At 48.8% G+C, this 69,112-nt stretch overlaps 4 protein-coding genes across 4 annotated transcripts in view; 2 read left to right on the plus strand and 2 right to left on the minus strand.

Annotated features, from left to right (window-relative positions):
* The first annotated feature begins 8,318 nt into the window (after positions 1-8,318).
* On the plus strand, positions 8,319-21,968 carry Kat8 (lysine acetyltransferase 8). The gene is made up of 11 exons (XM_051145371.1): positions 8,319-8,547; positions 10,083-10,157; positions 10,232-10,407; positions 15,204-15,257; positions 15,367-15,531; positions 17,921-18,010; positions 20,442-20,582; positions 20,673-20,766; positions 20,870-21,020; positions 21,185-21,339; positions 21,714-21,968. The coding sequence occupies exons 1-11, from the start codon at positions 8,337-8,339 to the stop codon at positions 21,776-21,778; spliced, it is 1,377 nt and encodes a 458-aa protein (XP_051001328.1). The 5' UTR covers positions 8,319-8,336; the 3' UTR covers positions 21,779-21,968.
* Positions 21,969-22,503: 535 nt separating this feature from the next.
* On the minus strand, positions 22,504-26,589 carry Prss8 (serine protease 8). Its single transcript, XM_051145372.1, has 6 exons — positions 26,351-26,589; positions 26,101-26,118; positions 24,372-24,534; positions 23,195-23,466; positions 22,943-23,109; positions 22,504-22,834 (listed from the first exon to the last, which is right to left on the minus strand). Exons 1-6 carry the CDS (start codon positions 26,433-26,435, stop codon positions 22,511-22,513), a joined length of 1,029 nt encoding a protein of 342 aa, XP_051001329.1. The 5' UTR covers positions 26,436-26,589; the 3' UTR covers positions 22,504-22,510.
* A 3,629-nt stretch (positions 26,590-30,218) lies between these two features.
* Positions 30,219-46,239, minus strand: Prss36 (serine protease 36). The gene is made up of 15 exons (XM_051147188.1): positions 46,203-46,239; positions 45,852-45,887; positions 45,654-45,689; positions 45,058-45,235; positions 44,435-44,715; positions 42,104-42,270; positions 33,993-34,242; positions 33,754-33,883; positions 33,190-33,428; positions 32,948-33,111; positions 31,815-32,052; positions 31,559-31,700; positions 30,956-31,221; positions 30,761-30,882; positions 30,219-30,503 (listed from the first exon to the last, which is right to left on the minus strand). Exons 1-15 carry the CDS (start codon positions 46,237-46,239, stop codon positions 30,219-30,221), a joined length of 2,571 nt encoding a protein of 856 aa, XP_051003145.1.
* A 17,074-nt stretch (positions 46,240-63,313) lies between these two features.
* The window catches only part of Fus (FUS RNA binding protein), a 15,623-nt gene continuing 9,824 nt past the window's right edge, over positions 63,314-69,112 (plus strand). Inside the window, exons 1-5 of the mRNA XM_051145373.1 lie at positions 63,314-63,439; positions 65,977-66,001; positions 66,125-66,279; positions 68,646-68,790; positions 68,943-69,112. The exon at positions 68,943-69,112 is cut by the window's right edge and continues 18 nt beyond it. Of these exons, the coding sequence (XP_051001330.1) occupies positions 63,427-63,439; positions 65,977-66,001; positions 66,125-66,279; positions 68,646-68,790; positions 68,943-69,112 (508 nt within the window). The 5' untranslated portion in view covers positions 63,314-63,426. The remainder of the gene's footprint in view (positions 63,440-65,976; positions 66,002-66,124; positions 66,280-68,645; positions 68,791-68,942) is intronic.

The raw sequence follows: 69,112 nt of genomic DNA on the forward strand, positions 1-69,112 counted from the left end.
GCTGCCCAGGACCCAAGGGCTTGCTCGGTGAGACTGGATAGAAGAATAAGATCGTTTACTTTGTTTTTGAGTTGGAGCCTTGCGTAGCTCAGGCTGGCCTCACACCTGCTATCGGTTTAGGATAACCTTGATCTTCATCATGTCCACACATGCTGGAGTTACAGCCACCCAATGCAATAAGTAGTTTTTTGTTTTGTTTTGTTTTTTTCTTTATTTGGCTTTTTGAGACAGAGTTGGATGTTCTGGACACACTTTGCAGACTGGGCTGGCCTTGAACTCACAGAGATCTGCCTGTCTCTCCCTTCTGGTGCTGGGATTAAAAGTGTGCACCACATGCCTGGCCCACACTTAATCTTTTTTGTTTGGTTGTTTTGTTTTTTGAGACAAAGTTTCTCTGTGTAGCCTTAGCTGTCCTGGACTCACTTTGTAGACTAGGCTGGCCTCAAACTCACAGTGATCCACCTGCCTCTGCCCCCCCCGAGTGCTGAGATTAAAGGCATGCGCCACCACCGCCCGGCTTTTTTGTTTTTGTTTGTTTGTTTTTCGAGACAGAGTTTCTCTGTGTAGCCTTGGCTGTCCTGGACTAACTTTGTAGACCAGGCTGGCCTCGAACTCACAGCGATGCACCTGCCTCTGCCTCCCGAGTGCTGGGATTAAAGGCATGCGCCACCACTGCCCAGCTTTTTTCCTTTTTTAAAAAGATGTATTTATTATACAGTATTCTGCCTGTATGTACACCTGCCCACCAGAAGAGGGCACCAGATCTCATTCTAGATGGTTGTGAGCCACCATGTGGTTGCTGGGAATTGAACCCAGGTCCTCTGGAAGAGCAGTCACTGCTCTTAACCATTAAGCCATCTCTCCAGCCCCCAATACTTATGTTGTGCTGGGATAACCCAGAGCTTTTTGCATGCTACCCAATCACTCTTCCAAGAGGGCTCCATCGCAGCCTTTTCCTCTTTGAGATGGTTTCTCTGCACAGCCATACCTGGCCTAAAACTCGACTTCTAGACCAGGCTCCCCTTGCCCTGGCTGCAGTCCCTCCTACTTCTGCCTCCTACGTGCTGGGACAGACCCACCTCTTGATTTCACATCTGACTGCTGTCTTCTCTTCCCGAGACTGGTTGTAGGTCAATACCTTCTACCTATCATGGGTAGACCTGTAAGATTGAGGGGAAACAGGAAATTATATCTGGGGGCTAGATGGCAGGTGGTAGGAAACTACAAGGACACTGAAGGTACTGCTGGCTGCCAGAGAGGTAGGCAGCAGCCAGACGCCAGTGCTTATGGGGCCTTTCCCTGGAGGCAGTGAGGCTCCACGGACAGGTTTTAAGATGGGAAATGAGGATCAGGTTGGATTCTGATCCTAAGGAGGATTTGTGTCCAGACAATTTGTTAACGTGGTCCCACAGCTTGGGGTACTGTAATATCCTCATTTCTCTCTGTGTGTGTGTGTGTGTGTGTGTGTGTGTGTCCAGGCTCAGTACACTATCCCTCAGAGGAACACATAAGAGACTTTTTTTTTTTTTTTTTTTTTGGTTTTTCGAGACAGGGTTTCTCTGTGTAGACCTGGCTGTCCTGGACTCACTTTGTAGACCAGGCTGGCCTCGAACTCACAGTGATCCGCCTGCCTCTGCCTCCCGAGTGCTGGGATTAAAGGCGTGCGCCACCACGCCCGGCTCACATAAGAGACTTACACTCCGTTTTGGGATGTGGGGATGGGAAAGTATTTACATTCCCACACTGAAACCTCTTTAGCCTTTCTAGGCAGAATCAAATGTGATTTACAGGCACAAGAGCAGCTGGAGGCTCAACATATAGAAAAGTCTGCCTGTCCATGGGAGTCCCCTGTAATTGTTATTTAAAAAAGAAAAAGAAATTGGGGAAATGGAGAATATTAACAGACTTACTTAAGAGCAGTGAATAGAGTGATTCAAACAGTGGTTCCCTTACAGCCTGGAATTCCTTTGCCTTCCTCATTGCCTATGTCATACCCTATGACAGCTGGTTTAAAACTGATTTTTTACTATTTCCTTGCATTAGCAGGATATGGAGAAATTTGCTTTCACAATGCCTACCTATAATAATGCTCAGCAGTGAAAGGGTATCAATGCAAAGTTCTTCCACAAAGAATGTTAAATAGCCCAAGTCTGTGTCAATATTTTATGGAATAACCACTAGAAATAATTTTTTTTTAAAGATTTATTTCTTTATTATTATGTATACAGTACTCTGTTTGCATATACTCCTGCAAGCCAGAAGAGGGTGCCATATCACATTACAGATTGTTATGAGCTACCATGTGGTTGCTGGGAATTGAACTCAGGACCTTTGGAAGAGCAGGTGGTGCTCTTAACCACTGAGCCATCTCTCCAGCCCCCCACTAGAAATAATTTATAGGCAATTTCCTCAATCCATTATTTATCATTACATGCATGATATTTTTGTTGGCTGAGTCTGATGCAGATACTTTAGACAAAATGTCTGGTGAAACAAAAAGAAGTTTGTAGATTGTTTTTGAGACCCTGTCTCAAAAAGCAAGACAAAATGCAGAGAAAGAATTAACTTTAGTACAAAGTAGACTGCAAGATGCATATCTGGATCATATAGATCCCAAACTGGACTGTATTTTGCCTCTGATACTCCTACGGGGCTCATTATACAGAGGGAAGATAGTATTTTAAAATAGATCTTAGCCAGGCGGTGGTGGTGCACACCTTTAATCCCAGCACTCGGGAGGCAGAGGCAGGCAGATCGCTGTAAGTTTGAGACCAGCCTGGTCTACAAAGTGAGTCTAAAACAGCCAAGGCTACACAGAGAAACCCTGTATTGAAAAACAAACAAACAAAAAATGGATCTTCTTAGCCAGGGGTGGTGGCACACACCTTTAGTCCCAGCACAGGCGGATCTTCATGAGTTTTGAGGCCAGGCAGCCGGAGCTATCACACAGAGAGAAGTTGTCTTTATACAGTGTTTCACCTGTGCTGCTCCCCAAGACCACCTCCAGGAACTGCGGAAAGGAGAGAAGAGAGGTGGATCCGCGGTAGGAGAATTGAGCAGGAGGCTGATTAAGGGAAACCAACTGTTGGTTAAACAACTAGCTAGAGGGGCTGGAGAGATGGCTGAGCAGTTAAGAGCACTGACTGCTCTTCCAAAGGACCCGGGTTCAATTCCCAGCACCCACATGGCAGCTCACAACTGTCTGTAACTCCAAGATCTGACACCCTCACACAGACATACATGCAGGCAGAACACCAGTGCACATACCATAAAAATAAATAAATTATTTAAAAAAAAAACACAACTAGCTAGAGGAACTAGTTGTTGAGAAACAGAGGAAAAAGAAATACTCAAGCGATCTACAAAGCGAGTTCTGGACAGCCAAGGCTACACAGGGAAACCTTGTCTTGAAAAACCAAAAATAAAAAAGAAAGAAATACTCAGGCATATGTGGTACAAGCTGAAGGTCTTAAAGGCCAGGAGAACTTCATTTTCTGTCTCTGTCTTGCTTGCTGTCTGACTCCTTGCTCCCTGCTCGCTTGCTTGCTTGCTGTCTTTCTAGCTCCTTGCTTGCTGTTTCCCATCTTTCTACCTATCTCTCTGGCCATCCCCATCTATCTGTCTCTCTTGCTGTTGCCCATTTCACTCTAGCTTACTCTCTCCTGTCTGTTACTTGCTTTCCCTCCTTTCTCCTTGGGTCAATCCCAGTATTTTATTGAAATGAAGTTCAATTTTTTTCATTACAGATTACATCATGAAAAATTTTTTTTCCATCTTTACAATCACTAGGGCAATCAAAACTCAACAGAGTAACAAGGAAATGTTCTGTAACCTACAACAAAGCATACAACAAAAATCAACCAGTATTCAAGCAACGGTCAGCATAACCTGCTCCTTATCTTTTAAACAATACACAGAAAAGCTTAATCATAAATTTCCCCGGGCTACAGCCAGTGTGTTTACAAGATGTCACAGCAATTTAGCTTGAGCTAGCCAGTCTCTCTCTTTTTTTTTAAATTTATCTATTTATTTGTATACAGTACTCTGCCTGTATGTACACCTGCATGCCATAAGAGGGCGTCATATCACATTGTAGATGGTTGTGAACCACCATGTGGTTGCTGGGAATTGAACTCAGGACCTCTGGAAGAGCAGGCAGTGTTCTTAACCTCTGAGCCATCTCTCCAGCCTCGAGCTAGATATTCATTAAAGAAAAAGCTTGACCCAGTCCCAGACCATCAGGTGTGCTATCCAAGCCTAGGTTAACTGCTATTGTAAAATATCTGTAAAGCATGATGCTCCAAACCCACCTATTGCTCTCAAAGCAGATTCTCAGGAAACGTTTCTACGGGTAACAGTATCTAGCCAGGCCCCTATGTCCAGGTCTTAACTTTCTTTCATGAAGTTTCTGCTTGAGTGCTCACAGTCAGAGCAAAAAACTCTATCATTGTCTCAAGCCTTTGGCCAGATGCCTTCTTTCAACATTCTCTGTGGGAAAAAGTTTTCCCTGTATGAATTTCCTTAGGTAGGGCTGAGAAATAGAAAAAAGTTTTAGTAGAAACAGCAGACTTCTAAACAATATTACACCTGGACTTACATAATATTTGGGGGTAGTGGTGATCAGCTGGAGATCTTTGGAACTTTGTCAAGCAAAGCCTCAACAGCTGTTCTGGGTGTCTAGAGATGATGCTGGACAGGCGGGGTCTCTGGAACTTTGACAAGCAAAGCCTAGATGACTTATCCTCATGTCTGTGATACATCTGCGTCCAGAAGAGGGCACCAGGTCTCATTATAGATGGTTGTGAGCCACCATGTGGTTGCGGGGAATTGAACTCGGGACCTTTGGAAGCGTAAGTAGCCAGTGCTCTTAACCTCTGAGCCATCTCTCCAGCCCCTAGAGTGGATCATCTTAGCATGAAAACAAAGTAAAAAATTAAAGTCTTATATAGAAAGGGTTTCTGACTTAATTATAAAAGGAAGAATAATACTAAGTCAATTGTCAGGAATAGACCCAGCAGAAATCATAGTGCTTTATACTAATGCTGGGATTCTTTATTATGGATATTCAGTGAACACTGGCAAAGAGCTTGTGGCAACTACTTGGGAGAAATCAACAACAAATATGCTAAAAGCAAGTGACTTAAGTTTATAAAAAGGGCTAATTGGATTAAATTCCTGAAGCACCTGCAATCTATCCTGATGCAAATAAGTTGGGAATGGCTGGGTATAAGTCAGAAAAAATAAGCAAAATACTTCAAAGCCCATACACTTCAGTTCAGAAATCAGTTTTATACAATACTTATGGTATTAGATTTTCCTGGACCTCTTTTTTTTTTTTTTTTTTTTTTTGGTTTTTTTTGAGACAGGGTTTCTCTGTGTAGCCTCGGCCATCATGGACTCGCTTTGTAGACCAGGCTGGCCTCGAACTCACAGCGATCCACCTGCCTCTGCCTCCCTGGACCTCTTAATTACTGCCTCTCAGTATGCAGAAAGAGTTGTTCTGCATATAAAAACTGCTGAACTTATTCCTGATAATTCAGAATTAACCTTGTTATTTATGTTTTTTTGTTTTTGTTTTTTGAAACAGGGTTTCTGTGTAGCCTTGGCTATCCTGGACTCCCTTTGTAGACCAGGCTGGCCTCGAACTCACAATGATCCTCCTGCCTCTGCCTCCCTGAGTGCTGGGATTAAAGGTGTGCGCCACCACGCCTGGCTCCAAAAACTCTTATGAAGACTGACAACCAAATTATGAATAAAAGAACTTTCAGGGACTGTCTAACTGAGACGTGTTCGGAGGTCCCAGTCTGCCTCACACTGTGTTATGTGCTATTGTAAAAGCTACCAGTACCTGCTGGGTGTGGAAGAAAAGGAAACTTAATTCCAGTAAGCCAGCTGAGAAACTGGCTGACAGGCATTATCATTGCAAAAAAAAGCCATCTCGCTAGGAAGCTAGTTTAATGGCAGCTTGTGTACAGGTGATCAAAGACTGTTGGGCACCATCCCAGGGGTGCAGAGTGATTCCTAATCATTATTATTTTTCAGTTCTGCAAAGCTGGGAAACAAAGTTCTTACAACAAATGGTTATTCATGTACAGTCCCTCGAGTGTTACACACTGGGCAAGCTACTACACGTGTTAGATGCCCCAACACAGTAATGAAGGAAAGCACACCTTAGCTGATCATTGTGGGAGGTGTGGGGAAAGGTGAAGTTAAACAGCAAATTAGACATGTGTGTCTCTCCATTTCATCTATCTAAGAAGTTTAACTTAGGCCTGAAGAGATGGCTCAGCAGTTAAGAGCACAGGCTGTTCCTACAGAGGTCTTGAGTTCAATTCCCAGCAACTACATGGTGGCTCACAACCATCTATAAAATGTGATCTGATGTCCTCTTTTGTCCTGCAGGTGTACATGCAGGCAGGGCACTGTATACATAATAATAAATAAATCTAAAAACAATGTTTTAAAAAGTTTAACTTGGGAGGCCGGGCGTGGTGGCGCACGCCTTTAATCCCAGCACTCAGGAGGCAGAGGCAGGCGGATCGCTGTGAGTTCGAGGCCAGCCTGGTCTACAAAGTGAGTCCAGGATGGCCAAGGCTACACAGAGAAACCCTGTCTCAAAAAAAAAAAAAAAAAAAGTTTAACTTGGGTATTGTTATATGGTTTATAGAATTCTATGACTTAACCGTTACTAAATCTCAGGGTACAGTACGCTGTACTCAACGTCACTACTCAAGAAACTTCAGCCACTGTCAAGATAGCTCTTTATTGTATTGCTGCTCAGTTCCCTCACCCCACCCCCACCCACCCAGATGTAGTCTAGTGGTAGTGTTTGCCTTAGCATGAATGAAGCCTCAGGTACAATCCCTAACAGTGCACGAACCTACTGTGGTAATATCCTAGCCTCCCCAACCAGTGGTCATCCTTGGCCACACTGTGGGCTTGAATACAGCAGGGGTATGTGTAATTCTCTCTCTCTCTCTCTCTCTTTTTTTTTTTTAATGGTTTTTTGAGACAGGGTTTCTCTGTGTAGCCTTGACTGTCCTGGACTCACTTTGTAGACCAGGCTGGCCTCGAACTCACAGCGATCCGCCTGCCTCTGCCACCCGAGTGCTGGGATTAAAGGTGTGTGCCACCACGCCCGGCTGTAATTCTCTTTTTAAAAAGAAGTTTATTCTGAGCCAGGCATGGTGGCACACGCCTTTAATCCCAGCACTCAAACTCTGAGTTTGAGGCCAGTCTGGTCTACAAAGAGAGTTGAGGACAGCCAGATCTCTGTGTAACAGAGAAACCCTGTCTTGAAAAGCCAAATTTCTTGGTTATTTATTGGTTTAAAACAAAGTTTATTTGATTTTTTTTTGGCACACCTGTTTTATCCCTGTCTCAACTGTTTTTACTTCCACATTGAACAAGAGTGGGCAGTGGGCAGGATACATGAAGCCCTGGGTTTTTGTCCCCAGCATTCCATAAAACTCGATATGATGAAACACAGCTGTAATCCCCATAAAACTGGCACGAATTCAATGTATTTCAGGCTAGCCAGTGAGGAGAGCCTTTCTCAAAAATTGGGAAGGCCAGGTGCGGTGGCGCCTGCCTGTAATCCCAGCACTCTAGGAAGCAGAGGAAGTGGATCGAGGCCAGCCTGGTCTACAAAGCGAGTCCAGGACAGCCAGGGCTGTTACAAAGAGAAACCTTGTCTCAAAAATAAAAAATAAAAAAATAAAAAGGAAGAAGGGAAGGGCATGAGCATGATGGTGCCTTGATCCTGTGTCAGACAACAAAATCCCAACAAATATTGGATCGAGGCCTGGCATGGTGTTGCACATCTTTAAATCTCAGGACTCAGGCCGGGCGGTGGTGGCGCACGCCTTTAATCCCAGCACTCGGGAGGCAGAGGCAGGCGGATCGCTGAGAGTTCGAGGCCATCCTGGTCTACAAAGTGAGTCTAGGACAGCTAAGGCTACACAGAGAAACCCTGTCTTGAAAAACAAAACAACAACAAAAAAGAAAAACAAAACAAAACAAACTCCCAGGACTCGAAAGGCTGGGTGGATCTCTTGTGAGTTCGAGGCCGGTATGGTCTACATAGCGAGTTCTAAGTCAGTTCAGGACTGCATAATGAGCCTCTGTCTCAAAACAAAACAAAACTCAGATAGGGTCGATTTCTAGTCGGTAATTTCCTCAGCCATACGGAGAAAGCGGCACAAAACAAAAGTTCTTACCACGTCACAGTCTCCGCCTCTAACACAGATTCGGCCCGCCCCTTTTCCCGCCCCGCGGCTGACCCGGAACTAAAAGAATCCGTCGGGACGGCATCCACCATCACTTCCGGTACCGCAATGGCGGCACAGGGAGCCACAGCCGTAGTAGCTGCAACGACGTCGGGAATTGTGGGGGAGGGAGAGCCCGGGCCCGGGGAAAATGAAACAGTCGAAGGGCCTGCTCGGTCCCCGGGCCGCGTCACTCCGCCGACTCCGACGCGTGGCGAACCAGAAGTCACCGTGGAAATCGGAGAAACGTACCTGTGCCGGCGGCCGGATAGCACCTGGCGTGAGGGCGGGGTCCGGGGCGGGGTTTAGCGATGGGGCAGGGCTTAGGGTGGGTGTCCTGGGGACCAGGGTGGTGACTGTGGTAGAGCGCCGCATCTCTGGAGCTGAGAAGCCCGCGCTGAAATGGGAGGCTGTAGTCGGGGTCCATGCTAGTTGTATCCTGTAAAGCCACCAATAAGGTGATCACGACGTTAGTGTAGGAGCGCTCGTTCTTGCCAGATTTCAGGCTTCGGTTTTCTTACTCTCTCTGGTCCTTCATTGGTGTTTTGTGTTTTGTTTTTTTGTCTGTGTTTGACATTTCTCTTGTCTCCTGCATCGTCAGCAAAGAGTCCTAGGCCAGTTCATGAAAACACGTTTTCCTTTTACTTGTGTTCCTTTTCCTTTTCCCTATTCAAAATAAACCCCAAGCAGCCGGGCGTGGTGGTGGCTGCGCACGCCTTTAATCCCAGCACTCAGGAGGCAGAGGCAGGCGGATCGCTGTGAGTTAGAGGCCAGCCTGGACTACAGCGTGAGTCCAGGACAGCCAAGGCTACACAGAGGAACCCTGTCTCGAAAAACAAACAAACCAAGCTGCTGACTTCAAAATAAATTCCAAGGAGGTAAAGGTATTGCCACCAACTCTGATGATTTGAGTTCTATCCCCAGGATCTACATGGATGTACTCTGACCTTCATAGAAGAGTACTCTCCCCCCCAATAAAATAAATACATATACTTTTAAAAGTCGAATAAATGTCAGGCATGATAGTGCACACTTTTAATTCCAGCACTGGGAAGGCTGTCTTTGGGTTTGATGCCAGCCTGCCTGGTCTACATAGCAAGTTCCAGAACAGCCAGGACTCCATAAAGAGACCCTGTCTGAAAAGCAAAGCTAAAACTCCTTAAAGTGTCATTCATGTCAGACCTCTCTGGTTTCTAGGCATTCCTAGCAAAGGCTGTTGCCAGACCAGGCCTTGCTCTGCCCTCCAAAGACTGATGCCTTTATTTTATTTTTTGTTTGTTTTTTCTTTTTGTTTGTTTGTTTGTTTCTCTGTGTAGCCTTGGCTGCCCTGGACTGCACCTAGCTCAAGCATTAGTCTTTAGACAGGTCTGCTTGGTATCTGTCGCTGAGCTAAAAGTTTGAAAGCCACTCTTACCCTTTTTAGGTAGGCACTGTTCTTTCCACATGAAGAAACTAAGATTCAGAAAGGCAACGAAGTGATCAGTTTCATTCGTGTAGGAAATATAAAGGAAGAGTCTTAAGCTTAGCGTGTCTTAGCCTCAGCCAGCTCTCATGTCCCCCAGATAAGCAAGTGAGTAAAATGAGCACTGACTTTAGAGCTAGTCATAAACATATTTAAACACAAGATTTTCTCAGTTTTCAAATCTCTGACACTCAGTAAGCCTCCCTCTCACCCCCGCCCCATTCTGGAAAAAAAAAGTCCCGGCCTAGCTCACCTTAGAGGATGGATAAGTGCTACAGCACATGTGGACAGGTGACCTGGAAATTACCCTCAGTGCATCGGATTCCCCCAATGCTTTTTTCCCCCCTTTACAGATTCAGCAGAAGTGATCCAGTCTAGAGTGAATGACCAGGAGGGCCGGGAAGAGTTCTACGTACACTACGTGGGCTGTGAGTGCTTGGGGGCCTGGGCCCGGGTGGCAGGAAGAGGTAGCAGGGTGGTCCCTCATGGTCCATCTTAACAGTCAACAGGCGACTGGACGAATGGGTGGACAAGAACCGACTAGCTCTGACCAAGACAGTGAAGGATGCCGTGCAAAAGAACTCCGAGAAATACCTGAGTGAGCTGGCGGAGCAGCCTGAGCGCAAGATCACTCGAAACCAAAAACGAAAGCACGATGAGATCAACCATGTGCAGAAGGTCCTGGCCCTTCCCCTGCTCCAGGGCCCAGGAGGCCCCTTGTGTCCCAGTAACAGAACCATAGCAGCTCCTGCTTGAAATCTTGTAGTATGCTAGGGTTTTGGTTTTCTTTTTTGTTTCTTTTTGTTTGGTTCATTTTTTGTTTTTTGTTTTTTTGGTTTCAGCTTATAGAGAAAGGAGACTTCTCATAGTAAGGAAATAGTAGTTACTGGAACTTGAAGTCCAAAGGGAAGGAAAAGAAAACAAAATTACATTGGTTACTTCATTATCCAGCACCATGCTGAGTACTTAACCCAGGGGAGAGTACTTCTTTTTTTATTTTTTTTATTTTTTGAGACAGGGTTTCTCTGTGTAGCCTTGGCTGTCCTGGACTCACTTTGTAGACCAGGCTGGCCTTGAACTCACAGCGATCCACCTGCCTCTGCCTCCCAAGTGCTGGGATTAGAGGCGTGCGCCACCACGCCCAGCTGAGTACTTCTTTTTTGTACATGAGAAAATAGGCTTAAAGTTAAATGGCTGGCTTAAAGGTGTGCAGGAGTTATTGCTTGTGAGCCAAAGTATTAGGTTAAACATACTTCATTCCCTCCTTTCATTGGTGTTGCTAAGCAGCCTTTTGCTGAGCGTCTTAGTTTACAGAGGGAGCACAGATAAGTTTAGAAATCTTTTTTTTTTTAAAGATTCATTTATTTAACGTGTATGTGTGCGTGCGCACTTGTGTATCTATCTGTATGTGTACCTGTATATGGCAGAAAAGGGTGTCAGATCCAAGTACAGATGATTATGAGTTACCATGTGGATGCTGGGAATTAAACTCAGGGCCTCAGGAGGAGCGAACAATGCTCTTAACTGCTGAGCTGTCTCCCCAGCCCCCTAGAAATATTATTAGGTTACAAAATCCAAGTCCAGGACAGCCAAGGCTACACAGAGAAACCCTACTCTGTCTTGGGAGACAAACAAACAAGAAATCTCATTAGGAAGTACATATTCGTAAGGACCGGACCCTAACTATGGTTTTGGTTTATCCTGCAAAGGTATTCAAAATCAGAATTCATTTTTTTTTTAAATTTATTTATTTTATGTATGTGAGTGCTCTGCTTGCATGCACACCTGCAGGACAGACGAGGGCATCAGATCACATTATAGATGGTTGTGAGGCACCATGTGGTTGCTGGGTATTGAACTCAGGACCTCTGGAAGAGCAGTCAGTGCTCTTAACCACTGAGCCATCTCCCCAGCCCCCAAATCAGAATTCTTTAAAAAAATTTTTTTTCAAATTTTCTGCTTAGCATATGTATGTCTATGCATGATATATGGAGCTGCATGTGTGCCATGTTTGAGAATTGTGGAGCCCGTAGAGCAACTTGGCGGAGTCAGCCCTCTTCCTCTTTTACGTAGGTTCCAGGGACCAGCTCAGATCTCTAGCATTACATGGCAAGCACTGGTACCCACCAAGCCATGTCAGAAAGAACCATGGTCCTTTTAGGTTTTGTGAGACGGTTTGATATAACCAGGCTAGCCTCAAATGTCCTCCTCAGCCAAGGCTGGTCTTGAACTTCTCACACTCCTGTGCTCACTTCCAAAGTGCTGGGATTACAAGACTGAGTCAAGCTAAGCGTGGTGGCGCACACCTTTAATCTCAGCACTCAGGAGGCAGAGGCAGGTGGATCGCTATGAGTTCAAGGCCAGACTGGTCTATAGTGTCCTGGACTCGCTTTGTAGACCAGGCTGGCCTTGAACTCACAGCGACCCTCCCTGAGTGCTGGGATTAAAGGCCACCAATGCTGGCTCCTTTAAAATTTCTTTCTTTTTTTCTTTTTTGTTTTTTTGTTTTTTGAGACAGGGTTTCTTTGTGTAACCTTGGCTGTCCTGGACTCACTTTGTAGACCAGGCTGGCCTCAAACTCACATCCACCTGCCTCTGCCTCCCGAGTGCTGGGATTAAAGGCGTGCGCCACCACGCCCAGCCCCTTTAAAATTTCTTTTAACCAAAGAAATAGGATAGTCTTTAGAATGTTATTCAAAATTAATAGGATGTTAGAACAGAAATGTAGAAGTAGAAATCTCTAATAGAAATGTAGACAATATTTATGTTTTCCACATTTTTGAGGTAAGTATTGTTTTGAGGTAGTTTTGTTTGGCTTGTAATCTGTGCGTGTATATATATATATATACAAACATTTCAACTGGCTATAATGCCAATATGCCACAGTAGGAAATGATTTCAATACCCTAAGCTAGAGAGACTGTTGGGATCTGGGGTAGCACTGTCTAGTTAAACTGTCACAGGTGTAGTCTGGGCTGTAGATGCCGACACAGTAGTTCCGTAGCCACCTGTGTCTCTTCAGTACTAGTCTGTACATGTCCAGTTTGATTAGAGGGTTTTTTTTGTTTTGTTTTGTTTTTGTTTTTTTGCTTTTTGGTTTTTTGAGACAGGGTTTTTCTGTGTAGCCTTGGCTGTCCTGGACTCACTTTGTCAACCAGGCTGACCTCGAACTCACAGTGATCCACCTACCTCTGCCTCCCAAGTGCTGGGATTAAAGGCGTGCGCCACCACGCCTGGCTTGATTAGAGTTTTTTAATTGTCATAAATTTGAGTTTAAATAGCATTTGTGATTAATGTCTGTTCTCTTGGACAGCACAAGTGTAAAACGCTGTCCTCTGACTTGACTAGAGTTAGCAGGTGGACTGTGTATGGGCTGAGTATGCATGGATGAGTGATAGACTATCGGCAGGTTCTTTAGAGTCGGCCTAGTTATTGGGGATTTTTGTTTGTTGGTTGGGTTTTTTGTTGTTTTGTTTTTGTTTGTTTTGTTTTGAGACATGGCCTCAAGCGTGGTATATAGCCAAAGATGACCTTGAACTAGCTGCCTTGCCTCTACCTCTGAAGTGCTGTGGTACAGGTGTCTACCACCATTCCTTGTTCTAATTGATGTTTAATTCTAAATAAATTACAACATTTAAGAAAAATAGTGGTTTTGTAATTCTTTAATATATTAAAAAAATAATATCCTTTATGAAAATTAAGAAATGCAGTGTAAAGTGACGTTTGAAGAGAAAAATATTTGTTCCTTTTTCCTGTCTTTGTTGGAATTGGGTAGACCAAGGCTACTCTGTCATACTGGTTCTGTGACCTTGGGCAAGAGACTTCCCTTCTTTGTGCCTCAGTTTCTTTTGTGTAGTGGGAATGACTAGCACTTTTGCCTAAAAGGCTCATTATAAAGGCTACATGAAATAATATCTGTTTTATTAGCAGTTGTAATAAATGGCAGCTGGCAGGTATCCACAGGCACGTGACTTCATCCCTTCCTGTCTGTTTACTTCTCTGTGAAATTAAAATAAGAACTCTTTGTTAAGGCCAGGTATCACCGGTGGTACATGCCTGTAATCACAGCACTGAGGACCTAAGGGAGGAAGGGTTGGTAGGCTGACAAAAATTCCCTGTAAGTTGCCGGGTGGTGGTGGCGCACGCCTTTAATCCCAGCACTTGGGAGGCAGAGGCAGGTGAGGCCAGCCTGGTCTAAAAAGTTAGTCCACGATGCCAAGACTACACAGAGAAACCCTGTCTCGAAAAACAAAAACAAGCAAACAAACAAAAAATTTCTGTAAGGTTGGAGTTGAAGGGCAGTCTAGGATACAAGGCAAATACCAGACCAATGTGACATACATACTGAGGCCCTGTCTCAAAACCAGTGTAGTCAGCAACAACCCAAATCAAAAAAGAAGTGCATCCAGTCAGATTTCCTGGAAGATGCTTGGGAAGGATGTTAAACCTTGAAGGACTGGAAAGAGCGAAATCATTACATAGGACAGACCGCAGAGCTCTGTCGTGCACTCACCTGACCTGTGCTCTGTGCCAAGGTGAGGTGAACACGTGGAGCAGGAGGAGGTGGGGCATTCTCAAGGTGGAAGTGACTGTATGAAAGGTTGAAGGCTGCAAGACAGGTTTTGATAGCCGTGGACTTGAGGGGGCTGAGATGTAGCAGGAAGTTTAAGTTCAAACCCTCGTCAGTTGTCCAGACCTAACGTGCCGTGATTCTTTGGTGTGGGCTAGAGGAAAATTCCACAGGGCCTGATTCCAGAGATGTCACAGAGACGAGTTGACGTCCACTCTGTTGGCTATTGGCTAGGTTAGCGACCAAGGTGAGAAAGAAGCAGTAAGTTGGCCAGTGAGGTGTTCAAGAGAGGGCCGGGAGGGAGAGGGACCTAGAAGTCCTTTCTGGACACCTACTGCTGGCATCCTATGAGAAGATGGGGGACCTCGAGCATCCTCAAGCTGTTTAGTAGGGAGATCCAAGCCCCAGGTCTTATCTGACATGGAAAGCAGAATCCATTACTTCATTGAGTCTCACAGATGATCCAGTGTCCAGCTGAAGCTCTTTTCTGCGGAGAGGGTGGCTGGTGTTTGGAGACAGGCCTTCTCTGGGTAGCCTTGGCTCTCCTGGCTGGCCTCACGCTTGCAGAGACCCGGCTGCCTCTGCCTCCCGCGTGCTGGGATTAAAGGAGTAGGCCGCCACAGTGGAAGCTCTTAAAGTAACCACGAGCCAGGCCTGATCCCAGGGTTTTTCTAAACTCAGCATGCAGACTGGGGCATCTGGAGGTGTGGGTAGATAGGCAGATAGCAGGGAGCCAAGCCTCACAACCAAGTAAAACAGACAGGATGTTGACATGACTGTTGCGAGTGTGCTTATTTTATGTATTCCCGTGAGGTCTAGGAGACAGTAGATAGGCAGCGAGTCAGTCCCCGGACAGGGAACAGTCTAACCACGCCTGTTCATCTCTGTGCACTTCTCGCCCCAGACCTATGCAGAGATGGACCCCACCACAGCGGCCTTGGAAAAGGAGCACGAGGCGGTGAGAAGCAGCAGGTGTGGGGACCGGGTGGGGTGTTCCCTGCCCTCCCTCGGCCCTGCCGAGCTCTGAGCTGTGTCCTGGCCCCTGCTCCCCCCCCCCCCCCCCACAGATCACCAAAGTGAAGTACGTGGACAAGATCCACATTGGAAACTACGAAATCGATGCCTGGTATTTCTCGCCTTTCCCGGAAGACTACGGGAAGCAGCCCAAGCTGTGGCTCTGCGAGTACTGCCTCAAGTACATGAAATACGAGAAGAGCTACCGCTTCCACCTGGTGAGGCCACAGAGAGAAGTCCAGAGAAGTTGGGGGAGAAAACCGCCCAAGGGACTAGCCGCCTGGATCCCTCTGAGTTCCATGGTCTTTCCTATAATCCTAGTGCCTAGTGGATGGGCAGCAAAGTCAGAAGTTCAGGGTCATCCTCAGCTACATAGTGAGTCCCAGGCGGCTCAGGGGTTAAAAACATTGTACTCTGTTACAGAGGGCCCAGGTTCAGTTCCTAGTACCCATAGCAGGGAGCTGTAACTCAAGCTCCAAGAGCTCTAAAGCTCTCCTCTGGCCTCTGCTTAGAACTTGCACTCAAGTATACATACCCATGAACATACGTGCACACACATCATTAAAAAAATGTATGTGGAGCCGGGCGTGGTGGCACACGCCTTTAATCCCAGCACTCGGGAGGCAGAGGCAAGCGGATCGCTGTGAGTTCAAGGCCAGCCTGGTCTACAAAGTGAGTCTAGGATGGCCAAGGCTACACAGAGAAACCCTGTCTCGAAAAACAAAACAAAACAAAAAAAATGTATGTGGGGCTGGACAGATGGCTCACTGATTAAGAGCACTGGCTGCTCTTCCAGAGGTCCTGAGTTCAATTCCCAGCAACCACAGGGTGGCTCATAACAAGATCTGGTACCCTCTTCTGGCATGTAGGCACACATAAGAACAGAGCACTGTATACATAATAATAAATAAGTCTTTAAAACAAATCTAAAAAAAATATGTTATATAAATATATAATATGCTTACAGAGATTCCCCTGCCTCTACCTCTGAAATGCTGGGATTAAAGGCTTGTACAACCATGCCAGGCTAAAAGATAAAATTCTGGGGCTAGCTGGGCATGGTGGCGCATGACTTTAATCCCAGCACTCGGGAGGCAGAAGCAGGTGGATCACTGTGAGTTCGAGGCAAGCCTGGTCTACAAGGCAAGTCTAGGACAGCCAAGATAAGACAGAGAAACCCTGTCTCCAAAAAACAAAAAATCTGGGACTAGAGAAATGGCTCAGAGGTTAAGAGTACTGACTGCTCTTCTAGATGTCCTGAATTCAATTCCTAGCAACCACATGGTGGCTCATAACCATCTATAAATGTGATCTAATGCCCTCTTCTGTCATGCAGCCAGAACACTGCACCACATCTTTTAAAAAATAAAATAAAACTGGGCGTGGGGGCACATGCCTTTAATCCCAGCACTTGGGAGGCAGAGGCAGGCGGATCACTGTGAGTTCGAGGCCAGCCTGGTCTACAAAGCGAGTCCAGGACAGCCAAGATAACACAGAGAAACCCTGTCTCAAAAAACCAAAAATAAAATAAAAATCTTTTTAAAAGGAGGGAAACAGGCTGGGTGTGGGGGCGCACACCTTTAATCCCAGCACTCGGGAGGCAGAGGCAGGCGGATCGCTGTGCGTTCAAGACCAGCCTGGTCTGCCAAGCAAGTCTAGGACAGCCAGGACTATAAACGAAACCCTATCTTTTGCCGTCCTGTCACTCCCTCCCAAAGATTTATATATTTATTTTATGTATATGAGTGTTCTATCTGCATACATGCCTACATGCCAGAAGAGGGCATAGACCCCTTACAGATGGTTGTGAGCCATTATGGGGTTGCTGGGAATTGTACTTAGGACCTCTGGAAGAGCAGACAGTGAGTGCTCTTAACCCCTAAGCCATTTCTCCAGTCAACCCTGTCTTGAAAAACCAAACAAACAAACAAACCAAAAAAACCCAATTTTTTTTAATTTTAAAAAGGAAGGAAACAGAGGCAAGTGGATCTCTGAGTCCAAAAGCAGCCTGGTCTACAGAGTACATTCCAGGACAGCTGGGGCTACACAGAGAAACCCTGTCTAGAAAAAACAAGCCAAACCAAAACTAAAAATAAAAAAACGAGAGAAGGAAGAAAAAAGGAAATAGGGACCGTTTTCCCTGTGCGGCGGGCAGGGCAGCTGACCAGCTTACTGCCTCTCTTCAAAGCTCAGTGTCCTCTTCTAGAGTGGGAACCAAATCAGTCAAGTTCCTTGTCCTCTACTAAGCCCTGGTGTCAGGCTCCTCAAGGCACAAAAGGCAACAAACAAGTCCTGAGCAGTGACGTCAGCCTGTAGGAAGAATGCTGTGTGTACTACTACAGCTGTCAGGAAGAGGGCGCTGAAAACTAGCACAGCAGGATGGCTCCCAAAGTGGGACCTGAGGGGAATGAGTGAATACATGAGGGTTAGGAAAAGGTGTCATGGCCAGGCCTACTGACGAGAAAACACGGATTACTAAATATAGGGTGTTGAACATAGGGCCTGCAGACAGCAAAAAAGAGGCAGAGACTCAGGCACACTGGTGAGTAAAAGCCATTTGGCAGAGAACCCAAAGATCTGAAGTTTGCTCCCTCTCCCGGCTCCCAGGGCCAGTGTCAGTGGAGGCAGCCCCCCGGGAAGGAGATCTACCGGAAGAGCAACGTCTCTGTGTATGAAGTAGACGGTAAAGACCATAAGGTGAGCTGGTAGCCCAGGCTTGTGGGAAATCCCAGTCCTTTCCTGGGCCGTTAGCACCTGTGCCAGGCAGAGACCAGCCCTCAGTGCTTGGCCTGTGCCTGTGTTGGGTGCATAGTGAACACAGCCTAATGGTATACCGCCTCAGGCCTGGTCTCCCCTCTGTGTCTGGGGACTCCTCTTCTGACAAGGGTGGTTCTGTTTGGGTAGCTCTGGAGCCTAGAGTGGAGACAGACTATCTGGCCAGAGACTGCTCTTAAACAACTTCCTCCTCCTGTGTGACCCCAAAGATATTTGCCAGGAAATAGAAGCACTTTTGTAGAGACTTTCTGCTCACAACTACCGACTGATTTCCTCCTTCTCAGAGGAGTGACACCACTGGGAGCAGGGATGGGCTTTTCGGGCCTGCTATGCCTCTGCCTGTCAGGTCTGGGAGGGCTTTGTAAGTTTTTGTTTGTTTGTTTGTTTTTGGGTTTTTCGAGACAGGGTTGCTCTGTGTAGCCTTGGCTGTCCTAGACTCACTTTGTAGACCAGGCTGGCCTCGAACTCACAGCGCTCCGCCTGCCTCTGCCTCCCGAGTGCTGGGATTAAAGGCTTGCGCCGCCACGCCCGGCTGCTTTGTAAGTATTTGAGTCTCCCCTGAAGGGCCATGCAGTAGCAGGTGAGAGGACAGGCTCCTCAGGGCACCATGTCACTTCCTGGCTGGTCTCAGATGAGTTACCTAACCTTGTTTTGTTCCTGTTCCACGCCATAAGACAGGAGTCATAATTATTTACCTCATCTGCCTGTGGAGCAAGTGAGACCACAAATGTCAGGTATGCAGCACGTGCTACATCTAGTAGGCTGTTAGTAGACATGTCCTTTGTTGTTATTGTGACTTGCGGGGACTCAGGTGTCCTTGTGCTAGGGAAATGCTGGTGAGCCTGGTTCTTGTCAGCTGCTCTGGCTGGTAGGAAGACAGAAGGGGCCCCCCACTGGGAACAGGGATGCTTACCAGCTCCTCCTCCTGTGTGAACAGCTCTGGGCTCACACAGATTTAGATCGCATAGGAGAGCAGATATGAAGAGGTATCCAAAACCAGACACCTAGTACTGGTGTGGTGACTCACTCCTATAACCCTAGCACGCAGGAGGCTGAGGAAAGAGGATTGCTACAAATCTGAGGCCAGCCAAATTTAAAAAAGAAAAAGAAAAAAAAGAGCTGGGCATGGTGGCACATGGCTTTAATCCCAGCACTTGGGAGGCAGAGGCAGGTGGATCTCTGTGAGTTCAAGGACAGACTGGTCTACAAAGAGAGTTCCAGGACAGCCAGTGTTGTTACAGAGAGAAACCCTGTCTCAAAAAACAAAAACAAAAAAAGTTTTTTGGGATAGGGTTTCTTTGTGTAACAGCCCTGGCTGTTTTGGACTCACTTTGTAGACCAGGCTGGCCTTAAACTCAGAGACTCACCTGCCTCTGCCTCCTCCCCAGCACTGGGATTAAAGGCATGTGTCACCACACCCAGCTAAATAAATTTTTTTAGGTCAATCTGGACTATAGGTTGTCTAAACCCTGTCTCCAAAATGAAAAAAGCTGGGTGTGGTAGCACACGCCTCTAATCCCAGCACTTGGGCAGCAGATCTCTGAGAGTTCAGGGTCAGTATAGTCTACAGATTGAGTTGTAGGCTTTAGTAAAACGCTTTGGTGGCTCACCCCTTTAATTCCAGTACTCATGGTGGTAGAGGCAGGTGGGTCTTTGTGAGTTCGAGGCCAGCCTGGTCTAGGAAGCAAGTCTAGCACAGCCAGGGCAACACAGAGAAGCCCTGTCCTAAAAATCAAAAAAATAAAAAAAAATTTTAAAGTAGAAAAAAAAAAAAAAGAAAAAGAAAACGAACTCCAGAAGCTCTTTAAGTCTGTACTAGGCAGCCAACTGCAAAGTGCTGTTGTCTCTCTTCATGCTGGCCCTGGCAGGCCTCTGTGTCTGCATCAGCTAGATTGAGGCCTAGCAAGTGTGGCTCATGTAGGCAGACAGTTGCAGGCCTCTCCAGTTGACAGTTACCAGCTTTCTGCCCTGGCATCCACCAGCTGTGTATTGACTGCTTGCAGCCACCTGTAAATGGGACAGAGCCTGGGCCCAGCTGAGTCTCTGCCCTGGCATCCACCAGCTGTGAAACCTGAGCCTTTTTTCTTTCTGGGCCTCAGTTTCCTACTCTGAAACACAAGTTAATGTCCGCAAAGACTAAAGCCGATTATGCACGTAAAACCCTACCCTTTATTTGTAAAAGTGTCAGATAGGAGGGCGTGATGGCGCGCACCTTTAATCCTAGAGGCCACTCTGGTCTCAAGCCAGCAGCAGGAATACACAGTGAGACCCTGTCGATGATGATGATGGTGGTGGTGGTACTGAGTGAGACACTGGACTGTTTGCTTAGCCTGTTTCTGCCTCTTATCCCCAGATATATTGTCAGAACCTGTGCCTGCTCGCCAAGCTTTTCCTGGACCACAAGACCTTGTATTTTGATGTGGAGCCCTTTGTCTTTTACATTTTGACAGAAGTAGATAGGCAAGGAGCCCACATTGTTGGCTACTTTTCTAAGGTACTAGATTGGGGAGCTGGGGAAGAGGGTGTTATAGCCTAGAATGGGGGATAGCACTCCCACAGGCCCTGAATACCCCACACTCCACAGGAGAAGGAATCCCCAGATGGAAACAATGTGGCCTGCATCCTGACACTGCCCCCCTACCAGCGGCGTGGCTATGGGAAGTTTCTCATTGCCTTCAGTGAGTAGCTGCTGCCACCTAGGAAGTGGGTACTGCCATTGGGGATGCCGAGGTGGGGGCATGGAGGGGCTGGGTCCTTAGGTCCCCTTCCTGTCACTGCCAGGCTATGAGCTGTCCAAACTGGAGAGCACTGTAGGCTCTCCAGAGAAGCCGCTGAGCGACCTGGGCAAACTCAGCTACAGGAGCTACTGGTCTTGGGTCTTGCTGGAGATCTTGCGGGACTTCCGGGGTACACTGTCCATCAAAGATCTTAGGTAAGAGCCTTGGTTTCCATGCAGATTCAGGATGCACTGTTCCATCAAGGACCTTGTGAGGGATCGTCTTGGAACCCTACAGGAATGGGCTCTCCTAAGGTTGGTCATGAATCTTGTCTCTTATCCCTTTGTCGTCATCTGTGTGCTCTACTCCTTCTCAATAGCCAGATGACCAGCATCACCCAGAATGACATCATCAGCACCTTGCAGTCCCTCAACATGGTCAAATACTGGAAGGGCCAGCACGTGATCTGTGTCACACCTAAGCTGGTAGAGGAACACCTCAAAAGTGCCCAGTATAAGAAACCACCCATCACAGGTGTGTGGAGTGCAGGTGTGTGTGTGTGTGTGTATATATGTGTATGTGTGTGCGTGCGCGCAGGCACCCAGGAACATGTGTGTTTTGGCAGGGTGGGATAAGAGCCAAGACCTCTTTTGTGTGTGTGTGTGTGTGTGTGTGTGTGTGTGTGTGTGTGTGTGTGTTGTAAGATCCCAAACCGGCTGGACCAGCTTCCAGGCCTGCAGCCTAGAGCAGTTACTCATTCCTGGGATTCCCGCCCCCTCCTCAGGACTGAGGCTGCCCTTTTGTTCTCACTCTGAGAAGGTGAAACCTGGCCTAAGCCCAGAGCAGCCAGGTGTAAACTGATCCAACCGAGGGCCAGGCTTGTCGCTCATGCCTCTTTTTTCCCACAGTGGACTCTGTCTGCCTCAAGTGGGCACCCCCCAAGCACAAACAAGTCAAGCTCTCCAAGAAGTAAATGGCCTGTGCCCTGCTGTGGACTTGTGTTTCCTGGCCTCTGATCTGTAAATGTGTATACAAACCTGTTTTTGTGTCATTTATTAATAAACTCTGCTGGTGCACTGGACTTTGGAGGTGCGAAGGAGATGCCGAAGGGTGAACAGTCTTCATTTCATCTCACATACAGCCAGTTGTGTTAAAAAAAAAAACATTTACTCCTTGCTCCTTTTACCCCTCACCCTGATCCAAGCCCCAGCCAGCTCCGGTGGGGGCTCAGTCCTCCGGAGTCCAGGAGTCCGGCTCAAAGCAGGCTTGGCAGCCAGTGGAGTAAGGCTGAGGTCTTTCCTATCTGAGAGACAGGCAAAGCCCAGCAGGCAGGAAGAGGACAAAGTGGCGGGCTCATCAGGCAGGGTAGGTAGGGCCCTGAAGGCAGCCTTCTGCAGCGATCAGCTAAGCAGCTGCCCTGAGTGCTAGGTACAGGTTGCCGTCGGGGCTCATTTGGCCACCTGAGGCTTATGGGAGCTCCATAGGAGCCTAACCAACAAGCCACACTAATAGAGGAAGGTGGCTAGAACTTCTATCCCATTTCACAGGCTTTAGCTTCTTGGCCCTAGATCATAATCCCAAAGAGCAAATGCAGAAGAACAGGCTCAGGGGTCAAGTCGGTGCTGTCCTGGGCAGGCACACGGCCTTGGCTGTGCTCTCGGTCCTGGGAGCACGGTCAACTTCGAGGGTGACAGGGTGACGTAGCTTAATGTTCAAGCCAAAGGGAGCCAAGGGCCAGGGTCAGGCCCAGCGGCAGGAGGAGTATAGGCCTTAGTGATCCCCGGCCTGCGGCTGAGCTGAGGATGGGATGATGGTTGCAGAGGTGGCCATCCGGCTGGGACTCCCGAGTTTGGGGAACCACACGAGGCTGGAGTTCTGCCACATTGTGGTGGATCCAGGAAGCATAGGTAGAAGTCAGCGTATACACTCCAGGCCTGTTGGGAGCTCCACAGGCATCACCCCAGCTCACAATGCCTGCCAAATACCACACACCCTCTATGGGACAAGAGAGTGGGCCCCCAGAGTCACCCTAAGAAAAAACAAGAGCTCTGTCAGGACAGACGTCCAGCTGCAGTTGTCCATGCCAGCTTCACTCACTCAGCCCTCCTCCTCCCAGGGTCACTTGTCTCCTTGTTACCTGGCAAGCGTCCCTGCCCCCCTTCACGTAGCCAGCACACAGCATGTCCTGCTGGATAGTGTGCGGTTCTTCAGGCACGGCGTTGATGTTATACAGGCAGCCACAGGTTTCACGGCTGATCAGCGGCACCACAAGCTGCTGCAGAGGCCTGGGGGTCTGGAGGCTCACTGCGGGGACGAAACATGCTTACCCGGCGCCCCAACCTCAGTCACCCTCTCTTCACTGACTTTGGCACCCAGTGTCCCGCCTCACCTGAAGGAGCCACATGACCCCATCCCGTGACAGTACAGTGGAGTCCGTTGGGAAAGGAGGCATTGGCTGCAGGGAGGCAGATGGGTTTGATGTAGCGGGAGAAGTCGACAGGTTTGCTGAGGCGGACGAGTGCAATGTCACCCTCGGAGCCCTCTTCACGGTAGCTTGAGTGGGAGATGATCTGAGACACTGTGCGGACCGCGGTGTCATTGTTGTAGGAGTCCAGCTGGTGGGCCCCCAGCTTTACCTCATACTGTTCCTTGCTGTGTTCTCTGCAGGCAGAGAGGCCAAGAGCAGGGCCTGAGGGACCTCTTCTGTTCCCTGACCTGTTCCTTATGTCATCCTAGCTCAGATTCTGATCCCAAACAGCATTTGAGGGCCTAGTTTTACCCCATGACCCTAGCCCCACCCCCTTTTTTGTTTTTTGTTTTTTGAGACAGGGTTTCTCTGTGTAGCCTTGGCTGTCCTAGACTCACTTTGTAGACCAGGCTGGCCTTGAACTCACAGTGATCCACCTGCCTCTGCCTCCCAACCAAGTGCCGGGCATGCGCCACCACTCCCGGCTGACCCTACCCCCTTATTTTACCTTTTTTTTTTTTTTTTTTGAGACAGCTGGCCTGGAACTCTTTATAGTAGGTAGGCCTTGAATTAACAGAGATCCACCTACCTGCCTCTGCTTCTTGAGTGCTGGGGATGAATTAAAGCATGACCACTATGTGTGGCCTAAGAATACTGACACTCAGGGGCTGGAGAGATGGCTCAGTGGTTTAGAGCACCGCCTGCTCTTCCAGAGGTCCTGAGTTCAATTCCCAGCAACCACATGGTGGCCCACAACCATCCATAATGTGATCTGATGCTCTCTTCTGCAGATAAAACGCTCATATACAATAAATAATAAATAAATAAATCTTAAAAAAAAAAAAAAAAAAGAATACTGACACTCTTGAGCCCACCCCAGGAAATAGTGGAACCTATGATCGGGACTGACCCATGGTACACATGTTTTTTCTTTCTTTTGAGACAGACTTTAATATCTCCCCAGCTGGCCTTGGCTTTACTATGTAGTAGCTATGGATGACCTTGAACTTCTGATCCTGCCTCCACCTCCTAGGTGTCACCCAAACCCTGTTTCCCACCCACTTTTGACCCTTCCTCTCCCCGTCCACCGAGTTGGTACCTGGGGAAGCAGTGAGCAGCCGACACCACCCATTGATTGGACACGAGAGACCCGCCACACACGTGGACGCCGTCGTAGGTTATGCTGACCTGCCAGGGCCACTGACCAGGCTTTGCACTGCCACCACCTGTGATGCGTGCCTGGATAACCGCACCACAGGAGGCTGCCCAGGGAAGAAGGGAAGGAAGGTCAGGCCCTTGTGTGGCCCCACAGCGGTCCTTAGCCCCGCCACCCTGCCATGCTGAGGCTGGGTTCAGAGTCTGCAGCGTGCACCCATCCTTAGCTACCTTCCTCACCCCATGGCTCGGCAGCTGTGAGAAGCTTGCTGATGAGCTGTCCTACTCAAGTGTCATGGCAGGCCCTTCCTCTTCCGCCTCCGCTTTCTAGCCAGTCTACCTCTTACAAATCCGCATATCCTTATAAACCACAAATCATGGCCAGCTCCCAGGCTTGCTGAGCTCCTCCAAGGCTCCACATGACCGTAAGACACATTCCAGGGGCTGGAGAGAGATGGCTCAGCAGTGAAGTGCACTTGTTGCTCTTGCAGAGGGCTGGGTTTGGTTCCCAGAAACCACCTGGCAGCTCACAACTGCCCTTAACTCAACTACCAGGGCATCTGATACCTGCTTTTGACTCCCAAAGGCACCAGGCACTTGTGATACACAGGCATTCATACAGGCAAAATACTCAATTAAAAATTAAAAAAAGAATAAAGAAAGCTACATGGCACATGGCACTATCCTGACTGCCGTGCTGGACACTTCCTGTCACATACACTGGGCCATGTACTACTCAGCCCTAGACCTTTGTTAACACCACTCACTCTACGAGGAAAGCCTTTCCCGCCTTTCGCGGTTAGGCTGGAGAGCCATCCACAGGGCAGCCTTGCCCGCAGCCTGTCCTGATCTAGCTGGCTGAGTCATGGGTGTCGCTCTCAGCTTCCAGAGTCTTCTCTCCACCAACACTGCCCAGGCTGACAACCGTCCTCATGCTCATGACTGTTCCAACTGCACCGACCTGTGCGTTGCCTAGGGACACCAGGACACCCCTCCGCCCTATGCCTCGCTTTGCTGGGCACGCAGAGCAATGGATGTGGCTGAACAATGAAACTGAATTGGATTCTTGGGGATGTGGACCTGCCGTTGGCAGAGAAAACAGCTGGCTCGCCTGGCTCTTCCTCCATCCCCTCATAATCATGACGATGGCTCCTACTTAAGAGTGTTACTGTGGCACCTCTAGGCTCCGAGGGGGCCTTCACTTCCCAGTCTCCAGGAATCCTCACTACAGGCTCAGAACAGAACTGACGGCGGCTTTACAAGGCAAAGAAAACAGCTTGGAAAGATAAGGGGACAAGGTCACGAGTTAAGCTCAGACTGAAAACCAGTCTGCCTGGGCTGTGCGCTGGCCTTTGTAGTTTCCCTCAGAGCCACCTCCCTGAGGATCCACACCGAGAGGCAGGCTTCGAGTATGCACTCAGACAACTAGCTCGCTCTTTACCTCAGTTTCCTCATAAAACAAACGCCATGATTGCATACTCACAGAGCTATTGGGAATCTTAGTGGGGCTATGGTGAACAAGCTGAGCAGATGACAGGTGCTCCTAAAACCCACTGCGGGGAGGGAGGGGGCCGCGGGCTGGGAAGGTGGGGGTGGGGGTGGTGGGGGGTGGGGGGTGGGGGGTGGGGCTCAGAACTTGCTTCCCCAACTCCCAGTTCCCCAGAAAGCCTCACCTTCAGCCCAGACAGCTCCTGGGGGGAAAGAAAGAGGGAGCAGGAGTAAGCAGGTGGACCTGAGTCCCCAGACGGTAACACCAACCACTTTCCCAGAGGGTGACTCCTTGTTTAGGGGGCTGACAGACAGGAGGTGACTAGGAACACAGAGATTCATGAATTCGGTTTAGGGCTGTGTTCTACACAAGGTTCGGCCTCCTCTCCTCGGTGCCCTGTCCAGCCCTCCCCCCGCCTGCTGAGCCATACTTACCCATTCTTGACTGGAGCAATCCAACTAGGAGCAGAATGGCCACAGCTTCCAGGCGCCCAGGGCCCAGGCCCACCATTAGGGCCATGGCCCAGGACGAGGGCCCCTGGGGGAGACTCTTAGGGAACAGGAGGCTGGTGGTGAAGGCAGGATCTGGCTGAGGCCTCAGAAGAGCGGAATCCCAGGATCTCGGGTGTGAAGGTGAGGCAAGAACGAACGCGGGCCTCTCGGCAAGCAATGGGCCACAGGGGATGGAAGCCGGCACACACCTTCAGTCTCTGCAGTGACCAGTGCGGACCTGTTCTGCACTGCAACCTGGTTATCACAGAGTCCTCTCCAGGCACCTCTGCGGGAGCCACCTACCTGTGAGCTCCTCCCCCCTCCCCTGGCCACGCCCTCCTGGCTAAATGCAGTGGGCTTTTTTTTTTTTCCTGCTTCTGACCTCTGTAGTCTTTTCATACCCCTTGGCAGTGGGAGTGGTTCTGGTGAGGGAAAACTGATACTGGCCGGAGAGCAATCCAAGGCAGGACTGGAAACCCTGAGGACCAGCCAACCATCCCTGGTCTTCCTGGTCTCTCGGTTCTTACCCCTCCTACTCCCATCCCCCCACCCCCTCCCTGGTTTGGCCAAGACGTTATTATGGTAGAAACCACAGCTACTGCTCACTTTTTGCCTCCTTCCTCAGGCCAGGTGCCTAAGACTAGGACACGGGGGACGCCGCAGGCCAAGACCATTCCTGGCAGGCCCCCTCTGTAAAGCTTGCAGCCTTCCTGCAGGTGTTGAGGCATCTGGCTGCTGACTATCATCCAACAGGTATTTGCTAAGCGTACCTACTATGGCCCCAGCCTCAAGTGGCAAACTGTACCTGCAGATGGTGATGAATTAGGGATGTCAGACTTGAATAAAAGGCAATTACTGAGTCATTTCAAATTAGGAGCTGTGATGGACAAAAGAAGTGGGGACTCTCGCCGGGCGGTGGTGGCGCACGCCTTTAATCCCAGCACTCTGGGGGGCAGAGGCAGGCGGATCTCTGTGAGTTCGAGGCCAGCCTGGTCTACAAAGAGAGTCTAGGACAGCCAGAGGTACACAGAGAAACCCTGTCTCGAAAAAAACAAAACAAAACAACAACAGCAAAAGAAGTGGGGACTCTCTCAATTGCACAGTAGCTGGAGAGGCCCTGGAAGATGAACGTTGAGAACCAAACCCCAAAAGGGCATGGAAAGATGCTAACAAAACAAAGCTGGGCCAGGTGTGGCAGCACATGCCTCTGAATGCCACTACCCTTCCTCCCGCCAAGGCAGAGGCAAATGGATCTCTGTGAGTTTGAGGCCTGCCTGTTCCAGGACAGCCAGGGCTACATAAGCGAACCAACCTTCCTTCCCTTTCTTTCTTTTTTTTTTTTTGCAGGGGTGGGGGATGCTGTTTTGAGACAGGGTTTCTCTGTGTTATCTTGGCTGTCCTGGACTTGCTTTGTAGACCAGGCTGGCCTCGAACTCACAGAGATTCGCCTGCTTCTGCCTCCCCAGTGCTGGGATTAAAGGTGTGCGCCAACACTCCCAGCGCACAAACCTTTCTATTAAAAAAAAAAAAGACAAATCTGGATGTGGTAAAGTAGGGGACCATTTGTAGTATAGGGTGCCAAGGAAGAAGTTTGGGGAAAGGGGCTGGAGAGATGGTTCAGTGGGTATAAAAGCCCAGGTTCAGACCCCAAGCACCTATGTAAAAGCTGGGTATTGTGGTTCGTGTTTGTAACTCCAGTACCATACTGGGTGGGAGACCACAGGTTCTGGGGAGTGGCTGGCCAGCCAGTCTAAATGAAATAGCAAGCTGCTTAATCCCAGCACATGGGAAACAGAGGCAGGCAGATCACTGTGAGTTCGAGGCCAGCCTGGTCTACAAAGCGAGTCGAGGACAGACAAGGCTACACAGAGAAACCCTGTCTCAAAAAAACAAAAACAAAAACAACAACAACAAAAATAATAATAATAAAAAATAAATAAATAAATAGCAAGCTGCAGGTTCAGTGAGACGTCAGCACTTGCTTGTATGGGCCCAGGCATGCGTATGTACACACACGTACATGAACACAGAAAGAGCGCACGGCGAGGCAGCCTGTGTGACTGCTGTCAGGGTGGCACCTTGGTTATAGGTCAGGCTTAGGTTTGAGGAGAACTAGACTCTCGGCGTCTACTCTCTTCTAGAAGCCTGGGCATCTGGACTCCAGCCCAGCCCCGCATCAATGAATTCCTGGAGAGGTTGAAATGGGAGATGTTGACTATGGAGGGAGGGGCAAAGCTTTGGGAATCGCCCTGTGTTTGCTGAAAGGATAAGGGAGGCTCAGGGTCGGGGTAGCTGGCTTTGGTGTAGAAAGCAGGTGGCTATATGCTGGAGAATACTCAGTGTGGGACCTAGAAAGGAAGGAAAAGCCTTTAATGACCTGTCCCCTTCTCGGCTTCTGCCTGTAGCGTAGACTGTGACCCCCAACTCTAGCAGAGGCAGGTCGATCTTCAGGAGTTTGAGGCCAGCCTGGTCTACAAAGTGAGTTCAGGACAGCCAGGGCTACACAGAGAAACCCTGTTTCAGAAACAACAACAACAACAACAACAAAAAAGGTGGTGGTGGTGGGCCTGGAGAGATGGCTCAGCGGTTAAGAGCACTGGCTGTCCTTCCAAAGGATGCTGGCTCTATTCCCAGCACCCACATGACAGCTCACAACTGCTTGTAACTCCAGTTCCAGGGGATCTGACATCCTCACACAGACACACATGCAGGCAGAACACCAATGTACATAAAATAAAATAAATATTTAAACAAAACAACAAAAAGACTTCCAATTCCACCCTTTCCTCAGGTCTGCATTTGCTGTCTTTGTGCTCGTTCTTTCTTTCTTTTTTCTTTTTGTTATATTTTTTTGGAAGTTGTTTTTGTTTTTGCTTTTTCGAGACAGAGTTTCTCTGTATAACAGCCTTGGCTGTCATGGACGTGCTTTGTAGACCGGGCAGGCTTCGAACTCACAGAGATCCTCCTGTCTCTGCCTCCTGACTGCTGGGATTAAAGGCGTGTGCCACCACACCTGGCTAGTTGAGGAGTATTTAGATGTTTTTGGTAAACTTATTTTCTCAGGCTCCATTTGCCATGCTTTGGCAGTTAGTTAGCAGGTGATGTGGACTAAATTAACAGGCGAGTGGTGGAGGCAGAGGCAGGCAGATCATTGTGAGTTCAAGGCCAGCCTGGTCTACAAAGCGAGTCCAGGACAGCAAAAGCTACAAAGAGAAACCCTGTCTCGAAAAACCAAACAAAAAACAGGTGAATGGTAGGTGAAGAGGTGGGATTTGTATGCAAGTGACCTCAACCCTGGCAATGTACATTAAACACTGGGGATAAATATTTTTTATGCCAAAGCTTCCTTGTCTAGTAGATAGTAAGACAGGGCTGAGGTATGCTGCAGGTGCTGGGGACACTAATTCCAATGGAGAGGTGACACACAACCAGCTGTCCACCTAACCTGCCCCGCCCAGAGGCAGGAATGAGGGAACAGCTGCCACGTTATAGGGGATACATTTCCTGGGAGCCCAAGGCCTGACTCACCAAGAGGGAAGAGCCCTATCCTTGGGGCTTTCCCCTTAGCTCTGAGCTGTTCAGCCCCTCAGCACCCTAAAAGATGCCACAAAGCCACGTGTCTGTATTTACATCTTTATTGTCTGTTCCTCCTCCACCCCCAAGGATTCTTAGGTTCAAAGTAGCTGGCACTGAGGTCCAATTAGCTGAAAGCTGAAGCAGTATACGTGGAAGAGGCTCTCTTCAGGCCAGGGAGCTGGCCGGTTGAGCCACATTCCAGCCCTGATGGGTGGTATGAAGAGCAGCCAGGCTCTCAGCACTGGATCAGCACTAGAGCCAGTAGGAGCAGAAGCAGGCCAGCAACTTCAGGGGAGCTCGCAGCTCCTGCCAAGTCTTGGGGGCAGAGGTCACTGCCTTCAGGAGGCCAGTAGGGGGAGCCACTGGGATGAAGGAAACGGGCTTCCCCCACTGTTTGCGATATCCAGGTTGCTTCTGGGTCGATGGCTGCAAACAGCTCCCGGCTACCTCCAACAGCCATGCCCATGAGAACCCAGGGGCCTCCCTCCGTCTGGCATAGGAGGGGAGGTGCTGAGGTCACCTGCAGAGTTGGAGCAAAGCCAAATGGGTCTGGTATCCTTCCATCTGCTTCTCTTGACTCCCTTAAGGTCCAGTCACAAAGCGCTGCATATCTCACATTAGGGATCCTGGTTCCTGGCCTGGATCCTGGTCTAGCCCAGAAATGCTCCCTATGTGGAACCCAATACCAAACAACTCCAATCCCAATCTGAATAGGGTCTAGTTACCCGGAGGAACTGCCTTTCCCCTCCCTGGCCCATGATGCCTAGGCCTCTGTACCTCATATCTGTCCTTCTGCCCCTCTGTATAGTGGACACAGAAGGTTCTGGAGGTCAGAACGCCTCGGTAGAGGCAGTGACAGAGTCGTGGGGCCAAGATGGAGACAGCAGCAGCTACTGGGACTGGAGAAGAGAGCGAGCTGTCAAGGGTCTGGCCTGAAGTCACGCCTCATCCCCATGACCCAAGGGCTCTCACCTCGGTCCTGGGGATCCTTCCAGCCCAGCACCCAGCAGCTGGCCCCTGGGGGAATACCCCCTGGGTGTAGGCAGATGGGAAGAGCTGATGGGGAGGGCTCCACCCGAGAGTTCAGCTCCAGGAGGGCCAGGGGGGGTCTAAGTCCTAAGTGCCGGGGCAGACGGATGCTGATGACAGATCGAGATACCTGGTGGCCCTGTGGGAGGGAGCTGACCCCTGCCCGGCCCAGATAGACTTCAATGTGAGGCACTGTTGTAGAGCCCAGCCTGTGGGGACAGGAACCAGCATCAGAACCGGCATCCTGTCCTATTTCTCCCATAGCTGGAGAAGTCTTTCCCAGCAGAAGCACGGGGGCAGAACAAGTCTCCAGGACCATCCAACCAACTGCTTTGTGACTCTTCTCTCTCCTGCCTCAAAAGATCTCGCCCCTCAAAAGCCAACCAAACAAATCATCCCAACAGAAACAGCATCCCCCCCCCCACACACACACCTTGCTTTCCCTGGGCTTTATGAGCCCCAAGGTGACAATGTCCTACTATGGGAAAAGTTCCTGATCTATCACCCAATTTTTCTCACCTGGCCTCCTTGCTAGGAGAGACCCACCTGAGGATACAGTGAGTGGCTGTGAGGACCCAGCCTGGGGCCACCAGAATCCCAGCACAGACTCCATCACCAGTCACATGCACCTCAGTCAGCCAGGGCCACAACACACCAGCTGCAGTGGCTTTTGGCCTTAGGCCACAGGCTAGAGAGAAAAGGTGGCCATCTCAGTCAGTCTCCCAAAGCTGCCCCCGCCCCAAGGCCCTGCCATGATTTAAGGCCTCCCGGGAACTCCTAGGGCCTCACAGACCCTGCTCACCACCATGCTCAGTTTGTGGGGGACAAGTCTGTTTCTCAGTCTCCTCCCCCTCAGGGCCCCAGTCCCAGGTTAGCTGGTCCTCCAAGTAAGCTCCCCGAGTCACGTGACTGATCCATGGGCCATGAGTCTGCAGTGGCAAAAAGGCTCGAGGACGGAGACAGGCATTTGAGAGGGTTCTGTATCCAGCCAGGAACCACGTGCCCTCCTCACGACACAGAAGGCTCCAACTAGAATCTTTCTGCTGCAAAACAGTATTATTAGCGTGAGTTGAGCTGCAGGAGTACAGCTCCCTCAGCTCCTTCTGGGACCCTGACTCTTCCTTCCGTGGATAAGTCAACCGTCCTTCGAGCCACGTTCCAACACTAATTTGTATAAAACTCCAGCCCTCACTCGACAAGCCCCAAGTTCTCCGCTCTCTCTCGTTTGTTTTTCTCGAGCCAGGGCTTCTCTGTGTAGCCCCAGCTGTTTTGGAACCCATCCTGTAGACCAAGCTGGCCTCAAACTCAGAGGTGTATGCCACCCACCGCCGGGTTTCAACCCTCTCTTAAAACTGCCAAGCTCAGGGCTGGAGAGATGGCTCAGAAGTCATGAGCACTGACTGCTCTTCCAGGGGTTTTGAGTTCAATTCTCAGCAACCACATGGTGGCTCACAACTGTCCACAACGTGATCTGATGCCCTCTTCTTGCCTGTAGGCGTGCACACAGGCAGAGCACTGTATACATAATAAATAAGTCTTTTAAAATAAAATAAAATAAAATAAATTCCCAAGCTCAGGTTGAAAGGATGACTCAGTCGGGCAAAGCACTTGCTTCACGATTATCTGGGCTTGGATGCCAACAGTCACATTTTTAAAAAGAAATAAGCTAGGTGTCGTAGCACACGCCTGGGTGGGATCTCTGAGTTCGAGGCTAGCCTGGTCTACAGAGTAAGTTCTAAGACAGCCAGGGCTACACAGAGAAACACTGTTTGGAAAAAACAAACAACAAAACAAAACAAAACCCCAGGAAATAAATGAATTTTTGCATCACAGACAGACACGAAGCCCGGGGCGCCCCGCCCCGTTCCTAGCCCCTCCCTCTTCCAGGGGGTCCTGGTCAGGACCGGATTTCCGGAGGGAGTTCCTGTCGCTCACCCAGCATAGGCCCGCCTCTTCCTCCTCCTGGTAGGCGGGGCAAAGCAAGTGCGGCGGGTCTCCCGGCGGCGGCACTGTCTCCTCCTGGCGGCCGTAGAGGCAGTGACACCACCAGCTGTTCAACAGCCGCGCCTCCAGCCGCGCGCTGGAGCGGGATGCGGGTTCTGGAAGAGTGGCGGGCGGTCGCTCGGGCCGCGTGGTTCCGGCTCTGCCCACCCCAGCCAGTCCGTGGCCCCGCGCACCCCCGCGTCCCCAGCGAGCCAGGCGACAAGGGCTCCCGGGTAGAAAATAGTGTTCGCGGTGGGGCAGGCACACGGCACTCGGGGCTGCGGTCAGGTTCACGCGCGTCCTCAGCTGCAGCAGCGCCAGGTCCGAGGCGGAGTCCCTGGAAGCGTTCTCGTGCGGCACGAGGCGCGCCACCCCCTCTTCCCCCGGACGGGAGGGCAGCAGCACCCGCCAGCTCTCGAGATCGCGGGGTGACCTGTCAGAGGTGCGGGACTGTTGGATGGGGGATGCTGGGGACGCGTGCACATGCCTCATCCACGCTGCAAACCTAGTTTCCCAGGGTTAGACGGCATCTCCGGGTTAGGATGCTTCGACCAATGGTGGAATTCCCGCCCCCTACTCTGTTAATATGGACCGAACCTCCTACCCACCTTCGCCAGACTCCCCTGCTTTGTTCTGGGTTCTATATTTCCCGCATTACAGGCTGAGATACAACTCCCACCCCAGAAGAAGGGTTGAGCCAGTCTCTCAAGCTGATGCGGGAAAGGGCAAGAGTGCTTAATACATGGATTCTCACTCACTCCGGAAAGCAGCTGGCTGGTGCCAAGACCCAGCTGTCAGACACCAGCGCTCCATAGCAGGGTCTAGAGCCTGGCACCATCACCTGGACCTCCCAGGGCCAGATTCCAGGGCGTGGAGCCTTCCCACACTCTGAGAGATGAGAGGCCCGGGTCAGGGAATCTGTTTAACCCTGCAGCCTCCACCCCAGTTCGAATCTACCCAGTCCAGCTCAGTCAGGTTCAGTGCATCTGCCCTTCACCTGGTTGGGCAAAGGTACAGTTTTCTTCTCTGGGCTCCCAGGGTCCTGACTGGGGCTTCTGGAGCTGGCTTGGAAAGGCAGGCCCAGGTTCTGAACCCATCACGTGTTCCCGTATCCATGACTCATAAGGAGCCACTGCCGTGAAGACCCCAGGGCGGTTCCTCCGTGCACAGCCAAAGCCAAAGCTGGTGATTCCCGCCTGGAACCAGCGGCCGCCATCCTCACAGACCAGGGGTCCCCCAGAGTCACCCTAATGATAGATGACTAGAGTCAGAGATTAGCTAAAGAAACCACACCCTCTAGCCAGGTGGTGGTAGCACACGCCTTTAATCCCAGCACTCGGGAGGCAGAGGCAGAGGCAGGCGGATCGCTGTGAATTCGAGGCCAGCCTGGTCTACAAAGCGAGTCCGGGACAGCCAAGGCTACACAGAGAAACCCTGTCTCGAAAAAACAAAAACAAACAAACAAACAAACAAAAAAGGAATCCACACCCTCTAGAAGCCTTCCTCGGCTATTTTCACCTATGTGTTATCTACAGCTCTAACCTGGAGAAAGCCTGGTAAAGCAGAACCAGGGAGTAGCCACAGCCAAGACCACCCAGACAAAGCGTCAATGACCTTTCCAGAGAGCCCTGTCTACCTTATTCACAGCTGAAGGAGTCTCATAAGTAGTTCACCCCAGGCTAGCCTCGAACTCACAGAGACCTGCCTCATTTGTAAGGTTTCTAAATCACCCCGCCCCTCCTCCCAATGTTTTGTTTAGAACCTAGGGCTTGAACCTAGGGTCTCACAAATGCTGAGCTCTACCCCTTTAAAAAGTCAATCAGGGGCTGGGTGGTGGTGCGCGCCTTTAATCCCAGCACTTGGGAGGCAGTGGCAGGTGGATCTCAGTGAGTTCAAGACCAGCCTGGGATACAGAGAGAGTTCCAAGACAGCCGGAGCTGTTACACAGAGAGACGCTGTCTCAAAAAAAAAAAAAAAAAAAAAGTCAATCAGGGAAGCTGGGCGATGGTGGTGGTGGTGCACGCCTTTAATCCTAGCAATTGGAGGAGGAGGCAGACAGACCCCTGAGTTCAAGGCCCGATTGGACTTCAGAATGTTCAAGTACACCCCAAACTCCCCAGAGAAACCCTGTCTTGAAAAAAGCCTAAAGAAGGGAGCTGGGTGTGGTGGCGCATGCCTTTAATCCCAGCACTTGGGGGGCAGAGGCGAGTGGAATGATGTGAGTTCGAGGCCAGTCTTTTCTACAAAGTGAGTCCAGGACAGCCAAGGCTACACAGAGAAACCCTGTCATCAAAACAAAACAAAACAAAACAACAAAAACAAAACAAAGAGAAATAAATAAAAAGAGGAAGAAGAAAGACAGAAAGAAAAAGCCTAAAGAAATGAATAGATAAGTAAAAAAAATTTTTTTAAAAGTAAGTCAAGGACTGAGGGGCCTTGCTCAGCAGGGAAACTGCTTGCCTTGCAAGCTTATGGACCCTAGTCTATCTCCATAACCGAAGTGAAAATGTGGTGACCTGAGCTTGTAAATCCACTACTATGGAGACAGAAACAGCATCCCCCTCCACACGCTGTGCTCGTCAGCCACTCTAGCCTAATGGGTGAGCTCAAGGCCAATGAGGCACCCTGTCCTCCCTTTTTCTTTATTGGTTTTTAGGGACAGGGTCTCTCTGTGTAGCCTTGGCTGCCCTGGAACTAGATTTGTAGACCAGGCTGGCCTCGAACTCACAGAGATCTGCCTGCCTCTGCCTCCCAAGTCCTGGGATCAAAGGAATGTGCCACCATGCCATCGAGAGACTGTGTCTTAAAGGAGGTAGACTGTATTATGCCTGAGGATGGCACCTGCCTGCACACCTGCACACATATGCACAACCCTCCCCCTTCCACACGCATACACTCAGGAGCAAAAAGAAAAAGAAAATAAAGTAAAGCCAAGGTGTAATCCCAACACTTGGGCGATGAAAGAAAGGATCAGGATTCAATGGTTATTTTTAGGCTAGCTTGAGCTGCATGAAGCTGTCTCCAAACAAATAAACAAGAAGTGGACCCGTGAGGTGGCTCATCGGTTAAGGGCACTGGTTGCCAAACCTGACCACCTGGATTGGATTTCTAGGACTCAAGTTATGGACAGTGAGAACTAATTCCCACAAGCTGTCATTTGATGTGTGCACATGTGCTTTGACATTTTGACTGTAACACATGTGTGTGTGTGCACGCGTGCACACACGTACACACACACATGTGCACACACACATGCACACACACACACTAAATAAATAAACGTAAACGTAAAATAAATTAGAGATGCTAGCTGAGGGAGACGCTGCTAGAGCTAGGCAAATACAATAGCGACAAGAGCATGTATGGTGCCTATATCTGTAGTCCCCCCCTATGGCAAAGGCTGTGGTTGGAGGATGACTTAAATCCAGGAGTCGAAGATTCTGTCTTTGAATGAATGAAAAAATGAACAAATAAATAAATGCATTAAACAGGGGGGAGTGTGAAACAAGATGAGGAAGAGCTAAAATTAGCAGATGCAGAGACCATGGGCATGGGGCGTTGTCCTTCGTGTCTCTGTAACCCAGCTCGGGACTCTTGGCAACCCTGAGGAGCATCACAAAGAAGTCTTGGGGCTGGAGAGATAGTTAAGAACACTGGCCACTCTTCCCAGAGGACCCAGGTTCAACTCCCACCCACACGGTGGCTCGCAACCATCTGTAAGGACAGTTCTAGGGGGTCTGATGCTCTCTTCTGATCTCCTCAGGCACCAGCCATGCACATGTGCACAAACATACATACAGGCAAAATACTGTTACATGTGAAATAATTTTTAAAAATGTTTTAAGGGGCCTGGAGAGATGGCTCAGTGGTTAAGAGTAACTCATGGTCTGCTCTTCCAGAGGACCCAGGTTCAACTCTCAGCACCCACACGGCAGCTCACAACTGTCTGTAACTTCAATTCCAGGGGATTTGATACCCTCACACAAACATACATGCAGGCAAAAGACTAAAGCACATTAAATAAACACATAAATAAAATGTTAAAAAAAAAAAAAGAAGGCTTAACATTTTGTAGATGACAGACCAATGCAACTATATATTTAAACCTTGATTTTAGGGTTTTATGTATGAGTGTTTGTCCAGCACACGTGCATCTGCTGCCTGTGGAGGTGAGAGCAGGTGCTGGCTCTCCGGGAAATGGAGGCTGTACAGGTGCTGGGAATTGAACCCCGGTCCTCTGCAAGAGCAGCAAGGGCTCGCTCTTAACCAGAGGGAACTAACTCTTCAGTTCTGATTAAGTTAAAATCTGGTTTTAGTTTTCCCCGCCCCCTAGCTCCCCTGGGGGGGGGGTGCCTTAGTTGAGACAAGATACCCAGAAGCTTCAAATTCACCGTGTATCGAAGCTGGCCTTGACATCTGACCCTTTGGCTTCTGACACCTCATGAATTTCTGGGATTTTAGGCATGTCGCACGAGTCCTAGCCTGTGTGGTGCTGGGGACTGAATTCAGGGCAAGCGAGGCACTCTAACAACTGAACTATGTCCCCACTGTTTCTTTCTCTCTTTCAACTTTTTTTTTTTTTTCCGAGACAGGGTTTCTCTGTGTAGCCTTGGCTATCCTGGACTCACTTTGTAGACCAGGCTGGCCTCGAACTCACAGCGATCCGCCTGCCTCTGCCTCCCGAGTGCTGGGATTAAAGGCATGCGCCACCACGCCCAACTCAAGTTTTTTTTTAATATGCACATGTGTGTGGATGCATGCGTGCGTGCATCTATCTGTCTTTCTGTCTGTCTGTCTCGGAGGTCAGGGACAACGATATGGACTCAGTTCTCCCTCTTTCATCCTTTTTATGGGCTCCAGGGATTGAATTTAAGCCACCTGTGTGGTAAACACTTATCTGTGCCATCTCACTGGCTCCTTTTTTCCTGAAAATGTATTTGCTTATTTTATCATTATTATGTGTGCTGGGAGGAGCCGTGTATGCTACAGCATACACATAGAAATCAGAGAACAACTGTAGGGTTGGTTCTCCCCTCCCACCCCAGTTCCAGCGATGGGACTTAGGCTGCCAGGCCTGTGAGGTCGGCCCTTCCTGCAGTCCTGTCTGCCTTCCACCCTGCGCTGAGCCCCCATTCCCCAACAAGGTCTTGCCATACAGTTCGGCCTGGCTTGAACTTATGATCTCAGGCCTCAGTCTTCCAAGTGCTAGGATTACAGGCCTGGGGCGCCATTCACAGTAGGCAGAGAATAGAATCAGCCTAGATGCCCCTCGACTGATTAATGACTAACGAAAATATTGTAACTACACACAGTAGAATTTTACTTATCTGTTAAAAAAAAAAAAGAAGAAGAAAGAAAGGAAAAGAAAAAGAAAATTTCAGGAAATGGGTAGTACTGGAAAATACCACACCAAGTGAGGTGATGCAAGCCCAGAAAAGATGAATGTCACATTTTCTCTCATCTCTAGATCTGAGCTACACATGTCTGGCTTTTTATGTTTAATTTTGAGTGGCTGTAGAAGTCTGGAAGCTAGAAAGGGTTCATGAGAGGAAAAGGACTGAAGCCTTAAAGGGTGAGGGCTGGTAGGATGCGCGTAATATAAAAGTGGGGGATACTAGGGATTAAAGGTTTAAGTTGGGATAGGGATGCAGAGGGAGGGGACAAGAAAAGGCAGAGAGTGGGGTGAGTTAACCAAAACTAAAGGTGTGCAGAAACTTCTTATGGAAACCCAGTACTTTGGGTAAAAATATAATTAACAGCTTGTTCTACAAATAGTGTTCTAGGCCAGCCAGGAATGTATAGTAAGATCCTGTCAAAAATTTTAAAAATATGGGGCTGGAGAGATGGCTCAGTGGTTAAGAGCGCCGCCTGCTCTTCCAGAGGTCCTGAGTTCAATTCCCAGCAACCACATGGTAGCTCATAGCCATCTATAATGTGATCTGATACTCTCTTCTGCAGATGAAGCATTCATATGCAACAAATAAAATAAATAAATGTAAAAAGTTAAAAATATATACATATATAATTTTCTTGTTTGTTTGTTTTAATTTTTTTGAGACAGGGTTTCTCTGTGCAGCCGTGGCTGTCCTGGAACTTACTCTGTAGACCGGGCTGGCCTGGAACTCACCGAGATCTGCCTTCCTCTGTCTCCTGAGTGCTGCAATTAAAGGCGAGTTGCCACCACCACCCAGCTATACAAATATACGTTTAAAAAGAATCTTCCAAAGGTCCTGAATTCAATTCCTAGGAACCACATGGTGGCTCACAACCATCTCTAATGAGATCTGGTGCCCTCTTCTGGCCCGCAGGCACACATGCAGGCAGAGCACTATATACATAATAAATAAATCTTAAAAGAAAAATAAAAGTTTGAACACAGGTACCCTGCATTTGTGGACATTGCTTCCCAAAGAAGCCATAGGCTATGAAATGAAAATCTCATGTGACAGGTGTGGGATATTTCCCTGGGAGTTGTTCATCAGGGAAGCCTCAGAGGTTTTAGGAAAAACCACACAGACTACTGTCATTGCTCTTGGCTGCCCACATAGACGGTAAGACTCTAATTGCAGAAGACACAGCATGCTTTGGTGGCAATACACAGAGACATCAACCTGAAACTGACCAGAAAACGTCTTCCTTGCCTGGCTAGCTTTCAGAATGCTGGTAAGTGCGATGGACGCTGGTGGGGAGTTCAAGTCATCAGCAGTATTACCCAGCAGGAAACCCTGCACGCTACAACACCGCTGGACAAACATGATGTGCTTATTGATGAAATAGTGGCCATGGGGGTAACCGCCTGCTTCTTGATTGGATTTGGGACCCGCTCCACAGGAAGGAGCAACATAAGCCATGGAGTCATGGGCCCCAGTGGCTAATCTACTCTATTACCACTATTTTGCTAGATGGACATGTTGTTAAACTGTCTTCTAAATATTTACATTCACACCCATAGATCAGTGCAGCTTTCAACCTTGACGAGGAAGTGTCTCTCTCCGAGGTGGGCATCCGCTAAATGCAGACACATAACTGGTCAGAGGGCTGAGTACAAGTTACTGTTGCATGGTTACCGCTGGGGGGGTGGGGGTGGAGACAATGGTATCGGAACCAGCTGGCTGTTCCCCAAGCAACGGGGCAGAACAGGTGGGAGGAGCCTAAGAGCTGTCTTCCGGTCACGAGATGGCCATTGCACGCACGAACTCACTGCAGCTTACCTGCACGTGACCAGACTAATGAAATCAGCCACCACCCCAGCAGACAGCACTGACTGCACTCGAGGGAGTTGCAAAAATAAAATGAGGAGATGATATGGGGGTGGGAGGGGTGTTGGGGGGTATCTGCCAGGAGAAGGAGGGGGAAGTTCAGGGTGGAAATGATCAATGTTCATTGTCTACATGTATGAAATTGTCCAATAGTACATAAGAGATATTCCGGGTGAGGGAAATCAAGTGAGCAGAGCTGGAGAGATGGCTGCTCAGTGGTTGTAAGAGCATTTGCTGCTCTTGGTGAGAATCCAGGTTTGAGTCCCAACAGTCAGGGTTTGGTGCATCTGCACATGTTCTAGATCTGGTGCCCTCTTCTGGCCGCTTCAGACACTGCACACATGTAGTATACATGCATGTATCAGGCAAAAAACTCATACACATAAAAATAAGTAGATCTAATTTGAGAGAGAGAGAGAGAGAGAGAGAGAGAGAGAGAGAGAGAGAGAGAGATACTATGAGTTCTGGAACCATCTACCTTGGATCCACACCACTATTTTCATTTCTCAAAAACCAAAAGTACTCTGTGTGGTGGTGGCACAAGCCTTTAATCCCAGCACTTGGGAGGCAGAGGCTGGCTGATCGCTCTGAGTCTAGGACAGCCAGGGCTACACAGAGAAACCCTGTCTCAAAAAACAGAACAAAAACAACAACAAACCCAAACCCAAACCAAACCAAAAAGAAAAAGAAACAACAACAGTTATCACGACACTTTGACATTGGTAACTCTATTCTTGCCATCTTCCAGAGGCGAGGTGTGAGCACTTGCAAAGCTAAACATGTAAGAGCTGGTGGTGCTGGACTGTAAAAGGGGCGGAGGAAGCGAGTGAACTAAGTAAAGTCCTGATATTGACTTGGACGAGGACTCTAAGGCCTCGGACCCATGAGAGATTGTCAAAGCTGTGTCCTTATAAGGGCCACGCTCAAGATGGGTGGCAAAGCTCAACTCAGGAATCCAAAACAATTGATTCGTGTGTGCAAAGACTAACAACTGCAGTTTCCTCTGGGCCGTTTATAGCCTGAGACTAGCGGTCTACCAAGACCTCCTACTGAGACACGCTAACCCTTGCCACTGTGCTGTGCCAAATAACCACCCCAAGGTTCCCAGCTATGGGACAATCTAAGGCCAGCTCTGCAGTGTGTCTGTCTGTCCTTTCTTCATCCTCACTATCCCTAAGCCGAGGTCCACAATTCCTGCCGCATGGTATGTAGGAGCAGACATAGCAGTAACTGACACTCTGGTACTTTATTGCCTTGGGTTTTTTTTTTTTTTTTTTTGAGACAGGTTTTCTCTGTGTAGCCCTGGCTGTCCTGGACTTGCTTTGTAAACCAGTCTGGCCTCAAACTCACAGAGATCCACCTGCCTCTGTCTCCCGAGTGCTGGGATTAAGTGCGTGTGCCACCACGCCCGGCTTTGGTACTTTATTGCATCATGCTCCTGAGTAGTCGGCACATGTTCTGCTGAGTCTTAGCTTTCATTCCTCTGTAATCTTTCTGTCAGGCCTACTCATTGATAATCCTTTTGTTTTGCTTGGGGGCGGGGCTCGTGTAGCCTGGGCTGACCACTATGTAGCTCAGGCAGCCTCCGCTTCCCAAGTGCTGAGATTACAGACCTATGCCCTGCTATACCAGACTCCACGGACTGTCTGTAGAGGTTTTGTTTGTTTTGGTGCTAGGGCCTCCTCTATGTGGCCCCCCCCCACACAATGTTGAACCCAGAGCCTCCTACGTGCTAGGTACATACTGTACCCATGAGCCATACTCCCCAGACCGGATTCCATTGAAGATGAAGCTCAAGTATTCGTCTACTCCTTAGCTGCTTCCTGTGGGTTAGGAGACCTCTCCTTACCTGGCAGGTGTCCCTTCGCCCCTCTGGATAGCCAGCACACAGCATCCCTGGCAACAGCTGGAAAGTCAGGTTGAAAGGGCCGGGCCGGCTGTAGAGACACTGACAGGCAGCCTCTCCCAGCAACCTTAGCTCCACTTCCTGTAGCACCCAGGGGAGAGGCAGAGGGTCTGAGGGCAGAACCAGAGAACGGGTACTGTGAGACAGATGTGAAGCACTCATCTCCTCAGGCCTCAGCTCTCCTGGATATTTCTGTCAACACTCCCCTACTGGGTCTGGAGATGTAGCTCGCTTGGTAGGGCTGCTTGTTAACACGCACAAAGGCCTTTGTGCGGTCACCAGGACTCAATCTCAGAGCCTGGTAAGTGGAAGTGGAGAAACAGAAACTTGGGGCCATTTAGCTACATAGCAAGTTCAATGCCAGCTTGGGCTATGTGAAACCATGCCCCTGGGCGGGGGGGGGGGGGGGTGGGGGGGGGGAGAAGATGGCACTGTCAGGTGTGGTGGTGTATGCCTGTAATCCCAGTAGCCGGGGGAGGGGTGAGAAGCAGAGGCCAGCAGATCTCTGTGGGTTCAAGGCCATCCTGGTCTACAAAGCAAGTCCAGGGCAACCAAGGGTACACAGAGAAACCCTGTCTGGGGAAAAAAAATAGATGTCACTGTCATCACATCATCTAGTGCTCTTATTGTCTCTCTAAGTCTTCTTGGGTTTGGTCCCTGTGGGCAGCAGTGAGTTGTCATAGATGATGTACAGGTTGTACACTTTACAAGGTCCCCAGGCAACACTGTATATATGCAGATGATAAAAATCACAGCTCTCAACCCTGGTGTGGCCTTGTAATTGTTCAGAAAAAGAGTAGCCGTCTCACAAGGATACCGTGTGTATTGGATATGTTCTTGTATCCATTTGCTAAATACAGAAACTGAACTTTAGGATAAGAATCTGGGTATTGAGGCTGGAGAGATGGCTCAGTGGTTAAAAGCACTGTCTGCTCTTTCAAAGGTCCCGAGTTCAATTCCCAGCAACCACACGGTGGCTCTCGACCATCTGTAATGAAATCCAGTGCCTTCCTGTGTCAGACAGGCACACATGCAGGGAGAATGCTGAACAAATAATAAATAAATCTTAAAAAAAAATCTGGGTATTAGCCAAGAGTGGTGGCACATGCCTTTAACCCCAGCACTTGGGAGGTAGAGGCAGAAGATTCTCTGAGTTCCCTACAGAGGGAATTCCAGGACACCCAGGGCTACATAGAGAAAACCTTTTCTCAAAAGACAAACAAGCAAAAAACCAAAATACAACAACAACAACAACAACACCAGGAATCTGGGTGACATCCCTGTCCCCCTTTTAGAAGATTATTTTAGGTATATGAATGTTTCCCCTGATTGTGTACATGTCACAGGCGTGTCTGGTGCTGACAAAGGTCAGAGAAGGGCACAGGATATGCTGGGACTAAGAGTTGTTTGGTTGTGAACTGCCATGTGGGTGCTGAGAAGCGAACCTGGGACCTCTGCCAAAGCAACAGTTGCTTTTTAACTGGGGAACCATCTCTCCAGCCTCCCTCCCTCTCTTTTGAACTCACCTTCCCCCAATTACTTGTCACTTCCAGGGCAGGTAGCATAAGCTCAGGTCTCACCCTCCTGACTGCTTATAATGTCCACTGGTGTAGCTCTAGACAGTGCCTGCTTAACACAGTGCCTGGTGCATAGATGCACCTTCCGCAAAAGAATTCGTGAATGGGTGCTCTGAGTAGGGAGAAGTAGAAGTAAGCAAGGGGGGGGGGGGGGGGGGGGGGGGGGGGGGGGGGTAGGGTGAGTATGGGGGAAAACAGGCTGAGGAGGGAGGAATATGGAAGAACAAGCCATGTTAAGCGGCAGCACTTTAACACCGACCACAGCAGCTAGCCATAGTCCCTTAAATTCGACTGTGCTAGCCACTGGTGACAGGCTTTACTCGGGTTTTCTCCTCAGAGCCACCCTACACCCCCTGGAGCTGTTTTCGTCCTTCCACAGGAGGAAATGTGCTGGGGAAATGCTTTGTCTGAAAGAGCTGGGACAGAACCCAAGTCTGACCTAAATCTAGAAGAGAAAAGAAAAGAAAAGAACAAAAGCAAAAACTAGGAGAAAAGGTGCGGCCAGGAGTGGGGCAACCTCTGGGGCAGAGGAGAGGACATAGAAGGCTGTATGGAATTTTCCGTGCATCAAAACCAAATCTTCCAAATTCCGTCTGGGTCTCCCCCTTTAGGCCCACCCACCGGAGGACTCAGCCTTTAGGGCGCCCGGAGCTCACGTGGGGTGGGGTGGGGGGGTGGGAGGTAGCGCCCCACTCACCAGCCTCCTGGACGTCGCCCCAACCAGTGGCCCAGCAGGAGGTGCCATGAGCGAAGAGGTGCGAGGCGCGAGGCAGGCAGATGGGCTGCACCGAGGGGCCCAGCCTAGCAGGTGAGGCCAGGCGCAAAAGAGCCAAGTCGGAGCCCAGTTCCACTCTGCTGTAGTTGACAGGCACCAAGATGGCGGCCACTGTGCGCACATGCGCGTCTTCCAGGGGCCCATCTTGGGAGTGCACGCCCAGCAAGACTGACCATTCGTCGGCGGGCTCCAAGGTCCCATTCCTGCTCCGGTGCCAGGAAGAGAAGGGGACTAGGTTGGCCCCCACGGAGTCAGCTGATCACCTTGGGGCTGAGGACTCAGAGCCGAGGGGGAGGCAGGGTCACTAGGAACCCAGGGAGTGAGCAGTTGGGTCCAGATTTGGGGCTGAGACGGTGAAGGTTGAAAGGGTCAGATAGGACTTGGAGACGTCAGTGAGGGCGTTGGAATCGTAATTCATATTCCAGGACAACTCGTGATTGCCCAGGACAGTATGACAGTGACAGGTAGCTGGGGTAAGCCGGCAAGGTCTAGCTGCAAGGCAGGGTTAGCCTTTGAAGGAGAGCCTGGACAAAGACTGTACTCACGTCACGAAACAGTGAGCAGCAGAGAGGACCCAGGAAGGGGCGATGAGGGAGCCCCCGCAGATGTGGCCCCCACCGTGATGCAGGCTCACCTGCCATGGCCAAGTGCCAGGATGCGCGTCGGAGCCCCCCACGATGCGGGAAGAGGGCTCAGGACGGCCGCAGTCCTCAATGGAGACCCCTAGAAGTCAAAGCCCTCTTAGGGGGGGGTCCCTTCCATGCGCACTGGCCTCAGACACCAGAGACCCTAGTAAGTCGGAAAAAAAGCTCCATCCACTACTTCGCCTGCCGTTCTGAACATGAGCTGAGTGCCCGGAAACTTCCATTTCACTCATGACCTGCCAGCCTGAAACTTCTTTAAGACTCCAGCGCTCGGAAAGCAGAGGCAGGCGCATCTCTGAGACTGCAAGGCTGGCCTGGGCTACAGAATGAGTTTCAGGACAGCCAGGATTATAGAGAGAGAGACCCTGTCTCAACAACAACAGAAACAGCGACCAAAAAAAAAAAAAAAAAAAAAAAAAAAAAAAAGACAAAAAACAAAACAAACAACAACAACAAAACAAAACCAACCAAGATCCAAGGCAACTCAAGCCTCTCACCTAGGTCTTCAAATTCTCCTTGGGTAGGATTGACAGCTGGAAGACAGAAGGCAGAGAGAGGACGCTCCTTACTTCCACCCCCCACCCCCACATCGCTCTGACCTCACTTTTGCTTCCCCAATTCCCTGTCGCTTCAGCCCCTTGACCTGCCTGCACCAAGGCTACTGCACCTAATTTCCCCCTGTCTATCAGTCTTACCTGAGTCCTGGAAGGTTCCTGGGATGGGGCTGAAGGCTAGGAAGACAAGAGGGGAGGCAGGAAAGGCTGGAGAGGTGGTGCACTTAGGTGCACCGGCGCCGGCACTCCCGCCATCTCCGTGTTACAGTGTTCCACCTCCCCAGGCCTCCCAGGCCTCCTCCCCAGCTATCCTTTCCACACAATCCCTCAGGCCCTTCCCTCCTTCAGCCACCCTCCCTTTCTCCCTCTTTGACCCTCTCCTCTCTTTCCGCTGCTACCTCAGGGCCACAAAGGATGCAGGATGTATCTCCAGCTTCCCAGCTGTCTAGGCGTTGGTACCCAGGCTTTCTGCAGCCCTATCCACGAGCTTACCCATGATTACAACTGGGAGGAGCAGGTGTTGGAGCATGGTCCACTAGAGTCAACTGGAGGCACAGACAGGTGAAGGGCTGCTTCTCGCCACCACTCTGTCCCTGACTGTGTAGCCGGTTCCTCCTGATGGTCCCAGGAGTAGCCCCACCCTCCCTGGCTAGAGCCCATCTGTGGGAATCTGAGAGGATCTGGGGCTGAAAGGGGCAAAGGCTCCACCCAGAACTGAGGTGCATCTCATGTGTCTGGAGGCTCAGAATGGAAGTTGGGAAGATGTCCCAGCCCCAGAACACCTGCTGGATATGGGCGAGATGAGCAGAGAGAGCCTTGTGTGTTAAACCAGATAAGATGGACCTTGGTGGGGGCAGAGTGCTGGAGGCATCATGCTCTGGGTCCTTGGAAGAGCAGTCACCCTCGGTGTGACTCACCTGAGACCTCACCTTTGATTAGGGTGTGGCTTCCCCAGTGGCTTGGTCTTTTCTTCTCACACAGCTCTGGTTACTGGAGCGACTGGCCGGGGCTGGGATAGGAACTCTAGGGAATTCAATTCCATCCTTAACAAAGGAATCACAGATTCTGACTTGTGGAGCAAGGCCTAGAGGTACTGGAGAGGACTGAGCGGCCTGGCAAAGCTGAAAACATCCTGCTGCCCTCCATACTAGGGTGGTGGACTCTCAGTACTGTCTCTTGCTCTTTATGTGACTTAGAAAAACCATCCAGGCTGGGTGTGGTGGCACACACCGTAATCCCAGCACTCAGGAGGCAGAGGCAGGTGGATCTCTGTGAGTTTGAGGCCAGCTTGGTCTACAGAGTGAGTCCAGGACAGCCAGAGAAACCCTGTCTTGAAAAACCAAACCAACCAAACAAACAAAACCCACTGAGCCTCTTAGTACACTGTTTATCATTAGGACCTTTCGAAGAACAGACAGTGCTCTTAACCTTTGAGCTATCTCTCTAGCACTGTCTGCTCTTCCAAAGGTCCTGAGTTCAACCATCTACAGTGAGATCTGGTGCCCTCTTCTGGCATGCAGACATACATACAGGCAAAACCCTGTATACTTAAGAAAAACAGAAGGCCTGATGGTAAGGGCAGACACCTTTAATCCCAGCACTTGGGAGGCAGAGGCAGGCGGATCGCTGTGAGTTTGAGGCCAGCCTGGTCTACAAAGTGAGTCCAGGATAGTCAAGGCTACACAGAGAAACCCTGTCTCAAAAAACAAAAAACAAAAACAAACAAAAGAAAGAAAGAAAGAAAGAAAAGAAAAAAAAAAAAAGGAAGAAATGCAAGGCATTTCAGTTATGAAGTAGCAATATAAGTAATTTTATGGTTGTGGGTCACCATAACATAAAGAACTGTATTAAGGCCTGGAGAGATGGCTCAGAGGTTAAGCGCACCATCTGCTCTTCCCAAAGGTCCTGAGTTCAATTCCCAGCAACCACATGGTGGCTCACAACCACCTGTAATGAGATCTGGTGCTTTCTTGTGGTGGGCAGGCACACATGTGGGCAGAATATTGTATATATAATAAATAAATCTTTAAAAAAAAAAAAAAGAACTGTATTAAAGGATTACAGCATTAGGAGGGTTGAGAACCACTGCTGTAGAGCAAGTTTAAGGCCAGCCTGGGCTGTGTGAGCCCCTGTCATAAAATGTGATATAGCCAAGCAGTGGTGGTACATGTCTTTAATCCCAGCACTCAGGAGGCAGAGGCAGGCAGATCTCTGAGTTCTAGGCCAGCCTGGTCTACAAAGTGAGTCCAGTACAGCCAGGGCTGTTACACAGAGAAATCCTGTCTCAAAACAACAACAACAGCAACAAAAATTTAAAAACAGCCAAAGTGGCACATGTCTGTAATTCCAGCCCTCAGGGAGGCAGAGGCAGGTGGATCACTGTGAGTTTGAGTCCAGCTTGGTCTACAAACGAGTCTAGAACAGCCAAAGCTACACAGAGAAACCCTGTCTCAAAAAAACCAAAACCAAAAACAACAAAGTATCTTTAGAACAGTGCCCACAGAGACCAGAAGAGGGCACTGGATCGCCTTGGAACTGGAATTACTGACAGTTGTGAGCAGCCATGTAGGTGCTGGGAATTGAACCCGAGTTCTCTGAATGAACAACCTGTGCTCTTAACCCTCTTAGTCCTTGAGCCATGTCTCCAACATTCTAATATATATATATACACACATATATATATATATATATGTATATTATGGCAGGATCTCATTATGTAGAGTTTGAGACTGGCCTCAAACTGGTGGCAGCTGAATTACAGGTGTAAGTCATCACACTTGGCTATTCACATATGACTTAGGAAAAAGACAAACTGATAGATGGTGTGAGAAGCCAGGAAAGGGAAGTCCTTCTGTGACAGCACTGACTGAAAGGCAGGGAGGTTCCACATCTTGACTAGGTGATGGCTGAGGAGAAACAGTTGCTTCTTTTTTTTGGGGGGGGGGTGAGACTTAGTTTCTCTGTGTAGCCTTGACTGTCCTGGACCCGCTTTGTAGACCAGGCTGGCCTCGAACTCACAGCAATCTATCTGCCTCTGCCTCCGAGTGCCGGGGTTAAAGGCGTGCGCCACCACGCCCGGCTGAGCTGTACTCTTTTTTTTTTTTTTTTAAAGATTTATTTATTATATATACAGTGTTCTGCCTACATGTATGCCTGCACACCAGAAGAGGGTACCATATCCCATTCTAGATGGTTGTGAGCCACCATGTGGTTGCTGGGAACTGAACTCAGGACCTCTGGAAGAGCAGGCTGCGCTCTTAACCACTAAGCCATCTCTCCAGCCCTGAGCTGTACTCTTATGAAGTAAAAGTATACACTCTATACCTTACAGTGCACCTCTTAGACCTGAGTAAGGACACAAGGGGGAGTTTCTAAATGGATTCTCAGGTCAGTTAAGGAAACACAAGTGAGCCAACTCCAAAAATGTCTCCCTTGACTGCAAATGTTGGTGAAAGTGCAGCATAACATCAGATACACCAGGGTATTTGTGCTATGCAGCTTCTCAAAGTGCCAGAAGATAGAGAGACCTTTCAGTGCCGGGGAAAAAACAGAGGCGTTCTTCAGCCAAGGTTTTGATATTACATTTCCTGATAAAAGACATGGTTTCTTTTAAGAAAAAATTTGTAGGTCACTTATTTATTCATTTGTTTCTGAATTAACGGGAAAAACAGAAAACAAAGAAAGCTGATGATAGTCACTGTTAGGATAAAAAAGCATTCCTTAGATAAGCCTCAGTTTCTTTGTCCATTTCGGGACTGGGGACACAGCTCAGTGGTAGAGGGCACGGTGAGTACACAGGTCTACAGACTACAGAAAAACAAAACCTGCAGTTCTGGCACATGGGAGGTAGACGAGGGATCAGAAGTTCAAGGCTAACTTTGGCTACATGGTTAGTTCAAGGCAAGTCTGGGCTGCATGAGGTCCTGTCTTAACCCTCTCCGTCCTTCCACAAACATAAATACATTTAATAAATAATAACTGTGTTGAAGCTGGGTGTGGTGGCACATGCTTTTAATCCCAGCACTCGGGAGGCAGAGGCAGGTGGATCTCTGAGTTTGCGTCCAGCCTGGTCTACAAAGTGAGTTCCAGGACAGCCAGGGCTACAGAAAAACCCTGTCTTGAAAAACAAAACAACCACAACAACAACAACAACCTGGGTCAGTCTGTAGCACAGTGATGTAGCACTTGTGTACCACAGGAAAGGAAAACAAAATGAGCCAAGAAACAAACAGTTAAGGATAAGACTGTTGACTCAGCAGAGCTGTGTGTGTTCCAGATCGACTGTGCCAGGCAGGGCTGAATCTTCTGGAAAGAATGTGCTTAGGCAAGTGGCGGCTCATCACGCCTGCCATCCCAGCCCTCTGGAGGCGGAGGCAGAGGGACCAGTCCTGAGCTAACCTCATCTGCATAGCAAGATTGAGGGCCAGCGTGGGCTATAAGACCTTGTCTCAAAAAACATGTGTTCTGGGGCTGGAGAGATGGCTCAGCGGTTAAGAGCACTGACTGCTCTTCCAGATGTCCGGAGTTTAATTCCCAGGAATCACATGGTGGCTCATAACCATTTATAGTGAGATCTGGTGCCATCTTCTGGCCTGCAGGCACACATGCAGGCAGAGCACTGTATACAAAAAATAAATCTTAAAAAAAAAAAAAAAAAAAAAAAGGCTAGAGAGATGGTTCAGAGGTTAAGAGCTCTTCCAAAGGTCCTGAGTTCAATTCCCAGCAACGACATGGTGGCTCACAACCATTTATAATGGTTGGTACCCTTTTCTGGTATGTGGATGTACATGCCAGCAGAACACTGTATAAATAATAAATAAATACATCTTTAAAACAAAACATGTTCAGAGAGCCAGGTGTGGTGGTGCATGCCTTTAATCCCAGCACTCGGGAGGCAGAGGCAGGCAAATCTTGAGGGCTACACAGAGAAACCTTGTCTTGAAAAACCAAAAATTAAAAAATTAAAAAAGTGTGTTCAGAGCTGGAAGCTGCCCTGCTCCTGGTAAGGCTACCCTGTTGAAGCCTGTTGGGCAGTGCCATATTCTCAGAAAAGAGCCTGGGTGTTGGCCTGCGCCACCACTCCAGAAGACAGTCCAAAGATCCAGAAACGGGCTCAACCTAGCCTATAGGAAGATTTCTGGTGGTTAGACAAAGCCAGCGTTCCTTGGGGACTTGTGACACTGATTTCCATCTACCCAAAGGAGGGACATATGGCCACTGTGGTTCCCATCATATATCAACGCCCGGGCTGGCCCAGTACAACAAGAATCTGTTACACATGTCAAAGTCCACGCCAGCATCCTAGTCAGTCTCACCTCCTCCCTTTCCCTAAACTCTCTGCAGCTCTCTTCCCTTCTCTCAGCTGCTAGGCCTCCTTATAACCCCGCTATAACCCTGCTGCTTTCACTATTTGCTCTCTCCCCACGCTACTCCCTTCCAGCTGTCTCTGTGCCTGCTCCTCTCACTATGTTTTTTTTCTATTCTCTCTTCCCAGCTAGCCTCTCCTCTTGCAGATAACCCCAGGCATGTGTTGGGGGGGGGGGAATGGTCTAATGTATTTTGATGTTAATTACAGCTTGCTGTCTCTGTGACCCAACTTTTGCTTTAATAAAAAGCCATCCCACCTGGACAGGGCAGAGGAGATAGGTGGGGCTGGGAGAGAGGAAGGAATTCTGGGAAGAAAGGATGGTCAAGAGGAGGAAGGAGACCTGAAGGGAAGAGAGGAAGGCCGCCATGGGTTAGCTGGAGGAGAAGCACATGGCCGGCGTGGATGGAGAATCCGGCCCAGATGAAGAACATTAGCAAGTATTTGGAATTATGGATGGGAGGTAGCTTGAGAGAAGTTATTAAAAACAGATGGCATGGGATTGAGGCAGGGATCCCCACTATGGGAGGTAGTTTAGAGGATTGATATCTGTCCTGCCCCAGGTTAACTAAGGTTATTTTAAATTATAACAAGTGTCTGTGTCATGATTGATCACTAGCCGGGCCTACTGATAATACTGATAATACATATAATTTAAAAACAATAGGCATGTTCTGGGGCTTGGTCTGGTGATATGTATTCTGATGCTAATACTGGCCCTCCAGATTTAGCTCCTGCCCAAGGGAGCACTTCCTCACACCCACCTGTCCTGATTGTGTAAAACTTGCTCTACTTATTTAACGTTGATTGGTTAATTTAAAAAAAAAAAATGCAGAAACTTGGGATTTGTCAGAAGAGAGCGAAGTGGAGTTTGGAGTTCACAGGCCTGGGGTCAGGGGACCATGAGTCAAGAGAGAGAAGAGACAGGCACAGTAGCAGGAAGGAAGGGGGAGGAGGTTGAGATGGGTTACCACGGAGAGAAGCACGTGGCTGGGTCGGCATGGATGGAGGAAAGCGGCCCAGATGAACAACATTACCAAGTATTTAGGGATTACGGATGGGATGTGGCCCAGACAGGAATGATGAAAGCAGATGGCCGGGATGGGGGCTGGGAGATAATGGGGGGTCGTTTAGGGGGTTAATGTCTGCCCAGCCCCAGGTAAAATGAGACTATTCTAAAATACAACAGGTGTCTATATCTTTACTGATTATAATAGTGAGTTAGATAATACTGCTGTAATAATTATAGCTATTTAAGAATAAACCTTATTAGATTTTTTTTTTTTTTTTTTTTTTGGTTTTTCAAGACAGGGTTTCTCTGTGTAGCCTTGGCTGTCCTGGACTCACTTTGTAGACCAGGCTGGCCTCAAACTCACAGAGATCCTCCTGCCTCTGCCTCCCGAATGCTGGGATTAAAGGTGTGCGCCACCACCGCCTGGCCTTATTAGATATTATTAGTTACTACAACATAACGGCACCCTCGGGCTCCAGGTCACCAGTTCCACCCTTCCTCCTTTACCCCAGCACATCCTGTGAGCACTTGTCCCCTACTGGACCCAGAAACGACCACACGTTGGTCATCAGTAGCTGCGCTACTTCAAGTGTGCCTCCCTTTAAGGGAAATGCACCCCGTGACATTTGGACAGCGGCTCCTGATAGGTAAAGAGACTCTGGAGGCTGGAGTTTGAGCAGTTTTAGCTCGGTGGGAGAGAGGTCCCGCTGCCTTGCAGTGCTGGGTGCTTCCCTGGCTAACTACATGGGTCTGACTGCAGTTCCTCTGGGAGCTGGAGAGACGGCTCAGAAGCTAAGCCACCGGCTGCTATTCTAGGAGGCCAGCCAGGTTTGGTTCCGAGTACCCAAAGTGACCTCTAACTCCAGTTCCAGGGGATCTGACTGTACGAAGGACCCAACCGGAAGCCATCTTGAATAAAACATCCAAATTGAATAGGGATCAAATAAAGTTTAAGTTCCCAAGACCTCCCTGGGTAAACTGCATCCTGTTTGGTAAGTTGAGACAGGAACGCTAGGCAGGTTGCCCCGCCATGGTTGAATAACCCAACTGATGGGAACAGGCTGTACCACAAACACACGCTCCTAAGGAAGTCCCCTGTCCCTAAATCCTGATTGGTGGGATGACTTGGCACAGATATTTGTAGATTTGGGGCTAAAAACTCCTTGGCAAAGCCGGGCATGGTGGCACACGCCTTTAATCCCAACACTCAGAAGGCCGAAGCAGGCGGATCTCTGTAAGTTCAAGACCAGGCTGGGCAAGTCCAGGACAGCCAGGACTACAAGAGAAACCCTGTCTCGAAAAAGCAAACCAAACCAAACCAAACCAAAAACTCCGTGGCATTCTGGCTCCGGGTCACAGTTCAGCTCCCGAGTCTGTTTTGTGGCCCTCACTGATCAGTAGTGGCCTGAGTACTATAAAATTTTCTCATCTGCTTAAATACTTACACTACAATGAAGGGTTGAAGATGCAATCTTCAGTCTCTGCTGTTATCCCTGACTGGTCAGTTTCTGCTGCCTGATTCACATAAACATTTTGCCTTGCTGGACTCTTGTGCCTGCCCTGGTTGTTTCGGGTTTTCGGACCCCAACATGACCCGGCCTTTGGCCTCCACAGGTAAAATATTCACATACACAAAATAAAAATAAATAAAACTTTAAAAATATATAGACGAACGTGGCTGGGGAAAGGAGTTTTATCAGTGGAGTGCTCAGCTGGCCACAATCAGACCCTGGGCTCAGCGTTAGCCCCGTGGGCAGCACATGTTCATACAAAGACAAAAAAGAAGAGCTTCTTTTGGTACTATCACCTTATTCTAATTGTGAAAATAATCATTATAGAATTAATTTATATATAAGCAAAGAAATCCATATGTGTTTACCCATCTGTTAGCCTCCAACAAGCTTTTCCAGTCTCACGCACAAGAAGGGTTAGGCAGGGTTGAGCTTTTCGCCCCCTTGTGGCTGTAGGAGGTATGAGCTTGTGCATTGAGCTGTGTGTGAATCGGAATTTTTCCCCCCCTCAGCATTAAAGGCTGCGTGAGGAAGGGCTGAGGCCCCTCAGTGATAGAATAGGCCTGAGCCTCATAGCCAGCACTGGGAAATCACACGGGAAAGCTCTCAGCCAGAGAGTAGATTTGATATATTTGGATGCTGTTTCTGTTGTTTTGTGATGAGAGTCTTGCTGCGTAGCACTGGCTGGCCTTGAACTTGCCGTGATACTCCTGCCTCCGCCTCCCAAGTGTTGGGCTAATGGGCATGCAGTACTCTGTCAGGCTAAAAATTATTTGAACCGTGTCGATATGACTTCTGGACTCCAAAATCTGCTAAAGTACAGTTCCACAATCTTCCCACAGTTAGATAGAGCTTGATATGGTGACCCAAATATCTCCCCACTATTTGAGGGCTGTCCTAGAGAGTTTAGTCTATTGTCAACCCCAGAAGAGGTGCCACCTACTAATCCTGTTGAGGAAAAAGCTGCGCCATTTCCCTCTGGGAACTGAAATAAGCTATGTCCCTGCCTCTGCTTCTATAGCTAGGTTTCCTTCTTCTCTTTTCCTCTTCCCCGTTTCCCCCGGAGACAGCGTCTCTCCATGTAGACCTGGTCTGGAACTCAGAGATCTTCCTGTCTCTGCCACCTGAGTGCTGAGATTAAAGGTGTGTACCACCACTTACTTATAGATCCCAGAGTGACTGAAGTTTTATTTATTTATTCTTTTTCTCTTTCTTTTCTTTTCTTTTGTTTTCTTCTTTTTTTTTTTTTTTGGCTTTTTTGGCTTTTTTCCCCAGAGACAGGGTTTCCCTGTGTAGCCTTGGCTGTCCTAGACTCACTTTGTAGACCAGGCTGGCCTCGAACTCACAGCGATCCGCCTGCCTCTGCCTCCCGAGTGCTGGGATTAAAGGCGTGCGCCACCACGCCCTGCCCTGGCTTCAAACTCTTGATCTGCCTGTCTCTGTCTCTGAGTCCCAGAATCAAAGGTTTGTGCCAACACCCACAGCTGCTTTTTCTCTCAGTGTTTTCCCCCTTCCTGCTATGTAGTTCAGGCTAGCTTTGAACTAACTATATAGCTCAGAATAGTCTCGAACCCTTTTTTTTTTTTTTAGTTTTAAGTCTTACATTTATTTATTTATTTATTTTTTATTTATTTATGTGTGTGTGAGTGTGTGTATGTGTGTGTATGTACGTGTGTGAGTGTGTGTGTGAGTGAGTGTGTGTGAGTGTGTGTGTATGTATGTGTGTGTGTATGTATGTGTGAGTGTGTGTGTATATATGTGTGTGTGTGTGTGTGTGTGTGTGTGTGTGTGTGTGTGTGTGTGTGTGTGTGACGTATGTCTAAGTGCCTTCAGAGTCCAGGAGAGACCAGTTTCTTGGTGTTGGAGTCACAGGTTGCTGTGAGGTACACGGCGTAGGTGCTGGGAACTGAGGCTAGGTGGTTCGCACACTTAGCAGGGTGCCATCTCTCCAGCCTGCTACTTTATTTTTTTTGAGCCGAGGTCTGTCACTGACCTTGGGAGCCATTGATTTGCTAGGCTGAACAGCCAGCGAGCTCCCCTGCCTCACAGCCCTCGGGGTATAGACCAGTGCAGTGGGGCTTTTACAGTGGTGCAGAGCTGACCTGAGCCCTCATGCTGTGCAGTAAGCACTCTGCTCAGTGCACAGTCTCCCCAAGCCTGATTTAAGACATATTCTTAAACTACTTTGTTGTGCGCGTGCGCGCGTGCATGTATCTGCTGCCCAAATGCCACAGCGTGAATGCAGAGGTCAAAGGACTAGTCTCAGAGTCTGTTCTCTCCTACCACCATATGGAAGGCTTGGTGTGCCTTTACCTGCTGGGCCATCTTGTTCACCCCCATGCTCTCTGATTTCTATTCAGGTATAAAGCCTTAGAAGAAAATTACTATCATTATTAATCTTAGAAAATGTATTATTGTTATGATTATTTAATGTGTTTGAGCCTTTTGCCTGGATCTATTTATGTGCACATGTGTGTGGCTGGTGCCTGTGGAGGTCAGGAGAGGGCATCAGATGCCCTGAAACTGGAGTTAAAAGATGGTGGTTAGAGCCGGGCGTGGTGGCGCATGCCTTTAATCCCAGCACTCGGGAGGCAGAGGCAGGCGGATCGCTGTGAGTTCGAGGCCAGCCTGGTCTACAAAGTGAGTCCAGGATGGCCAAGGCTACATAGAGAAACCCTGTCTTGAAAAACCAAAAAAAAAAAAAAAAAAAAAAAAAAAAAAAAAAAGATGGTGGTTAGCTTCCGTATGCATGCTAGAAACTGTACCTGGGTCCTCTGCAAGAGCAGCCAGTGCTCGGAACTGCTGAACTGCTTCACCAGCTCACAGATTACTATTATTAATGTTTTTATTATTACTGTTAGTAATAAAAATTAATATTAGAAGTATTACAATTACTATTATTATTGGACAACTGATGAAGTCAATTTATTAAACTAGTTGACTTAGGCAATTACAATAGTGGTTTAAACCCCAACTCCTGGCTCCGTTGTGATGGGCATAATGTGCATCACAGTCTCAGGACTGTGTCAGTCAATGACTTCTCCATGGATTCTCATCGAGAGGTGATGCTGTGTCTGGAACCTTCACCGTAATATATTTCTCTTGTAGTGATCCTCAGTGTCTTGGTGGGCCTGTGAGCTGGTCCTTTCACTCTTCCTATGTGCCACAAGTCAGCATAAATCTCCAAAGCACCCATAACTGCATTTCAGAAAGAAGAAAGGTATTAAAACCTGCTCCAGACTGTTTTTTTTTTTTTCTCCCCGAGACAGGGTTTCTCTATGTAGCCTTGGCTGTCCTGGACTCACTTTTTAGACCACACTGGCCTCGGACTCACAGTGATCCACTTGCCTCTGCCTCCCGAGTGCTGGGATTAAAGGCGTGCGGCACCACCGCCCGGCTCAGACTGTTCTTTTTCATGTACATTCTTGGTGTGTGTAGCCTAGCCAGATTGGAAGATTAAAAAAATTTTTTTAAATGTTGTAAACAATCTTTTTCACTCATTCTACTTTTCAAGATGTAGCTCCTAGGATGAGGTGGTCTGTGTCTGTAGCTCAGTGGTAGAGCACATGTGTAAGGCTCCAGTTTGATCACCAATACTGCTAAAAGACAAGATGAAACAAAGAAAAATGCAATGTGTATCCTAGAATGCCTACAGTTACATAAGTGAATAGTGCAGCTTCTACATGTTACATAAGTTCTACTGTAGTGGGGTGTCGCGTCCCTTCCGACCAGCGGAAAATAAGGACACGACCCGAGTGTTCTTCTCCAGGCAGTTTATTCAGGAACCTTCTCAGCAAGCTTCTTCTTCTCCTGCTCGATCGCTTCTCCCTCAACACCTCCTCGCCCCTTTATATCCTCTGCCTCAACCAATCAGCAGCCCTTACGTCGGTAGCTCCAATTGGTTCCCGACAAGGCGGGATGCATACGTCAGAGCAAAGCAGGGCCCACAACCCGAATAAGGACTTGTTTACCAGGAGCAGAATTGCAAGTCATCCTGCCTGGCAGGTTGCCAGGCGCCATCTTAGCGAGGGCGATAGCTTCAGCTTCCCACAGTGGGGTGCATATTTTTCTTTTTTTTAAAAAGATTTATTAATTTATTATGTATACAGTGTTCTGTCTGCATGTACACCTGCATTGCCAGAAGAGGGCATCAGATCACATTATAGATGGTTGTGAGCCACCATGTGGTGCTGGGAATTGAACTCAGGATTTCTGGGAGAGCAGGATTTCCAGCCCAGGGTACATGTTTTTCATCTCAGCCCCAAGCTCCCGGAATAATGACTCATGAGATTCAAAGGGTATTTACAAATACCTAGGCCGTATAGCTAGGCTCTTCTCTGACTAGCTCATAACTTAAAAATAACCCAGTTATATTAACCACATCATGCTACGTGCTGGCTGGTTACTTCTGCTCAGGTGCCAAGCATTTGTCCTCCTCACATCTTCCAGGATGAATGTCTCCAGCCTGGCTCTATCCCAGACATTGGAAGTCGAGGCAGGAAGACCAATGACACTTTGAGTTCAGCCAGGTTTCCACAGTAAGATCCTGTCTCAAAAATCAGTCAGTCAGCTGGACTGGTGAGATGACTCAGAGGTTAAGAGCTCCTGCTGCTCTCTCAGAGGACTGGAGTTTAGTTCCCAGCGCCCATGTCAGGCTGCTCATAACACTCTGTAACTCCAGCTCCAGATGGATCCAACTCCTTTGGCATTTTTGGGCACCTGCTTACATACTTGCATATGCACAGGCACACGCACACACAAGCGCACATGCACACACTTACACATGCTCACATATATGCAGATATATACACACAAATTTTAAAAAGCCAGTCAGTCAATAAATCAATAAAGTCTGGGGCATAGCTCAATAACAGAGGACTTGTTTAGCATGTGTAAAATTTTAGGTTTGATCTCCAGCACCAAACCCAGTAAATAATAAAGGCAGGAGTGTCGTTTTCATCTAGCTATCCCCTCGGGAGGCCATAACTCTTTTCAGCAGGTTTGTTTTTCATCCATTCTGTGGGGATGGGTGTTCGATTGCATCGATGTATATGCACTGTGTGTGCCTGGTGCCCACAGAAGCCAGAGAGAACACTGAATCCCCTGGAACTGCAGTCACAGCTGCCTGTGGGTGCCAGGAACTGAACCTGTGTTCTCTGCCAGAGCAACAAATGTCTTAACTGCTGAACCCTCTTGGCAGCCCCTTCCCAGCAACTGGACATACACCTTCTTGCCAGGGTTTGCAAACAAATCTGAAATAGTGTGTTATCTAGTCACAGTCAAATATTTTTGTAGAGTCAAGCATAAACCAGATTTATTTGCATGCCTGCCAGGAAGCTCCTGCTCTGCTCCCTACCCCTCTCTGTTCACACTTCCTCTTAGTTTCTGGGTTTTTTGTTTGTTTGTTTGTTTTTTGAGACAGGGTTTCTCTGTGTGGCCTTGGCTGTCCTGGACTCATTCTGTAGACCAGGCTGGCCTCGAACTCACATCGATCCGCCTGCCTCTGCCTCCCGAGTGCTGGGATTAAAGGAGTGCACCACCACGCCCAGCCTAGTCTCTGTTTTCGTTTTTTGTTTTGTTTTTGTCACAGGGTTTCTCTGTGTAGCCCTGGTGGTCCTGGAACTTGCTCTGTAGACCAGGCTGGCTTCGAACTCACAGATATACACCTGCCTCTGCCTCCCGAGTGCTGGGATTAAAGGTGTGTGCTACTACCACCCTGCTTTCTTTTCTTTTTAAAAAATGTTTATTTTTAATGTACTGGTGTTTGGCCTACATGTATGTCTGTGTGAAGGAGTTGGATTCACTAGGACTTGTGTTAGAGTTGTGAGCTGCCATGCGGGCGCTGGGAACTGAACCCCGGGTCTTCTGGAAGAGCAGCCAATGTTCTTAACTGCTGAGCCACCTCTCCAGCTGCCTCCGCCCACCCACCCCTTTTTTTTTCCGAGACAGTTTGAGTTTCTCTGTGTAGTCTTGGCTGTCCTGGAACTTGGTCTGTAGATCAGGCTGGCCTGTGCCTCTGCCTCCTGAGTGCTGGGATTAAAGGCATTGACAGTTTATTTTATTTTGAGACTGTTAGGATTCTGCCCTAGTTTGCCTACCTGTGACGTCATTGCCTACCTCCCGCTGGACATGGCCCTACACATTGCTATATGAAAGGACAGACCCACCTTGCCCCTCTCTCTCTCCCTCTTCCCCCCCCCACCCTCTTTCTCCTCTCTCTCTCACCTCTCTCACCCTTCTCTTCCTCTCTTACCTCTCCCCTCTCTCTTCTCTTTGTCTCTCTCTGGGGTACCCCTGCCCCCTTTCCTTCTCTCCCCATGCTCATTTAATAAATTTCTCCATGTAATATCTGTTGTCTGGCATGATTTATTTTTAAATCATTAAAAGAGACAAGGTCTCACTGTGTCACCTTGGCTGTCCTGGAATGTCGGTCTTGAACTTTGAATTTAGAGACCTGCCTGTCTTTGTCTCTCGAGTGCTGGGATCAAGGCGTGCTTCACTAAGCCAGGCTCCTCCTTTTAAATCTCAGGCCAATAATCTCTAGTGGCATTTTCAGTTTTGCTTACCAGGACAGACAAGGTCTGAGTGGGCCCCGAGCATGCAGGGGCATTTCCTGTCCTGGGCACTGCCCCAGGAAATAATAATTATTACCTTTTTGTTTCCTTGTGTTTTTTTTTTTTTTTTTAACGCCACCACGCCCACCTGGCTGATACTACTTTAAAAAAAAATTTTTTTTGTTTTTGTTTTTTTTGAGACAGGGTTTCTTTGTGTAGCCTTGCCTGTCCTAGACTCGCTTTGTAGACCAGGCTGGCCTCGAACTCACAGCCATCCACCTTCCTCTGTCGTCCGAGTGCTGGGATTAAAGGCATGCACCAACATGCCCAGCTGATACTATGCTTATTAAACAAAGACAGTGGGCCAGGCGAGGTGGCACTCAGGAGGCAGAAGAGGCAGATCGCTGTGAGTTTGAGGCCAGCCTGGTCTACAGTGTGAGTTCCAGAATGAAAACAAAAAAGACAGTGAAGAATGTTTTTTTTTTTAAAGAGTCAAGGAACTAGATTTTATTATTTATTTTTAAACATATTTTATTATTTATGTGTATGAGCACGCTGTCTTCACGCACACCAGAAGAGGGCATCGGATTGTACTACAGACGGTTGTGAGCCACCATGTGGTTGCTGGGAATTGAACTCAGGACCTCTGGAAGAGCAGACAGTGCTCTTAACCTCTGAGCCATCTCTCCAGCTCCCAGTGAAGAATGTTTATTTAGGGCTAGAAAGCTGGCTTACTTGTAAGAACACATGCTCCTTTTGCAGAGAGCCAGGTTTGAGTCGTAGCCCCATGTGGTAGCTCATAACTACTCATAATTCCAGTTCCATGGTGTGTAGCACCCTCTTCTGAATGCATGTGGTGCACATAAGATACATGTAGACAAAACACTCAGTACAGTAAAATAAAATAATTAATTTTTAAATTTTTTTTGAGACAGGGTTTTTCTGAGTAGCCTTAGCTGTCCTGTACTCACTTTGTAGACCAGGCTGGCCTAGAACTCACAGAGATTTGCCTGCCTCTGCTTCTGCCTCCCTGAGTGCTGGGATTACAGATGTGTACCACTGTGCCCAGCTAAAATAAAATAAATGTTTTTTTTGAGGCATGGTTTCTCTGTGTAGCCCTGGCTGTCTGGGAACTCTCTCTGTAGACCAGGCTGGCTTTGAACTCACAAAAATCTGCCTGTCTCTGCCTCCCGAGTGCTGGGATTAAAGGTCTGTGTCTGTGCAACCATCACCAAGCTGTAAAAATAATTTTCTTAAAGCTGGGCGGTGGTGGCTCACACCTTTAATCCCAGCACTCAGGAGGCAGAGGTAGGTGGATCCCTGTGAGTTTGAGGCCAGTCTGGTTTACAAAGCCAGTCCAGGCAGGCAGGGCTTGTTACACAGAGAAACCTTGCCTGGAAAAACAAAACAAAAAGAGGACCATGCCTATCTTTTCTCCAGTGTCCCCTCCAAGAACACAGCTAAAGTGGCTTCACAGAGCAGGGTCTCAGTCAAGCTTGGTCCTCTGTTCTTATCTAATTTGGGCTAACGGCTGCCTTATCCACTTGGTAATCCACCAGTAGAAATGTCATCTCCTGACACCCATGCTAACCTACTCATTGCAGAATGAGTTCCTATGATCCCGAAAGAGGTCATCAGATTCCCTGGAACTGGAGTTCCAGTTGGTTGTGAGGCCCCATGTGGATACTAGGATAAGAACCTGTATCTTCAATAGGACAGCTATCTCTCCAGCCCTGAATCTCATTGAAAAAATTTTTTTTATGTGTATGGCTGTTTTGTCTGCATGTATGTCCGTGTACCTCTATGTATTGGTGTCCATAGAGGCCAGAAGTGGGCACTGGATCCTCTGGAACTGGAGGTGCAGATGGTTGTGAGCCATTATAGGGGTGCTGGGAATTGAACCTGGGTTCTCTGCGAGAGCAGCCAGTGCTCTTAACCGCTGAGCCATCTCTCCATTCCCCTTGAATTTTGTATTTGTCTTTGCCCTGACCAAAAAAAAAAGTGTACATGCTTTTAAATGCTCTAAAACATTTCGTGTAACCAGGAAGCATTTTGTAGTTTCACAGATTTAGATGTTAAAGATCAGGAGGTCTGACTCTGAACTGCTTCGCACTCATGGAAATGGTTTTAGCCTAGGGTCTCACTGCTCTCATTTACTATAGGACGCAACCCACCTCCCCGCCAGTGCCTCGCTCCCGCAGTAGAGATGTGCTCAGGGCCATGTACAGGCTAACCAATCGCTCTATCTATCATTAAACTACACCCACAGCCTTCATTTGTGCCAGGCAGATACATTCGTTTTTGTTTTTTTGTTTTTGTTTTTCACAAGGTGAAGATGATGAGGAAAGCCAGGCCGACTGTAATTCCAGAACGCATTGGGCTAAGGCAAACAGGACCATGAATGAGAGGTCAGATGCGCTGCACCGAGAGGTCAAATTAAAAAAAAAAAAAAAAAAGGAAAATTGTGGGTTTTGAAGCCACTTAAGCGGTATATATATGTTAGTGCTGAGCCAGACTAAGGCCATGTTGGTCCAGACTAAAGCTCATCTTCTTTCAGGTCAAACGTCACAATCTATAAATCTTGGTAAGGTCTAAAGAACAGCAAGCTGAGGCACTACTAAGTGGGAGGGTGGGGGGGGGACGACCGAGGTGGTGTGGTGGGAAAGAGCCAAGAGGCCAGAAATTGAGCAGTGTGCGATCAGAAGACAATGCGGAGGGCCAGAGCGACACTCATTTGACTCAGTGGCTGGGCAAGGGCAGGCGGAAGCATGCTCTCTCCCTAGCGAAAGTGGGGTCCGGGAGAGCCGGAGGCGTCTCTCGGTTCCCACACCCGGGCACACACCAGGCCCTCGACTACAGTTCCGCTCTCGGGCGCAGGGCCCTGGCGCCGCCCATAGCGGGAGGGCGGGTCGTACCATTGTGCCTTTAGAAGGGAGGGCAGCCTGCCGACGGCGAGTCCCGGGGGCGGGGGGGAGGGCGCGAACGAGAGGTGCTTCTCACGCAGGCCGACGGCGCGCGCGAGTGTGCCCGCGTGAAGCGACTCCCCTGGGTCCTCTTGGCGCCTCGGGAAAGCGGCCGGACCCGCCCCCTCCCGCCCCCGGCGCGGTGCGTTTCCATCCTCCCCCCCCCCGCGCCATTCCCGCTTGGTACGGCCGCGTAGGCGGGAGGCGTACTTAAGGTCGGCGCGGGAGGCTGGGCGGCTCAGTCCTCGCGGCGTCCCTTCGCAGTCGCCCGGAACTCTGTTGCTCGGCGGCCTGCGCGCGCGTGCGCGGACATGGCTTCAAACGGTATGGAGGGGCGCGCGGGCGGCGGCGGCGGCGGCGGTGGCGGTGGCGCGTCCCTGGGAGGCGTCCTCTCTTCTCTTCCCTCGTAGCCGGGCTTTTTGGTTCTCCGCTTGGGCCTGTGGCGGCGGGGCGAGTGTGGGCCTCCCGCGCCTCTGGCGGGAAGCGGCGTGGGGAGGAGAGGAGAGGGGAGGGCGGTGTCGCCATTTTGTTCGGCTACTCCGGAGCCTTGGGTGCGGGGCTGCGAGAGCTTTTCTCTCATGGCTCGTTTCACTCGGGGGTTGAGGGTTGAGGCGGGGGCGTGGGGGACGCTCGCCGCCCGGCGACATGGAGTGAGGGGTGAGGGAACGCCAGCCTTCCCAGCCTCACCCCATCCCCCCCGCCCGGCTGGGCCTCGCTTTGTCGCAGTGCTGCATCCGGGCACTTGGTGCGCGCACGCGCTCCGGCCCCTCCCCTTTCTCGGCGCGTTTTTTTCCTTCACCCCCCCCCCCCCAACCTCCCACCCCTTCCCGCTCTCACCCCCCCTCCGCCGTCCGCCTCGAGTTGGATTGGGGAATTTTTGTCGCGAGACCCTCGGCGCAAGGGTGTTGGCCTCGCCCAGCTCCCCGGGTCCCTCGGGAAGGGGTTGGGCCGCCCTGTTCCCGCCTCCGTGTCCTCCCGGCCGGAGCGGACACAGCCATAGCTGGCCCCGCGTGTCCGTGAGGTTGAGGGAAGCCGCTAGGGAATGACCAACGGACTCGGACCCGGCCCGAGGATTTTTTTTTTTTTTCATTTCTAAATCCTGTTTTTCTGTGGCAGGAAGGAAATTAAAGGAGTCGCTTTTCCGAGGCCACACCCTCTCGCTCTTTTTTTTTTTTTTTTTTTTTTTTTTTTGCGCCTAGTGCGGGGGCAGACCCTGGGCTTCCTGCGCCGAGCTGCTGAGCTGCTGCTACCTAGTATTTAACTTGTCTAAAGCGCTCTCTGCTTCTGTTGGCGCGTGGTGGGCGGGAGCACAGTCACTTGGAGCCACACGTCTGGTGCCTTGAGGATGCTACATTACTTAGGGTCAAAGAGCGTTGTCGCCTTGATTGCTTGGCTTTGTACTAAAAGTCCACGTTTTGTCTTAGTAAGGTCTCCAAGCTTGGTCACAAGGTGAATATGTGTTTATAAAGACATTTGTTTGGTCTTACTGTTGTGGCTGCCTTCTTGAGCTGTGGAATAACTGCTAAAGTTAATCTTGACGCCTGGTGAGACCACCTTTCCTATAAAGATGCTGTGAAGATACATGTGGCAGGCCTTGAAAAGGCGGAGACAAGAGGAATTTTAAAGTTCCAGGGCTGGTCTGCTGGGTTTGTTTTTGTATTTTGAGACAGGGTTGTCTAAATATACATACAGGTCTTGGTTATCCTGGACTCACTTTGTAGACCAGGCTGACCTCCGAACTCTCAGAGCTTCCTGCCTCCACTTCTCTGGGTGCTGGGATTACAGGTGTGCGACACCTCATCCGGATTTTTTATTTTTATTTTTTTAAGTATTTTTTTTTTTTATTCATTCATATTACGTCTCAGTTGTTATCCCATCCCTTGTAACCTTCCATTCCTCCCCTATTGGGGGGACCTCCTCCCCCTGTATATGCTCATAGGGTATCAAGTCTCGTCTTGGTAGCCTGCTATCCTTCCTCTGAGTGCCACCAGGTCTCCCCATCAAGGGGACGTGGTCAGATATGGTGCACCTGAGTTTGTGTGAAAGTCAGTCCTCACTCGCCACTCTCTACTCAACTGTGGAGACTGTCCTGTCCATTGGTTAGATCTGGTTCAGGGTTGGAAGTTTACTGCACATGTTGTCCTTGGCTGGTGCCATAGTTTGAGCAGAACCCCTGGGCCCAGAAGTGCCTGTCACAATGTTATTTTAGGACTTTCTATTACCCATTCTCCCATGCTTCTCTCACTGAGAGTCCCAGTAGGATGCCCTCCCCTCTTTCATGATAAGTGAAGACTTTCATGGGACATGCCCCTTGGGCTAGTGTCCAGATACAAGTGAGTATACACCATTTGAGTCTTTCTGCTTCTGGGTTCATTTTTGAAGAAGGAAAACTTGACTCAGGTGTGATGGCACACATCTCAGGACAAGGGGGGCAGAGACAGGTGGATCATGTGAGTTCTGGGACAGTCAGAAGTGCATAATAGAGAAAGAACTCTGTCTCAAAAAAAGCAAAAAAGAGAAGTTTGGGTGTAAATACAGAACCAGTCCCTCGACAAGAATGTTTGTGCCTAATTATCCACAGAAACCTTTTTTTTTTCTCTCAGAAAGATGCTTAGTGTGGCCCAGGTCTTGGGTTCTACCTAGAGCAAAACAAAAATAAGATGGTTTTGGTGTCTAGGAATTCTGTAATAAAACTTGCCAATTCCAGCTTGCTTTACCTAAAGTTGGTATGTCATGAGGACTGTTTTTGCAATGACATTTTTGTAGATGAATTTGTTTTGATTGGCTAGTACAAAAGTTGAAAGAATTTAGTTCCATTCTTAGCAATTTAACAAGACTTTTCCCTCTCCCATCTTTTACAGACTATACTCAACAAGCAACTCAAAGGTGAGTGTTGTTTCTGGGCTGGAGTTTGTAGGCCGTGAGGGTGATCAATGTAACCTTAATTTTCTATATTTTGTTTTTTATTCTGTTTTTTGACGATAACTGACTGGTTTTTCTTTCTCCTAGCTATGGAGCCTATCCCACTCAGCCTGGGCAGGGCTACTCCCAACAGAGCAATCAGCCCTATGGCCAGCAGAGTTACAGTGGCTATGGCCAGTCAGCTGACACTTCAGGGTATGGTCAGAGCAGCTATGGTTCTTCTTATGGACAGACCCAGAACAGTGAGTATCCTGGTGGAACACATCTTTGTCACTTTGTCATCTTTGTCCATTTTTATCTAAATGTTAGCCTTTCTTAAACCTGAATGGACCTGAAGTTCCATAGGTTCCCTTGTTAGTCTGCAGTTGTTAACATTTTGTAGTCAGTCTTTTCAAACAAAACACTGATTTATAATTGTTTCTATTTTCTTTGTTTTTCCCCTACCCCACTTTTGATTCTTTTTGAGACAGAGTATTCTCTTGCTTTGTAGACCAGGCTGGCCTCGAACTCACAGAGAACCACCTGCCTCTGCCTCCCGAGTGCCTATTTTCCTTTTTTGAAAAAGCATGTTCCCTAAAGAGAATTATTTCTAGGTGGTGGATGGGAAGAAAATGGTTTGCTTGGGAATTCTTGAAGTTGGGCAGGCACCTGTGATTCACAGAGGTGGTGCCCTTAGTACCACAGGGGCAAGGAATGCTCTGTCTGTATCAGCACATTAAAAATGCAGTTAGGAAGCTGGGGTGGTAATGGCACACGCCTTTAATTCCAGCACTCAGGAGGCAGAGGCAGGTGGATCGCTGTGAGTTTGAGGCCAGCCTGGTCTACAAGTCTAGGACAGCCAAGGCTACACAGAGAAGCCCCGTCCTGTAAAACAAGCAAACCAACCAACCAACCAAAACTAAAAGGAGGCATTTTTTGTGTTACGGTTAGTGGCACAGGAGCCTGGGTTTGGGGTAGATAGAATGAAATTGGACCTATAAATAAGAGTGACATTGAAGGTGTGGTCTGTTGCTATAATTTCTTAGGACCTGGGATGTAGAGGTGGGAAAGTCAGGGTCACGTTCATTTAGGATGGTGGTTCTTAACCTTTCTAATGCTTCAACCCTTTAATTAACAGTACCTCGTATTGCGGTACCTTAAACATAAAGTTATTTTTGTTACTACTTCATAATTATAACTTTGCTGCTGTTGAGAATCATAATGTAAATGTCTGATGTGCAGCATACCTGACAGGTGACCCTGTGCAATCCCAAAGGGGATGTGAAGTCCGAGACTCGGTCTTAAAGGATTGGGTGGCAGCAGAGACTGGTCAGATATTGATAGATTTTCGAGGATGGCTTTGAACTTCTGATCTTCCTGTCTCTGAGTCCTGGAGCAAAGACGTATGTGTCACAACATACTTGGTTTATATGCTGCTGCTGCTGAAATGTAGAGCTGTGTGTGTCAGCTGAAGTACATCCTCTCAGCTCACTCCGTCTCCTTGAGACAGCTTTCTCAGTTCTAGGGCTATCTGCATGGAACACTGGGTTTGGTGTGTTTCAAGATTAACAGACGTTTTTAAAACTAGGCAAACACCATGATTTCTGTTTTCTGTTGTTTTTCAAGCCCTGGCTGTCCCAGACTTGCTTCATAGACAAGCCCGGCTGGCTTTGAACTCATAGGTTTGCTTGCCTCTGTCTCCTGAGTGCTTGGATTAAATGTGTATACCATCCACTTCACAGCCTGATTTCTGTTGTTGTTCTTTTTTTGTTTTTTGTTTTGTTTTTTTGTTTTTCGAGACAGGGTTTCTCTGTGTAGCCTTGGCTATCCTGAACTCACTTTGTAGACCAGGCTGGCCTCAAACTCACATCCACCTGCCTCTGCCTCCCGAGTGCAGGGATTAAAGGCGTGCGCCACCATGCCCGGAATTCTGTTGGTTTTAAAATTTTTTTTTTAAATGTTTTTCGATACAGGGTTTCTCTTAACATCCCTGGCTGTCTTAGACTTACTTTGTAGACCTTGAACTCGGGAGATCCATCTGCCTCTGCCTCCCAAGTGCTGGGATTAAAGGTGTGTGCTACCACCACCCAGCCGATTTCTGTGTTTTTAACTTACTCTGTTAGTGCAGGCATGTGTTTGTTACAAAGTGCATGTGTGAATGTTACAGGGTCAATTGTGCCTACTTAAGATGGTTCCAGTGATTGGACCCAAGTTGTCAAGACTTCCACAGCAAGTCCGGTTAATTTACCTTTAAAAAATAATTTGAGATAGTTTCACTAAGATTCCCAGATTGGCCTTAAACTGTGATCTTCCTGCCCCATTGTCCTGATAGCTGGCCTTTGTCAGTAAACCTGCTAATAAAAATCTAAGGTATTTATTTATTTTCCTCTAAGCACTGGCGAGTAGCTGGAAGTGTATGCTCCATCGAGCTATTTCTTGTCCCCATTCCTCCCTTCAGCTGATGTTATCATATTGCCCTACTTGACTTGGAACTGGATTTGTAGATGAGATTGGTCTCAAACTTAACAGAGATCTTGTGCTAGGATTGAAGATGAGCACTACTGCATCTGGCCCTCCCTACCTTTTTGTTTTGAATAAAATAGCATTTGTAATTCTGTTTTCTTTGTAGCAGGCTATGGTACTCAATCAGCTCCCCAGGGATATGGTTCCACTGGAGGCTATGGCAGCAGCCAAAGTTCCCAATCTTCCTATGGGCAGCAGTCCTCCTACCCTGGCTATGGCCAGCAGCCAGCTCCTAGCAGCACCTCAGGAAGGTAAGGTGGTATAGGAGTGTGGGGTAAAGGCCGGAAAGTGATGGTGAACTGCTGGGCCTCTGATAGGTAATGAAAGGGAATGGACTAAAAGCAGAGCAAGCATTTGGGTATTTTGCAGTCATAACTCTAGTTTTCTTTTGTTTTTCATTTAGTTATGGTGGCAGTTCTCAGAGCAGCAGCTATGGGCAGCCCCAGAGTGGAGGCTATGGTCAACAGTCTGGCTATGGTGGACAGCAGCAAAGCTATGGACAGCAGCAAAGCTCCTATAACCCACCTCAGGGTTATGGACAACAGAACCAGTACAACAGCAGCGGTGGAGGTG

Source organism: Acomys russatus, chromosome 5 (assembly GCF_903995435.1).
Source record: "Acomys russatus chromosome 5, mAcoRus1.1, whole genome shotgun sequence".
Lineage (NCBI taxonomy): Eukaryota > Metazoa > Chordata > Mammalia > Rodentia > Muridae > Acomys > Acomys russatus.

What these genes read in the sequence shown, in the direction of transcription:
- Kat8 (XM_051145371.1), top strand. Translation starts at nt 8,337, where the DNA reads ATGGCGGCACAGGGAGCCACAGCCGTAGTAGCTGCAACGACGTCGGGA. An exon ending in AGATCAACCATGTGCAGAAG is followed by an intron (nt 10,408 to 15,203) that starts GTCCTGGCCCTT and finishes TTCTCGCCCCAG; the next exon opens with ACCTATGCAGAGATGGACCC. An exon ending in AGAGCTACCGCTTCCACCTG is followed by an intron (nt 15,532 to 17,920) that starts GTGAGGCCACAG and finishes CCCGGCTCCCAG; the next exon opens with GGCCAGTGTCAGTGGAGGCA.
- Prss8 (XM_051145372.1), bottom strand. Translation starts at nt 26,435, where the DNA reads ATGGCCCTAATGGTGGGCCTGGGCCCTGGGCGCCTGGAAGCTGTGGCC. An exon ending in GGGTCATGTGGCTCCTTCAG is followed by an intron (nt 23,110 to 23,194) that starts GTGAGGCGGGAC and finishes TCGTCCCCGCAG; the next exon opens with TGAGCCTCCAGACCCCCAGG. An exon ending in GGGGCAGGGACGCTTGCCAG is followed by an intron (nt 22,835 to 22,942) that starts GTAACAAGGAGA and finishes GTTTTTTCTTAG; the next exon opens with GGTGACTCTGGGGGCCCACT.
- Prss36 (XM_051147188.1), bottom strand. Translation starts at nt 46,239, where the DNA reads ATGCTCCAACACCTGCTCCTCCCAGTTGTAATCATGG. An exon ending in GCTGCTCACTGTTTCGTGAC is followed by an intron (nt 44,716 to 45,057) that starts GTGAGTACAGTC and finishes GCACCGGAGCAG; the next exon opens with GAATGGGACCTTGGAGCCCG. An exon ending in GGCTCGCTGGGGACGCGGGG is followed by an intron (nt 33,112 to 33,189) that starts GTGCGCGGGGCC and finishes CCACTCTTCCAG; the next exon opens with AACCCGCATCCCGCTCCAGC.